Source organism: Pediculus humanus, genomic scaffold (genome assembly GCF_000006295.1).
Source record: "Pediculus humanus corporis 1103172107574 genomic scaffold, whole genome shotgun sequence".
Taxonomy (NCBI): Eukaryota; Metazoa; Arthropoda; class Insecta; order Psocodea; family Pediculidae; genus Pediculus; species Pediculus humanus.
Window position 1 is genome coordinate 891,338 of NW_002987189.1, and position 72,089 is coordinate 963,426.

The 72,089-nt window shown below is 31.8% G+C and overlaps 2 protein-coding genes across 2 annotated transcripts; both read left to right on the plus strand.

Annotated features, from left to right (window-relative positions):
• Window positions 1-17,554: 17,554 nt before the first annotated feature.
• On the plus strand, window positions 17,555-28,610 carry Phum_PHUM222010 (T-cell specific transcription factor, tcf, putative; the record flags this gene model as incomplete). Its single annotated transcript, XM_002425790.1, has 7 exons — window positions 17,555-17,625; window positions 17,662-17,787; window positions 24,153-24,159; window positions 24,198-24,362; window positions 26,901-27,054; window positions 28,388-28,435; window positions 28,537-28,610. The coding sequence occupies 7 exons, from the start codon at window positions 17,555-17,557 to the stop codon at window positions 28,608-28,610; spliced, it is 645 nt and encodes a 214-aa protein (XP_002425835.1).
• Window positions 28,611-51,122: 22,512 nt separating this feature from the next.
• Phum_PHUM222020 (forkhead protein/ forkhead protein domain, putative) lies at window positions 51,123-52,630 on the plus strand (the record flags this gene model as incomplete). Its single annotated transcript, XM_002425791.1, has 3 exons — window positions 51,123-51,258; window positions 52,156-52,406; window positions 52,625-52,630. The coding sequence occupies 3 exons, from the start codon at window positions 51,123-51,125 to the stop codon at window positions 52,628-52,630; spliced, it is 393 nt and encodes a 130-aa protein (XP_002425836.1).
• Between the last annotated feature and the right edge of the window lie 19,459 nt (window positions 52,631-72,089).

Sequence of the window (72,089 nt, forward strand, 5' to 3'; positions counted from 1 at the left end):
TCCACTTTTCTTTTTTTTTTTTGTTATTAAATTTAAAAATAAAGAAAATAAGAAGTGAAAGAAAGAAGGAAATGATGATGATGATGATGATGATGGCGGCGGCGGTGGCGGTGGGGGCGATGGCGACGACGAAGAGAAAAAAAAAGTGAGAAAAGACAACGCGATAAACGCGTGAACTTGGAAAATGGAAGGAAAATTGGGCTGGGAAAAGGAGGGAAAATAAAAAGTATAGAAAAAGGAAAAAGAAAAAAAAGTCAAAGGAAAATTTGATTAACGATTTTCTCTTCGTCTTCGTCTTCATCATTTTTTCTTTTCTTTTTTTTTTTTTCTCATGGAAAAAGTTTTTCTTTTTTCTCTCTCTCCCTCTCTTTCTCTTTCCTTTTCTTTTTTCTTTTACCCCACAGATAATTAAACGGGGGGGGGGGGAAGAGAAAGAAAAGAAAAAATAAAATTTAAAATAAAAAAAAAAAAAAAAAGGAAAAATGGAAAAATGAAAAAAAAGATTTAATATAATTTTTTCGTGGCATTAGATTAGATTAGATTAGATTATAAGGGAAATTTTTTTTTTTATAAAAAAAAAAAAAAAAATCAGCCGCCAAAAAAAGTTTTCGCCATTTATTTTTCGTTTGATGGTAATAATAATAATAATAATGATGATAATAATAATAATAATTTTGTAAGATGACGCGAAAAGCGTGGAAGGATTTTTTTTTCTCTCTTTCTAATTCCACGTCTGATTTATTTTACTTAAAGAAAGAAAAAAATAATGAAATCGTTTTTTTTTTTAAATTTATCATTATTATTGTTATTATTATTATTATTATTATTATTATTATTATTATTATTATTATTATTATTATTATTATTATTAAATTTAAGAATGTTTTAATTAATTATTTAATTATCATTATTATTATCATCAAAATATTTCGTCTGCTTTTTTTTGTTTTCTACAAATTTTAATTATTATTGTTATTATTAAACAGATTTTCCGGTTTTTTTTTTTGTTAGTAATAAAAAGTTTCGATCGTGTCTTTAGACAAAATAGTAGTAGTAGTAGTATCATTCCGGGTTTTTCCTAATAATAATAATAATAATAATAATAATAATTGATAGATGGTAATGACGTATGCTCGAATTTCTTTTTTTTTAGTAATTTTCTGGAAAAAGAGAGAGAGAGAGAGAGAAACGTTGTGTTTTCTATTCCGATTGAACTTATTTTGTCGTGATAAAAAAAAAAAAAAAAAAAAATACGCGGATGGGTTTTCCAGGCTCGGCCCCTGGACCCGGTTGCCTGGAAACGAAAGATGCAAACACGCGCGACAAACGATTCACCCTTTGTCGATTTCAACCGTTCGGGTATAACATTTACGAAGGCCAGTCTTTTAACGTTGAAAATTTTCTTTTTATTTTCCTTTTTTTTCGGTAAAAAGGAAAAAAAAAAAAAAAAAAGGAAAAAAAGGAGGAATCGGGAATTTTTTTTTTTTTTGGAATTTCGATTCGTTTTTTTTTTTTTTTTAGGTTGTATCCGCTGGAAAATAGTTTTTTAGTTTGTTTGTTTGTTTGTTTGTTTGTTTGTTTGTTTATCCAGAATTTTCTTGTTTTGTTGTTACTGTTATCATCATCATCATTATTATCTTTTTGTTGAATGAAGTATTAATAATCAGAGGAAAATTGTAACGTGGAATTTTTGTTGTAAATACGCGGAGCGGGAGGGAAGGAGGCAGGGAGGTAGGGAGGGACAGAGGGAGAATAAGAAAAAGATTTAAGAAATTTATTTCGGTTTTATTTTTATTTAAAGTGGCAGCAGATTAATTTTTTTTTGCGGCGGCGACGACGGCGGTTGTGACCGTGGCGGTGGTGGTGAGAGAAACTCATACTCGAAATGGTTTTTTTCTTGGGGAGGGGAGGGGAGGGGAGGAGCGACGTGTAAGGAAAGGAAAAACATTATTATTATTATTATCATTTATTTTTTTATCATTTTCGTTTTCGTTTGCCCTTCTTCGAACAATGGGGGGAGGGGAGTTGAAAACAGGGAAGCTTTCAGACGTAAGAGTTCCAGAAATATTTCACATATCCCGGAAGAACAAAGAAAAGTTCCCATCTCTCTCTCTTTGTCTCTGTCTCTTTCTCTCTCCGGGTGTCCAAAATTGAGTTTTTTCATCCTTTTTTCTTTTCCCCCCCCATCCTCTCTCCTCTCCTTTCCCCGATTAGTTTAGTTTATTTTTTGGTGTTTTTTCATAAAGGCGAGAGAAAGAGAGAGAGAAAGAAAAGCGGAAGTAGATGAAGAAGAAGAAAGTTATGATTCAAAGGATTGATGATGGATTGGAAGTTTACATGTATATACGATTTGCGAGTATAAGGAAAATGAAAAAAGACGGAGATATATATATATATATATATATATATATATATATATATATATATATATATATATATATGTAATAAGATGGAAAACATTCGGGGAGACAAAAAGTTATTTGGGGTTGGTTGAAAGTTTTCTGGGATTCTGTTGTTGTCATGACGACAATGAAGCAGGCGCCCTTTTAGTCCTCCCGTTTTTCCGAAACTTCAGGAGATGTTCAGGAAAAAAAAAAAAAGGAAAGAATTTGAATATTTTGTTTTAATTATATTTCCAGTCATCCGTTTCATTTTAGAATGGGAGAACAAAAAAAAAAAAAAGGGAGAAAAGGGAGAGAGAAAAAAAAATTGGAAATTATGGAGAAAACGGGAGAAGAAGGAGGAGGAAGAGGAAAGGGAGTGAAAAAATAAAATTTCACATCCATGGATCATTTTTGGATTTTACAAAAAAAAAAAAAAAAAAAAAAAGGATGGAAAAAAAGAAGGAAGGCGTGCGTTACGAGGATAGAAAGAGAGAGAGAGAGAAAGGAAAATTAAAATTTTTTTACTTCTCCCCCTCCTCAATATTTCCTTTTCCTTCCCCCGCCATCATCCTCGTATTTTTTTTTATATATATCCAATTTTCTCTCTCTTTCTCTCTCTGGCATTTTCCGTTTTTTTTTTCCCATTTCCTTTTCTTCGAAGTCTTCCCTTTTAAACCCTTCTCCTTTTTTCCTCCTACTCCTCCTCCTCTCGTTTACACAACGTTGTAAGTCTTGGAAAGAGTTTTTCTCCTACTCCTTCTCCTACCACTCCTACCACTACTACTAAACTTTATGGAAAAAGGGAAACAGCTATTAAATTACGAAAGCGCTATTTCTTTTTGATGTTTGTAATTGGATGCCGACATTTTTTTTTCCCGTTTTTTTTTTTTTTTTTTATTGCGAACGGTTCACAGTATGCTCGAGTTTCGAGAATTTGCGTAGTTATGTTTGTGTAATCATCATCATCATCATCATCATCATCATCATCATCATCATCATCATCAACATCATCATCGTTCCCGTTCGAATATTATTTTTCTTTTTTGTTTTCCTATGTAAAAATTTTCGTACCGGAAAAATCCCCGTAACGGTTATAATAATCAATCAATCAATAGTTTAAAGATTTAACGGTCAAATTTTTTTTTTTTTTGGAAAATTGTAATTTTAGAAAAATATTGTTGCATATGTTTAACTTATAAGTAAATGAATCCAATTCGTTTTTAATAATTTATATATATTTTCACGGGTATCTATGTGTGGATATCGTCGAACGTATATTATGCATATTCGATATGAAGTAAATTTTTTTTTATTATAAGTTGAACTGTTTCGCCCATTGTAAATGATTCGATATAATGGTAAATTTTAATTTTTTTAAATTTCCGAATTCGAGCGAAATGAAAAATGACGGACGATGACGATATATCACTTTATCACCGGCGTGATTTTCTTCCAATGTTTTTTTTTTTTCTTCAAAATTAATGACTTTCATTATAAAAAAATGATTTTTTGCATAGTTCATTTCGTAAGTCAAAAGTCTTTCTTACGATAAAAAAAAATTTTCTTTTTATGATTTACGATTATAAATAAAGCGACCGTGGCGGTGGTGATGATGATAATGATGATGATATTAATGCGGACGTGGATTTTTTTTTCCAGTTCGTTCCAGAATAATGTCGTCGGGGGGGGGGGCGGGGGCGGGAAACTATATAAATAATTAATGATGAATTTCACATTCGAGAGAATCGTTTCGATGTTTTTTTTTTTTTTTTTTTTTTTCGATTCCGTTCGATTTACAACAACAACAACAAAAAATCCAATATGGCGTCGGACGTTTATATTTTTATACGAGTTTTTTTTTTTTTTTTTATTATTTTTATTTTAAAAAATTGATTTTTATAAAACAAATGAAAAAGAAAATTTATGATGTCGTCGAATTACTGGGAAAACTTCGACGCCATTTTTTTTTTATTTATTTTGGGGGGGACCTGTAAGAATAAATAAAAGAAAAACTTTTCGGTTTTTTTTTGGAGTTGTAACGTTTCGTTTCAAAGCTCAGGTTGAAAATGATTTTATTATTTTCTGTTATGTTGGCAGAACGCGTAAGACTTGGCGCACATTTTCCAATCTAACGTTTTTTTTTTTTTTTTTTTTTTTTTACCCTCCCAGCCAAGCCCATTCGGGGTCCCCACCACTTTTTTTTTTATTTTACCCTTTTTTTCACTCCTCCCCCCAATTCCCCCCGACCCCCGGATCCCTCTCTTTCTCTTCCTCTCGGCTCAATTCTCGCGTTCGTTCTTTCTCCCCGCTGCCGTCGCCACCGCGACCTCTTCCGTATTTTCCTTTCTACCCTCACTCCTCCGCGCCCCTCCCCCTCTATTTTCCACGTTTTCCCCTCAAACTAATCGATCCGTCAGTCGGGAAAGCGGTTTAAAAGGGTTTAAAGTCATAAAAACGTCTACAACTACTACCACTGCGTAACCTTTTGAGGTACGAATTTTTTTTTTTTCTATTTCCGTTTCCGGCCATTCGATATCCTCCATTTCCTCTTACTACTACTACATCTAGTTTTCCTTATTAGTTTATCGTTCGATGCCTTCCCCCCCACTTCTTACCTATTTCTATTTTGCTAAATAGTAAGAAATTTGCTGTTTGTTTGATTGTTTATTTTTCTTTCCTCCTCCTCCTTCCCCTCCCCCGTTGTTGTTGTTGTTGTTATTATTATTATTATTTCGTTTACAATTATTAAGATTTTTTTTTTTTTGACACGATCGTTTCTTAAGAATCGAATTCTCAGGTTTCATCGTTCCTGTTTGATTGTCTGCTGTTTGTTGTTTGTCTCGACAAATTTTTGTGTCTTTTTGTTCTTTGTCGTCATGTGCCTTGTTTTCGAGTCGTGGCAAAAATAAAAAAATTTTTTTTTTTGCCGATTTCGGTTGTTGTTTGTTTGTTTGTCTGTCGAAATTTGGGGGCTTCCGTTGGTTGATTAGTTGACGTTTTCGTTGGATCGACTCTTTTTGTTTGTCGCTTATACGAACCGACGCCATTTTTTGTAAATCAAAACGCGCGCGTGAAAATAATAATAATAATTTTAGCAACGGTCGTCACGATGATGATGATGATGATGATAACGAATCTGACAGATTTTTTTTTTCTCTCTTTCTCCGTCGGATTCGAGCAATTTCCTTTTTTTTCACGGTTTTATAAACTTCAGCGTGTCATTTCATCTGTATCAAATTATTTTTCTGTCGTGGCCTTAGTCCAAAAATAAGTTGAAAACAAAATAAAAAATAAAAATAAATAAATAAATAAAATAAATAAATAAATAAACGTAAAGGAAAGAGAGAGAGAGAAAAAAAAGAAAAAAATTAAAAACGGGAATGTTTTTTTTTTTTTCTGGCGCCGTTTCTTATTATTATTATCATTATTATCATTATTTCTCTTCTTCTTCTTACCTCCTCTTTTTTTTGCTGTCGTCTTCGTCGTCATTTTCTGATTATTCTCTCATAATAAGGAGATATCTCATTTTGTTTCAAAGGGAAGGAAGGGTTTTTTATTTTTTTCAAAGAGAATTTCGACATAAAATAAAGATGAAAGAAAATATATTTATATATATTATATATATATATACCGGAGCGGAAAGCTCAAAAAAGAGAGGAAAATCAAAGAAGGAAAAAGAAAAGAGAAGAAAAAGAAAAAGAAGAAAGAGAACACATTTTGTATGGCACAAAGCTAACTACGTTTATCTCTTTTTCTCTTTGAAGTCTCTTTCTGTCCCTTTGACGTACCGCCAACCAGAGATAGAAGAGAGCGGCAATGTCGGCAAGGCTTTGATGATATCCGGGACCAGGGCTTTGAATTAGTTGTTACTCGGATTTGTTCAGGGCAACACACACACACGTACACACGCACGCATACACGCGCGTACAAACGCAAAAACAAACACACGCGGGGGGAGGAATTGATATACAAACGCAAAGGGACGCGCGCGCGCGCGCCCGCCCGCCCGCGTTTTACGTGTTTTACGCACGTAAGAGTGAGAAAAAGAAAAAAAAATGTAAACGTTTTTGTTGTTGTTGTTGTTGTGGTTGTTGTTTGTTTACAAGATCAAAAGTGAAGTGCAGAGAGTGAATGAAAAAAAAAAAAAAAAAAAAAAAAAAAAGAAAAACAGAAACATCGCAACCGATATCATCATCAGAGGTTTATTTATTTAAAGAGTTAAATGTTATAAATTACTTGATAAAGGTGACGACGAGTGATTGATTGATTGATTGATTGATTGATTGATCGATCGATAGATAGATTGATAACAGATATCACGATAATGAAGGGTGAGGGGAGGAGAGAATGAGAGAGTAAAAAGGTTTATGTGTGTGTTTGTGTTTGTGTGTAATTTTTTTTTCTTCTTTTTTTCCTTCACTATCTCTCTCTTTCTCTTTCTCTTTCTTTCTCTCTCTGTTTTTCCCGTGCACGAGCGCGTGCGTCTGCGTACGCGTATTTTTCCTCTCGTGCATGCGTATTGTTACCGTTGAAAGCCAATAACGATAACGCGTGCGTTTTTTTTTTTAAAAAAAAAACGAAAGCCTAGAGAGGAAAAGGAAAGCAAGAAGGAAAACGGGGAGGAGATGATGACGTGCGCACGCGTCGAGTAAAAATTGATTTTTTAAAATAAATAATAATAATAATAATAATAATAATAATAATAATTTGACGAACGTTGTGATTGTGACGTAATGGGGGAGGGGGAGAGCAACTTAAGTTTTTCCGCGTGAAAAAATTTCCTTTGATGTTTTTCTGTTGCCGACGACGACGCCGCCGCCGCCACGAAACGCGGATATTAAAATGTGTTGTTGTTGTTGTTGTTGTTTGTACGATTGATTTTCTTTTTTCCTTTTTTTCCTTTTTTTTTTTTCCTTTTAATCGATAATTCTTTTCGAATGAAACCGTTTTTTTTTTTTTTTTTAAATTTTAAATTTAATGTAGCAGAAGAAATGATGATGATGATGATGATGATAATAATTATCCTATTTATCCTCCGGTTAAATATTATTTAAATAAGTAAAATGTCCGACGGTCGGTCGTTTGGTCCGTCGGATTTTTTTCTCTCTCTCTCTCCTCTCACTCTCTCTCTCTTAATTAATCAATGATAATTAATAATAATTGATAGGGGTAAAAGGATTTAATAAAAGGTTATAATTATATATATATATATATATTTTAAAAATAATTATTTATTTATTTATTTTGTTTGAAATTAATGGTGGACGCGTACGTCACAAACATGAATTTTTTTTGGTCTTGGTTAAATGAAACGAAACGGTTGTTAAGTTTTACTTCCGGTTAGGAAAAAAAAAAAAAAGGTTGTTTTTGTTTTATTAAATATCCCTATTTATCCCTTCCCCTCTACCTCTTCCTCTCTCGCTCCCCCTTCTCCGAGTGGGTTGGTAATTGCACGTTTGATGATGAAAACATTTTTTAAAAAAAAAGTAAAACGTGTCGTTTATTACAATTTATGACGTGGAATTAAATTTTTTTGGGGGTAGGAGGAGAGAGAGGGGAGAGGAAATTACGTGGCAATCGTAAACGACTGGAATGAATTTTTTTTTTTGGAAATTTGTTTGTTTGTCGTCGGTTGAATTCAATTTTTTTTACCTACCTACCTACCTTGTTATGCTTAATAAAAAATTAAATTTTCTCTCTCTCTCTCTCGTTTTTTTTTTTTTTTTGGGGGGGGGGGTTTGTTTTAGTTAAAAGTATGCGGAAAATGAGCGTTTTGTTTTGTTTTTTTTGTAGAAAAGCTAAAGTTATGAGGGGAAGAAAAAAGAATAAGAAAAATCTGACGAAACGTCATTTCGCGGTTGAAATGAATTCGAAAGGCGGATCCGACGGCGGAACCGCCGTCGGAACTCCCGATGGTTCGAAAATGGAAAACGGCGAAACCGGGAAAAATTTCGGAGAGGTTGATGTCGAAAGAGTTTTGTTTAGGTGGTACGAAAAATATCGGGATCGTAATAAAAAGGATTCGACGACGGCGGAGTTAAATCTGACAGCGTATGAACTCGTTAAAAAGGGTAAAAATTTCGTTAGGATTTTGGGGGGCACGAAAACTTTGCTCGATAGCATAACGAAAGAGTGGATATACCGATGGCAAAAAAGGTACGGAGTGTATAAATTGAATTCGAATGTCGAATCGAAGGAAAAGGATGATGACGACGATAGTCGATCGTCGATATTATCGGCGACGACGGTGACGTCATCAAATTCAAATGATGATAAAAAAAAACTCGAAGAAATTTTGACGATCGATACGGGAGAGGAAGAATCGAAAAGAAATGGAAACGAGGACAAAGTAGTAGAACATTATAAATGTCATTATTATCATCATCATCATCATCATCATCCGTCATCGAATTGTTTGAACGAATACGAAAACGATCAAATATATTTTGCGTTTGTTTTCGAATTGAATTGGACGTCGTTGCCGGGAAAGGGAAGGAATTACGAAAATCACGAGGATCCGGTTTGGTTGCTCATGGCGGCAAACAGATCGGGAAGACACAGGACGAGAATACTCGTGACGGGAAAACAATGGAGACCGGAATGTTTGAAATACGTCAACATGGTGTCCCAGCCCGTCGTGTACGCGGGAGGTGGAAATGGAGAATTCACTCCGGATTTGTTCAGGTGGTGGTTTCAAAGGGAATTTCTACCCGCAGCCGAATCCTTTAACGTGTCCTCCGTCGTTTTGACGGTCGATGAAAAATGGTTGAGTCCGAAACTTTACGATTATGCGAACGGCGGCGGATGTTATAATAAAAACGTTTGTTTCGCGACAATGTCGAGTTCTGATATCGCTGATTGGGATTTAATTTACGCTGAATTCAAAACCCGGTACGTGACTCTACTCGTGAAAAATCTAACGAACACGTTCGAAACGATTTCCCCACCGGAAATAACGGATTATTTTGAAAATGAATACACTTTGAAGGATGCATTTCCATTGTTTCACAAAGCTTGGCTCAGCATTCGCTCGGGTAGCTTTCAAAGAATTTCAACGAAATCATCAGAGTCGTACGCGAACGGTGAGTGCTACGAGGAAAGAATGATGTCGATGGGAAACGGAAAAGAAAACGGTTCTATTAATTTGACGTTGAAACCATCGACGAAAAACGAATCCGAGACGATGAATAATAATAATGATGATGATAAGAAATGGAGCGGTCGATTGATTGAAGAAGAAAAAAAAAAAGATGGCGGTGGTGTTGGTGTTGGTGGCAAATTGTTGTTGACGAGTAAAGGACCGAGTTCGTTCGGTCACGAACAAGAGGATAAAATATTGCTGTTGGAACTTTTGTGGTTGATACACGACTTGGGTTTGGAAGTCACGGATGACGACGTGTCGTCTTGGGCGTTGAGAGTTAATCCCTCGCAAAAAGATGGGATCAAAGTGGAAGGAGGAAAAGGAGGAGGAGGAGGAGGGAAGGTTTCGGAAAGGAACGATACCGTTCCCACGGCTTCCGAAACGGTCGAATTCTTAAAAAAATCCCTACTCTGGATGGAAACGCAACCCATCGATTCGAATTTATTAATTATCGTGAGAGATGTCATAGATATAGCGAAACAGGCAGGTTTACCAACAACACAACACAAAAAAAAAAATTTTTTTTTTCTTTACCCTACCTCGTTGTCAAATGTCTCGTACCAACTGTTTTTTATTTTTTATTTTCGTTTATTTTCAGGCTAGTAAAATGGGTCTCGCGCCTCCACATCCCGGAGCGACGTTGCCGTTTTTCTGCCACAACGGGGATCACCTGACGCAGCCTCCTCCGGCGCACATGGGAATTCCTCCGTATCAGTTAGACGCAAAAGGGGCAGGTGCGATGGGTGAGTACTGGAGGGGACTAGGTCTGGGGGGATTAAGCATTAGACCCTCCGCCTCCGGACCCCCCGGGAGCCCGGTGCCGCCCCACCCCGCCATATCTCCACAAGACTGGAAACGTCTAGGACCTCTTTTGGCCGCATCAGGTTAGACAAAAATAAGACGGGGTGGCTCGAAATAAGGGAAAATGGGAAATTCTGGGGAAAACAAGTCTCTCTATCTCTATCTCTCTCGAACACGCACACGCACTATAATTAATAAATTTTCTTTTTTCTCTATCACTCACTCGCTCGTTCGCTCGTTCGCTCGTTCTCTTTTTTCATGCTCTCGAATAATAATAATAACAATAATAATAATAATAATAAAAAGGAAAAAGATTTTTTTTTTGGGGGAATGACTTAAAAACAGCAGGAGAAAAAATAATAAAGAAAAAACAAAAATTCCTGATGGTCGCTTTCCTTGATGAAAAATAAAATAAAACGCGTGCATGATTTTTCGATTGTTGTTTGTCGTTTGTTTAAAAAAAAAAAAAAAAAAAAAAACAAACAATGACATGAAGGAAAGCAACCATATAAAAATTGTGGCGGTGAATGCGGTGATGGGCTCATTTCGATAATTGAATTTTTTTTTTTTTTAGTTTGTTGTTTGTTGTTTGTTGTTGTAGTTTGTAGGCTGTAGTTGTAGTAGTAGTAGTAGTAATGTTAAAATTATTTAATTTTTAGCAGAACTAATTAATTATTTATCCGTTGTTGTTATTATTATTAATTTGTGAATGTTCCCCCCACCTTTTCCCTCCCGACGGCGACGACGATGCAATTTTCAAAGTGTTGCCAACCTGAAGAAGATTACGTAGAAATTCCGACGACGATGATGATGATGATGATAATGATGATTTCTTCCCGTCGTAATTTGTCCGACGAATCAAACAATTTAATTTTTTTCTCACACGCATGCCGTTCGTCGTGGTTGTACGTTCGTCGTCGTCGTCGTTGTCGTCGTTGACCGGAGACATGCTATCCATCATACATTTAAAAAAATTAATAGAGAAGTCATAAATCAGCGTTAAAAATTTTAAAAGAAGGAAGAAGAAGAAGAGTAGGAGGAGGAAGAGGTGATGATAGTGGTGGTGGTGGTCGTCGTCGTCGTCGTCGAGGAAAAGGAATTCTCGAAGAGAGAGAGAGAGAGAAAAAAAACGAAAACTTGATTGATGTGTCACTCCTCCCTTTCTCTCTCTCTCTCTCTTTTAGATTTTTATAATTTTCCCGGAGGTATATTTTTCTCTGTACTATATGGTTAAACTCATTCGGGAATGGGGGGGGGGTCGGAGTATGCATTTGTCAACTTTTATTTACCCATATAGTGGAAGAACAAAACAAAAAAAAAATAAATAAATAAAAATTAAAAAGGGTGTGAGAGAGAAAGAGAGAAAGAGAGAGAGGGAGAGAATACAATGATGTGGAATGATTACTCTCCGATGCGCATTTCATTTTCAAGTTTGTTTCTGCATCCTTTCCCTCCCTCCCTCCCCCTCCTTTTTTTCCTTTTTTGTATTCCTCATCGTTCGATTCACTGATCCAAAATATTTAATAACAACGATTATGATGATGATGATGATGATGATGATGATTATATGAGATCCGAATCGTCTTGAGAAAAAAGAAAAAAATTTATCAATCAATCAATCAATCAATCAATCATAGAGAGAGAGAGAGAGAGAGATCATGAAGAGAAAAAAGGAAGACCGAGAAAAAAAAGTTACGAATACGCGTCGATACAAACGAGTTAATAGCTCCCGACCGCCCCCCCCTTGTGTGGTGGTGGTGGTAGGGGTGACGACGACGATGATAATTGATAAAAACCCGGCTGTCAATTTTTTGTCAACCCGATACCGTCGATGACGTAATCGAAAAACTCTGAGGAAAATATTTTAAAAAACTTTGAGTGATTGAAAATTGAAAAGCGAACAAGAACAAAAGAAGACGAGGAGGAGGAGGAGGAGGAGGAGGAGAACCGGCATTAACTCATTATTAAATAGAATCAACAGGAGGAGGAGAAGGAGCAGCAAAAAAGGAGCAGCGGGAACAGCAAGCAAGCACACAACAGCAGTTCCAATTAAAATCCAAAATGGCTTTTAATTATCGAAACCATTCACTATCGGAAATAAAATTGTCCATGCGTGAAATAGATCTTTTTTCAACCCCAAATGTCCCCATTTTAACCCTCGAAGAGGACTTAAATAAGGAAGAAGAAGAAGAAGAAGAACAAAGAGAGAAGGAAAAAAAGGAAAAGAAGAAGAAGAAAAATGGTGAAATGCTGCGGGGAACCGCCGGAACGACGACAAAAAAAAAAAGAGAGCAATCATCCTCACTCATCTTTAGGGGTAGTGGATGGACGCCATTTTTTTTTTTTTTTGTAACGAAATTATTATTGATGATATGTTTGGGCGTGTACGACAAAAATTATTAATCGTTTATTATCATTATTATTATTATTATTATTATTATTATTAATTTCCTCGTTTGCATTTGATTCGAATGATATGAAATTTAAAATTTTTTTCACGTTTTTTTTCTTGCGTCTTCCGTCGTGATAACCATCTTGATTCATGTGTGTCCTTGGGTGAATGGCGCGTGGTGATGGGGTCGTCTATTCTCGATGGTTTAACCCGATGACTGCTGCCACTACCACTACTACCACCGAAGATGTCGAGAACTTTGGCGAATCGAAAAGTTGCGTGTTGGATCGATCGGCGATCATTAATAATAATAATAATTCGTAATTAAGCGGACGACGGTTCGAATGGTGACTCCCCTCCTCCCCCCCTCTCTCTCTCTCTCTGAATAATAGCAAGCAAAAAAAAAGAAAAGTGTGGCAGAGAGTTAAGGTTAGATCGTTGAAAAACGTTTAGTTGTTGATGAACGTGTGTTGCCACGTGTCTGCCTACTCCCCACCACCATCATCATCATCATCATCGACCCTTTTCCCCGAGTCGTCGACCAATTTTTTTAATTAGAGGAAATAAAAATTGTCCCGCTTTGGGATACGGTTATTATTATTATTATTATTATTATTATTATTATTATTATTTTTGTTCCCAAGTGGGCATATAATGATTTATTCATATTTATGTGATTTTTTAGGTGGTCGGTTAGTAAAGAATGGAAGAAGAAGAGGAAAAATGTTCGCGAGAAATCGTAAATTTATTTATAATAGCAGAAGACACACACACGTATTGAAACATGTAGGGGGGGCAGGAAGGAAGAAAGGGAGGGAAGGGAAACAAACAGTGACAAATATCGTTTTCACGTTTTTTTTTTTGCGTCACAATTTATAAGGAGGAGGTCACGACAGTCATAGATTTTTCATAGTTTCACATGGTGCGTCCGTCGTACAGGTTTCATAATGGCCGCACCTAAAAAAAGGATGGTGTCCGCGCGCGGTACGCAGTACGCACACGCACGCACGCACGCACGCACATGAGGATGATAAAAATATCATATCCCACACAGTTACATGTCATTGAGAGACGGACAGGCTTTTTTGCCCACTTGACACATTAACCCGCCGCAATATTTTTCCTTCCCCTTCCCCCTACCTTGGGGCATATATGAGTCGATATGATTGTGAGGTGGTGGAAAAAGTAAACAGTAAATTGATTACGATGATGATTCTTTCCCTCCCCCATCATTTGAGAAAATGATGATGATGATGATGATGATGAAAGAGTGCGTGTCGTGTTCTCGTCGTTTCTCGTGAAGGGGTTGATGATGCATGCACGGGTACAACGGGGGTTAATAAGATATTCTAATTTAAAAATATAGTCCCGTTAAAAATGGTGCGCGTACATGGTGGTGGTGGTGGTGCATGCTGCGTTCAGACTGTACGTACGTAAGGTTCTAAGGGGGGACGGGGGTAGGAAGGAAGGAAGGAAGGACGTAAGGTTATGTAAAAATCCATAATACATGATGAGGGTTACAACCCTCTCATATTTGTTCACGGTTTAATTGCACCAATCTGTGTATTGGCCAAGGGTGGAACTAATGTTCGTCATAATCGCTCTTTTATATGTGTCCATCGTATTGAAATTTACTTTAGGGGTTAAATGAGAAGCAAAAAAAAAAAAAAAAACAACAACAACAAAACGGAAACGGAAACGGATACGGGAAAGAAAATATTATAAAATCCTCGCCGTCGGTTTCTTTATTTCGCGGATTTTTTTTCTAAATTTTGAGGAAAATTTTTTTTGGGTTTTTTTGACTTTGAACGCACACTCGCACGTGCACACACACGCACGCACAAAATGGAGGGATGAAGGGATGAGGGAGGAAGGAAGGAAGGAAGACATTTCGAAAATTTTTTTTGACGTGTAAATAATCAATTTTAAAATGTAAAGTTTAGGTAGGAAAAAGAAAGGAAATGGAAAGGAAAGGAATGGAAAACAATTTCTTTTTTTATTTTATGGAGAGAGAGAGAGAGAAAGTGAGTGAGTGAGTGAGTTAGAGAGAGAGAGAGAGAGAGAGAGAGAAAGAAGGAAAAAAGGGAAAAAGGAGTTTTGGAAAAAGAAATATAATGTAAATGTGAAAGTGGGCGAATACGTTCGTTCGTTCGTCCCTTAACGTCGCATAGATCGTTATCTGATCACGTGACAGGAGAAGATCAAAGGAAAACTATTCTACCCCTTTTTTCCTTTGTTTCTCGTAAAATGCTTTCCTTTTTTTTCCTTTTTATTATAATGTAAAGCCCCGACGTGTTTTCAATAATGTTTGCAGGGAAAATTTTTTTTTTTCTTTTTCTCATCATTTTGTTGCTTCTTCTTCTTCTGCTGCTGCTGCCGCCACTGCCGAAAGACGATGCGAGGCGGCGGTGGTGGGGGTGGTGACGATGATGATGATGGTGGTAATTTAGAATTATTTAAATATCGAATCGAAAATGAATTTTGTTTTGTGTTCGGCGAGTCTTTTTCTCTCTCTTTCTCCTTTCGTGGCCCTCATCTCTTCGCGGTCCATATTCTCTCTCTCTCTCTCTCTCTCATCTCGTTTTTTTTCTCACGTGAACGTTTCATCATCGTCGTCGTCGTCGTCGTCGTTGTTGTTGTTTCCGTTAATTAATTAATTAAATAAATTTTAAGTTTTCTTTTTCTTTCTTTTTTTACTCCGAATGATATGAATTCCGCGTAAGTGAGTTATTATTATTATTATTATTTTATCGTCGTTGGTTGTGTTGTTTCGTGACCGTCGCTTTGTCGCCTTTTATTTAATTCTTATCGGTGTCAGAATACAGATAAAGTAAAGAGAGAGAGAGAGAGAGAGAAAGAAATTAGGTTAAAACTCGCAATGAGTCAAAAGTTGTTTTGGTTATTTAAAACTTTTGTAAACTGAGCCTTATTATTATTATTATTATTATTATTATTATTAAATCCGAACAACGAATTGTTGCTGTCTAGGCGAACAACGAACAACAACAACGACAACAACAATAACATAAACAATAACAATAACAAAAATAAAAAAAAATTTATTATTATTATTATCAATAATAATAGTGACAAAATGGTTTGTTTATGTTCAACATGGCGTTCGTTTGTTCGTTCGTTTTTTTTCACTGGAAATTTCGATCATCTTTCCCCCTCCTCCTCCTTCCCTCCTCCTCCTCCTCCCCCTCCCGCATTCCCTTATCGTGCATGCGTTGTAATAAAAAGGAAGGAAAATTTTTCGTTTCCTTGTTTGTTTGTTTATTATTATTATTGTGGTTGCTGTGGCCGCTGTTGTTAAAATCAAAAAAATTATTAATTTATGTATTTTTTTATTTTTATTTTTTTCAGGATTGTCTAGGACGCCCATGTATCCCTTTTCGGCAGGGAGTACGTATCCGTATCCCATGCTTAGTCCAGAAATGTCTCAGGTTCCAGCTTCATGGTGAGTTACTTTGTTAGTTGCGCGAAAATTTTTTTTTTTTTTTTTTAATTCTTACGCCTTCAAAAAAATGTTTATGCAATTTCAAATTCCTTTCTTGTTTCGCGGTAATTCGTGGGTGGGGGGAGGGCGAAGGGGAAGGGAAATTGTAGGTTGGGAAAAAAAAATCCACCTCCCTCGGCCGCCCCGCGCATTCGAAAGAAAATTATTATTATCGTTATTATTATTTTTTTTTTTTTTTTTTGTACATCTTTTCCGTTATTGGATGAGAGAGAGAGAGAGAAAACAGGAGAATAAAGGAACATAAGTAATAATAATAATGATAATTCGTTGAAAAAAATCTCTGATGCATGGAAGAGGATTGGAAAACGATTACGAGTAGTAGAGAAAATCGAGTGAAAGGGGGGAGTAGGGGTGGAAGAGGAGGTGGAGGGGGTGCAAGATTTTCTTTTTTGTTCTTTTCTGGAAATTCAACTGGAAAATTTATTTATTTATTTTTATTATGAGAAAAACGAATGAACGACTGCTTGCTAAAAAGAGTAAAAATTTTCTTTTTTTTTTTTTTTTTGTTTTCTTGTTTGTCTTCTGCTTATTTTTTATCATGTAATTATTATTATTATTATTACTGTATAATCTTTGCACCTTTTTTTCCTTTCCTTTTGTTTTGTTTTGATACGGTAACACGTTGCGGTTTTTATTTTTCTACTGCCCAACTTTCTTCTTTTTACCACCCGTGTAGCACTACCAACACCACCACTACCACCGACCGACCCGTTGCTTTTTCGGTACGTTTCTAAATCCTTTTTCTCTCCCCCTCCCCTCCCCCTCTTCCTCTTTCGACCCTTTTACCTCCCCAAATCTTTTTAAAATCCGTCGCGTAATGCGACGAGAACACGGAATTAAGTCATTAGCGACTCTCGTAAAAGCCCGCAATCATTTTATTGTGGTGGTAGTGGTAGTCAGGGTGGTTGAGGTGGTGGCGAGGGGCGAAAGAAAAGAGAAAGGGAGAGAAAAGGAGAGAAAAGAAATAAGAAAAACATTACCGAAAAATATAAATGTCTTTGGTGTGTGTGTAGAGGTTCGTTCTCCCCAATTTTCTTTCTCTCTTTCCCACCCTCTCTCTTTCTCTTTCTTTCTATTACCTTTTTCACCCTCAAGTTGTAATTAATGTAATCTTGATGGTAATTGAATTTCTTTTTTTTTTCAACTTTTTTTTTCTCTCTCTCTCTCTCTCTCTCTCTTAAATTCATTTCATTTCGTTTGTTTTGCGGTTCATTTATTTATTTATTTTTATCGTTCGTTGTTCTCCTTCACGTTTGTTTGTTCGTTTGTTTTCTGATTTTGATAATTTTCTTTAAAATTTCAGGCACACTCCTGGGATGTATCCGATCTCAGCGGGTGCGGGGTTCCGAAGCCCCTATCCCACGTCATTACCCATTAGTAGTACAACGTTACCTAGCGACTTTTATAGATTTTCACCGACGAGTCTATTACCGGGTCATCCCGGTCTTAGTCCTCACGGTCATCATTCACTATCATCCCATCCGGCCATTGTCACCCCTGGACCCAAACAAGAATTAGGACATCATACTCAGTCGGATCACAACCACCGGTAAGTTTTTATTTTCATTTTTTATTAAAAAGAGATCGATCACGTGATCGTCACGTGATCGATCTATTAATTAACAATTAATCCTGGAGAAAATAAGACAGAAGAAATTAATTGAAAAGGTTTCGAACATTTGAAAAGAAAAAAAAGCGCGAAAAATGTGATTAAAGATGGAGTTACCGTCTGGAACTTGCGAAAAGGGGGAAGAAAAAAACAAAACAAAAACTGTTTTATCACGATTTTAATAAAATTCACGATAGATGGTGTTGGTTCGCTGTTTCCCTTTTTCTATTTTATTCTCTTTATCTCCCTCTCTCTTTCGAAAGTTGTCATTCGTTTCGTTCGTCGGTTCGCTTTCTTTCTTTCTTTCTTTATTTCTTTTCCCGTTTTATGTATATATTGATCCGTTTTTTCTTTTTTTGGGAACAATACACGGTTTGTGTAGAAAAACATGGAATACAACGCGTTTAAAATGAAAAGAAGTCACCGACGAAGAGGAGGGCAGGGAGGGAAAAAGAAAAATCGATCGATAATGATCGATCGCGAGAATTATAATTATTATTATTATTATTGATAAATTTTTTTAACGTTTGTCCTCCGTGCAATTCGGGAAAAAAAAAAAAAAAAAAAAAATTTCCAAATTCGCCGGCGGGTGAGTGAAAGTGAGGGAAAGGAGAGGAGTGATGAAAAGTAAGAAGAAAATTTCGCGTAAATTAAACTTATGACCGCGTCAGTTATTTAAAAAAAAAAAAAAACGCACACACACACACACAGACAAAAGGTATCCGATAGAGATTTTTCCAGTTTTACCTCTGGCCCCTCCCCTTCTCCTCGTTCCCTCCTCTCCACGTTTTCTCTTTTTCAATGTTGGTAACCCCGCTGCCGCCTGGGAAATAACAATTTTTCTTTCTCTCTCTCTCTCACACACATTCGTTACTTGACTCTTTCTCTCTCTCTTTTATCTACCTCGAAAATTTTCATCCTTTGTGATGATCACGACCGACTTTCCCGACTGTATGATTTATATTTCTTGTTGATTCCCGTATAAGTTAATCATGAGTTTTTTTCCTTTTTTTTCCTTTTTCCTTTTATTCCATTTTCCGATTTTCCCTTTCCTCCTCCTTCTCCTCCTCCCCGTTTCTCCTCTATCTACTCTTTTCCTCCTTCCATTTTCTTTTCTTTCTTTTCAAAAGGTTTTCCCAAAAAAAAAAATTTTCATTATTATATATTTTTTCTTTCATACCTACCTCTTTTCCCCGAACGTGAGCCTTCACCCCCGTTCGACCCGTTCGCCCCGTTCGTTTTTCAAAAACGTCCTTGAAAAAAGAAAAAAGAAAAATTGCATGAATACGTTCTCTTTTCATTTGGATTCGTAAAAAAAGAGAAAAAAATAAATAAATATAAGGGATTGTTGTTGCGAAGGAGGAAGGGAGAGAGGCGAGTGGTCGGGAAAACGGGAGCGGAGAGAGAGAGAGAGAGAGAACGTGTTCGATGGGAAAAAGTTCTCGAAAGGAAAAGCAGTGGCAAAAGGAGGAAAGAAGCAGGAGCGAAAAGCAGAAACAGAAAAACCGGCGCGCGGCGGAAGCGTTCCGCGGGAGTCACGAGCGGTTTAAAAAAGAAAAAAAGGAAAACTAGGAAAGCGGCGGGAAGGGAAGGGGAAACGCGAGGGAAGCGGGGGAAGGGTAAATTTTTGAAAGGGATGAATAGGGATGAGGGAAAAGGGGGAAGTCGGGGGAGGAATAGAGAGAAAGAGGGAAGAAAAGTGTCGCGCGCGCGAGGAAGCGCGAGGGGTAGGAAGTGGGGGGTAGAGAGAGAGTAGGCGAAGGGTAGGGAAGGCGAGGGAAAAAGGGGGAAAAAGGGAAAAACGCGGTGGTGAAATAAAGAGGAAAAAAAAAAAAAAAAGGGCAAAAAGAAAATGTATGAGAATGATGACTCATTTCTTTGTTAGTTCAGACGTTTCATATTTTTTATTTTATTTTTTATTTTTTTTTCTCTTCATATCCGTTTGTTATCCGTGTTTGTGTTTGTGTTTGTTTGTTACAAATATATAAATTCGCGTACGTTCGTTTTTTGCACGGGAATAAATTTTAAAATGGCGGTCGGTTTTTTTTTTTTTTTAATTCGTAAAAAATAATAATGATGATAAAAAAAAAAATGGAGTGTTTCGTTCGTTTGTCCATCCGTTCGTCCGTTCGTCCGTTTGTTTGTTTGTTTGTTTTTTTGTGAGTGAGTGAGTAAAATACGTTGAGAAGTGAAACATACGTAATTGCAGTAGTGGTGATAGTGGTGGTTGTTGTTGTTGTTGTCGTTGTCGTTTTTGGTTTTTTTTTTTTTTTTTTTATCCTGGAAAAATGTGTGAGGCGACAAAGGAACGACGTTTGTACGGTTTAATATAATAATAATAATAATAAAAGCGTGTGTGTGCGTGTGCGTGTGCGTGTGTGATTACCCAACACGGATTTTTGATGTGGAAATTTTTTTTTCGATTCTGCCCGGGACGTTAAAACAAACAAACAAACGAGAAAACGAACGAACGGGAAAAAGATTTCGTGTAACGTGTTTGTGTGTGTTTGCGTGTGCGTGTGCGTGGGTGGATGTCGTTGATTCAATTGCGGTCCTTTTTTTTTTTTTATTTTTTCTTTTGATCTCTCGAAAGGGGGGTGGGTTAGGGAGAAAGAGAGGGAGGAAAAAGGTCTCCCCACTGTGATTTAAATTATATTTATTTGGTACTTGGACAGTACGCGCGCCCACACGCACGCACTCACGCACTTCCGCTTTTCCACCCCCGCTACTCGCTTCCGCCTCACGCGATTTCTCTGACGTGATTCCTTAATGAAAATCCGTTTTATTATTTTTTTTTTTTTCTATTGACACGACAGAAATATTTATGCGAGTGGTGTCTGCGTATATATATTTATCAGTTATACTTTAGTGGCTACCTGTGGATTTTTTTTCCCCTCCTTCCTTTTGTTTTTGTTTTTTTTTTTTTCTTCTTCTCCACCGAATATTTCTCTCTCTCTCTCTCTCTCTCTTTAACATTTTCTCGCCTTTAAAAAAAAAAGAAAATTTTTTTTCTCCATCGTTGTCTTTCGTTCTTTTATTAGTTTCCCTCTTTCGTTTCCGATTTTCCCTCTCCCTCTTCCTCTCTCTCTCTCTCTCTCTCTCTCTCTCTCTTCCCATCGCTCTATCCTTTTCTATTATTATTTTCAATTTTTTCGACCTCTGGTGCATCCTCGTATTTTCTACCGTTTTCGTCTTTATTACAACAAACAACAACAACAACCGCGCGGCGGCGGCGGTGTTTGTTTGTCTGTTGATTTTTTTTTTCAAGGTCTTTCCCATAAATAAATTTTTAAACGACGAAATGGAAAAATGAAATAAAATAATGATAATAATGATGATGATGATAAAGGAAAGAAAAAAAAGTGGAAAAAGAAAATTTTTTTTTTTTTCTTTCTTTTTCCACTTTTTTCACTTTTTCCCGTTTTTTTTTTTTTTTTTTGTTTCCTCTCTTCAGTTTGCCTGGGAGTTGATGATCAATGATGGATGAACGATCGATCAAAATAAGAATGGAATTTTATTTATTTCCTCGTTCCTTTGTTGTGCGCTGTGTCGGTTTTTCTCTTCCATTTTCCACATTTTCTGGAAAATGTAGAAAAGGAACCTGTTAGTTAGTTAGTTAGTCAGTGATTGAGTGAGTGAGTCAGTAAGTCAGTCAATCGGTTGTTTAGAATTTTATTCAAATTTTTATTTCGTCGGGATATTTTATTTTTTCCATTTTCTTTTTCCATTTTCCATTTCGAGTGCGTGCGTGCGTGCGTGCGTTGCGTTGCGTGCGTTTGTACTTTTGTGTAAAGTTTTCCCTTTTTTTTTTTTTGAGCATTCGTGTTTTACTTTTTAGGAAATGAATTATTTAACGTTTTAAAACGGCGAAGCAAAAAAAATATTATTATTATTATTAATATCGTCGTCGATTTTTAAATTTTTCGTAACGGAATTTGTGTTGATGATGATGATGATGATGGTGATGATGGTGACGATGAGGAAACGGTCGGTAGTGAAACATTAAGAAAAAAAGAAAAAAAACTATGGAACAATGGTGCCAATCTCCTTTAAATTTAGTGAAAAAATCCAAACCCGTGGCAATAGTTGCTCCTTCGTCCAAAATATCCGAAACGAAATCGGAAGATGATTCGGATGAGAAACCCGAAATAACCGGTGAGGGTGGCGAGGAGAGTAACAACAGGTCGAGCAACAGTGCCAAATATTACATAGATAGATTGCTCGAAAAGGATGACAATAATGATCGGACTTCATCTTCTTCAGAAACAACAACAGGGTGTTCAAATAATATTTACTCGATGATGATATCGGATTTGTCTTCGACGAAGCAACAAGTACTTGCTGCCACGTACATGAGAGATTTAATGATTAATTTTCAAAATTATCCATACTGGAGATTTTCCGGTTACGGAGGAGTTGGAGGAGGAGGGTATCCGTCGCAATTTTTAGGAGCTTATGAAAATTATAAAAAATTTATGATGATAGAATCGGGAGCGAGTGAAAAGGATGGTGGGAAAAACGAGGATGAGGGTCGGAAATGTTCGAAAGATGGCGGCGGCGGCGGCGGCGACGACGACGACGACGATGATGATCCTTATCCGTTTCTTAGAGAAAGATTAAACGCTCGTCCGCCCCCGTCATCGTCATCGTCGTCGTTGTATCCTACAAACAAAACGGAAGAGGAAGAAGGTGGAGGAAAGGTTACAAGTAACGATGGAAAAGATGAAAAGAATAATAATAATAACAACAACAACAACAACAGCGACGAGAATGACGATGACGATGACGACGACGATGCGGATGATGACGTCGAAGATGATGACGACGATGTCAACAACAGGAGTGATAAGAAAGATAAGACCGGAAACGAAAAGGAAAGAAATTACGAGAAATATTTGAACAGCGGTGGTGTCAAATCCGATGCGGAAGATTTCGACGAACCTTTGAACCTGAGAATGTCTTCGTACGAGGAACCTTTGGATTTTAGCAAAAAGTCATCGTCATCGAATTTCATTTTCCACACGAATCCGTCATCCTTGGCGCTGACGTTGAATTTAAAATCTCCGGAATTTGAAAGTTTGTCCAAACCTCTCGTTTTAACGATACCGAACCTTCACGAAAGGTCGTCGTCGACGACGTCGTTGTCGTCGTCTCTGTCGTCGTCCCTCTCGTCTCTGTCGTCGTCGAAACAAAAGAAAGAAAGAATGAGCAAATACATGGGAAAACGGTAAAGGAAATTTCAGCGAAAAAAAAGCATGCTTTTCATTATTATTATTATTATTTGTTCTTTTCGTTCGTATTTAATACAGTAGCCCCCCTTCCCCCTTCGGCTTTCCTTCTCTGTTGTTCGAAAATCGTTTTTCCTTTTTCGTCACGTTCATTTTCTCACCTGTTTGTCCGCCGAGGAAGGTTTCACACACGTGATCTCCTTCCGTCCACTTTGCGGTAACAGGGGTGTACCAACCCCCCACTCTCGTCACAAAAATCAAACGATGATGATAATGATGATAATTTTTTATTCTTTTTCTTTCTGTCCAGGGGGGGGAAAAAAAAAAATTTAAAATAAAATAATTTTTTTTTTTAAATTGAATTACTTTAGAATTTTAAAAATGGCGGATTTGATGATATTGTTAAAGATTTTTCTCCTGGAAAAAAATATATTTAAAAAAAAAAAAAAGAGGAAAAAAAGGAAAAAAGGAAAAAAAAAATGGGGAAAAAGAAAAAGTTTTTCTTCTTTTCTGTGTGCTTCAAGGAACAAAAGAAAATTGATTTTATGTTCCACGCTGTTCTTTCCTGTTCTGTCTGTTTCTTTTATTTCGATTCAGTTTTTCATCTCTCTTTCTCTCTCTATCTCTTTCCATCTCTTTCTTTCTTTTCTATTTTCCTTTGTCCTCTGGCTTTTGTATGTATCCTCCTCTCGCTTCTCTACTTACCTACCTACCAACCTACCTATCTATCTATTCATCGCTCCTTTTTTTCTTTTCTTTTCATTTCATTTCAATTTTTTTTTTCCTTTTTTTTTTTTTTTTTTTGTTCTTCCTCCTCTTATCCTTTCGCATGTGCATGTATGTATATATATATATAAAAATTTATTATTATTATTTTTTTTTTTTGTTTGTTTCTCTCTGTCTCTCTCTTTCTCTTTCTCTTTTTTTTTTTTGACGAATTAAAAAAAACGATCGATGAAGGCCCCTTAAAAAAAAAAAAATGTTTTCCCTCTCAGTTTACGTTTTAACGAAAGAAATTTATTTTAAAAAAAAATTTTTTTTGTGTATGTTGGCAGGTCTAGTTCGTTAGATCATAAGAATTCGAGTTCTTCTCATCATCATCACCACCACCACGGACGACAGGATTCGAAATCACAGGACGCAAGTTCGCAGAACGATAAAAAGAAACCACACATAAAGAAACCATTGAACGCTTTCATGCTTTACATGAAGGAAATGAGAGCGAAAGTGGTAGCAGAATGTACCCTTAAAGAAAGTGCTGCCATCAATCAAATATTAGGTAGAAGAGTAAGTGTTTCCCTTTTTTTCTCATCTTTGATTGATTTTCTAAAAAAAAAAAAAAAAAAAAAAATGTCGTAATGATAATAATATATGTAAAAAATAATAATAATTAAAAAAAGAAGGAAAACATTCACTCGCGCTCGCACTCTCGGTAGGGGTACGGGGGAGGGAGGAAATAAGGGTAGGAAGCAGAGAGGAAATAGATAAAAAGTTGGGGAAAGATTCGAAAATCATTATCATCATTCCTTCCTTCCTTCCTTCCGTCAGAGGGAAGGGGGTAATCGTAGGTAGCGGATGGGTAAAGGCAGGGGATGGGGAAATAAATGAGGAAGGGGGAGGGAGTGAAGGAGGGAAGGAATTCAGGCACGAAGGAACGTTTAAATTTTTTTTTTTATAAATAAAAAGGTCACGAAAGGTTAATAAAAGTTTTTATATGTGTGTGTGCACACGTATTGTTATATATTATATAGTGGCATAGTCTGACGCGAGATGAACAAGCCAAATATTATGAAAAAGCGAGGCACGAGCGACAGCTTCACATGCAGCTTTATCCAGGTTGGAGCGCTAGGGATAATTACGGATATGGAACGAAGAAAAAGAAGAGAAAAAAAGAAAGAACGCCTGAAATAACTTCTATAGGAGGTAGAGACACCCCAGAAGCCCCCCCAAAAAAAAAAATAACACGATGATGACGTTTATCAGGAACGAGTCCTTTATTTCCCCTCATCCGGGAAGGAACGTCGCGAGTGCGTGAGTGCTTGCGTGCGCGGCTACGCATACGACGCACTGATCGCACTCACACACGCACGCACGCACGACGTTCCCCGAAGAGGAGAGGGAAAAAGGGACTTTTTCTTTTCTTTTCTTTTTTTTTTCTTTTTTATTATTTTTTTAAGTTTTCCTTTTCTCTCTTTCTCTCTCTCTCTCTATCGTCCCGTTATAGTTATTTTCCTTCCTTTATTTGATTATCTCATTCTTTATTATTATTATTATTATTTATTTTATATTTGTTTACCTTTACTACCCGTAGTAGTGCTAGCGTAATACGGCGGCGGAGTCAAAAAAAAAATGGCGCGAAATTTAAAAAAAAAATAACTTTAACCCGCCACCGCCGACACAAACAACAACAAACGTGGGACGTTCATTTATTTATTTATACATAACATTTTATTTATTTATTTTTTTGGTTAACGATTCGGTAAATGAGAGCGTGGATACGGCACTGATTATTTTATTACTAATTATTTATTTATCATTATTATTATTATTATTATTATTATTATTGAAATTGCAAGTACTCGAAATCGATGAGAATTAAAATAGCAGAATGGGTTATTTATTTATTTATTTATTTATTATTTCGATTATTTAATTAATTAATAATGATGATGATGATGATGATGATGATGATGTCGTTGACGTCGTTGTTGATGATGTTGATGATGATGATAATAATAATATAAAATTATTCCGGCGGTTCCGGCGGCTCGGGCATGTATTATTTTGATTTTTTATTTATTTATTTATTTATGTTTATGTTTATTAATTGATTAATTAATTAATTAATTAATTTTTTTTTTTTTTGTTACTAACTCAAATCCCGATCGTATACTATCTTTTCTTATTTCGTACCTGATTTTTTGTTTGGTTTTTTTTTTTTTTTTTTGCTTCCGATAATAATAATAATTTTGTTTTATTTATTTATTTATTTATTTGTTTGTATTTTTTTATTTTCTTTCTCTCTCTCTCTTTTTTTTTTTTTTTTGTTTGTGACGTTATCATGTACTTCCGGTTTTTTTTTTATTGCTAAAATTGGTAATAATAACAAGCATGATGATGATGATTATTATTATTATAATTATTATTATGATGATTTTGTTGATGTATTTATTAATTAATAATTATCATTATTATTATTATTATTATTATTATTATTATTATTATTATTATTATTACTTTGGGGAGTAGTAAATTAGTCGTGGGTTATTTTTTTTCGCTTCCTGTTTTTTTCTTCGCGGGGGAATGCTGTCGGTGTGTGTGTGTGCGTGTGTGTGACGTATCTGCTGCTGTATTCCTAGCACATGGTCATGATGACGATGATGATAATAATAATAAGTACGTGTAACCGGGTACTTGCGTGTCCGGATATGAACGGTCATGCGTTCGGTTGGTACCTCTTTTTTTTTTTCATCCTCTCTCTTTTTCTTTTTTTTGTTTCTTTTGTTTTCTTTTGTTTTTCTTTCTTTATTTTTGTTTACTTTCGATTCGTCCGTCGTGTGTGTCTCTCTCTCTCTCTCTCTCATTTTGGGCTCTACCTACCTTCGACGATTCAATAAGTCAAAGTTGTTCAGACAGGAGAAAAAAAAAAAAAAACGTTCTTTTTTTTTTTTCTTTTTTTTTGTTGATGTTGTTTTAATTATAATTATAATTATTATTATTTTTATTATTATTATTATTATTATTATTATTTTGTTTATTTATATATTTTTTTTAAGCAATTTTTTTTTTTTTTTTTTTTTTTTTTTTGTTTGTTTGTTGGGTTAGTGGCATGCCCTTGGTCGCGAGGAACAGGCGAAATATTACGAGCTCGCACGTAGGGAACGACAGCTGCACATGCAGCTCTATCCTGATTGGTCGTCTAGGGCCAATTCCTCCCGCGGAAAGAAGAGGAAGCGGAAACAGGAGGCTAACGATGGAGGTAATTTCGACCTCCTTATATATTATACGTACTTAATAATACATACGTACATACACAAAATGCAAATGAATATTTTTTTTTCAATATTTTTTTTTAATTTTTTCTATTTTTCGTCTGCTATCTATCTATCTATCTATCTATCTGTCTATCTTTTTATTTATTTATTTATTTTGGTTTATGTATCTATTTATTTACAGACTGTATAAATAAATAAATAAATAAATCTACACGAGAGATTTTTATTTATTTATTTTTAGATCGGTTGTGATTTTCTTTTTTTTTTTTTTTTTTTTTTTTTTACCTTTCGGTGATGACGTTGCTTTATTATTATTATTATTATTATTTTTAAATTATTTATTTATATGGGATTTGGTGCATGCGGTTACACATTATTATTATTATTATTATCGTTGTTATTGTTGTTGTCGATGTTGTTGTTGTTGTTGTTTTACTGTCTGTCGTTCTGTCGTTGTCGTTATTATTATTATTATTATTATAACGTTCGTTACTCTACTTTAAGATTTAAATTTATTCTCGAGTCTGATGATAATGATAATAATAATAATGATGATGATGATGACGATGGTGAACATGGGTATATTTTCGTTTAATTGTTAATGCTCATTAACTAACCCGATTAACTAACCCGTTCTGGTAACACGAGTAAATTATTATAATAATTATTATTATTATTATTATTATTATTATTATGAAAATTTAAAAAAATAGAATGATAATGATGATAATCATGATGATGATGATCAGTGCCCGGGAAAATTATTTTATTACTTACTTTGGTTGAAATCAATCGTTGGAGGAAATATGAATACTTTTTTACCTCTCTCTCTCTCTCTCTCTCTTTCTCTCTCATATTTCTTATAGTAGTGATCGGAAAACGCGTTCGTATTACGCTAGCGCCATTTTTTTTTTTTTTTAGAGTATTTTTGTTGTTGTTATTATTATTATTATGATTACCACACACCACTCACACGTTTTTTGCATGCCTTCACTTTTTCTTTTCTTTTTTTTAAATATTCGCCCGCCATTTTTTTTTAAACAGCAACTAGCAACGGCCAAATGATTTTCTTTTGGAATTAATTAATTCGTTAGGGATCTCTCTCTCTCTCTCTCTCTCTCTCCGTCTCTCTCTCTCTCTCTCTCCTTCTTTCTCTCTTTCTCGGCCGTTCGTTGCTGTTTTCATTTATTTATTTTTATTTTTTGATAATGGCGTCGTTTTATCATTTCAGGTCGATGTAATAAATAATAAACAAACGTGGCATTAGTTCGTTATCGAAATAAACGTGGCATTAATTTGATTTAAGTAATACAAAAGTATTACTCCCCACCCCTCCAGGGCGGGGGCGGGGCCCGAGCTATGATCGTTATTTATTTATTTATTGAAACGAACCTGAAATGATAAAATCGTCGTTAGGTTTTGTTGTGTGACGTAACCAAAAAAAAAAAATTGTTTAAAAATTTCAGGTAACAATATGAAAAAGTGCCGAGCTCGATACGGTCTCGATCAGCAAAGTCAGTGGTGCAAACCTTGCAGGTGAGAAATTAATTACCCATTCATTCATTCATTTAATTTTAAAATTATTAATAATTATTTATTTATTTGTTTATAAATAAGAAAAGGAAAAAAGAGGAAAAAAAAAATCAACGTGATTGATTGATTGATTTATTTTTATTTATTTATTCGAAAAAATTATTATTATTATTATTATTATTATTATTATTACGTTTTTTTCTTCTTTTTTTCTTTCGTTTGATGAACCGTTAGAAAATGTGTCGAAATCGGTCATGTGAATTTTAACAATCGTATCAAAATAAGTATTATTATTTATTTATTTATTTATTATCATCATCATCATCGTGCCATCTCTCATTTCGGTGACGATGGTAATGATGATGATGATTATGTGACGGTTTCGATGATGGTAATGATGATGATGATGATTATGATTATGATTATGATACTAATAAATATTTAATAATGATAATGATTTTATTATTATTATTATTAATCAATTTTTTTTTCTTTCATTAACTTGTATATGGGTTAACCATGGCTTTCACTTCTATTATTATTATTATTATTATTTATTATTTATTATTTATTTGTTATTATTATTATTATTTTCGGGCTCTCAAATCACAACAGTCAATTTTATTTTTTTTTTTTTTATTTTTATGATTTATTTATTTATTTATTTATTTAATTTTCGCTTTGATCGATTTTTTTTTTAATTGTATTTTTTAACTTAATTATTATTATTATTATTATTATTATTATTATCATTTTGTCTTTTTTCATTAAGAAAAGTTGTTACGTTGTAAATATTTTTCGTTTTTTGGACAGACGACACATTTTCTAATGTTTCACTTATGGAAGGTTTTTTTATATTTATATATATTTAAAATGATGAAAACCTGGTGATGGAGACTTTATTATTATTATTATTATTATTATTATTATTATTATTATTATTATTGTTATTGTTAATCATTTCCGGAAAGGAGAAAATCGAGATATTGTTGACGACGTTTCCGTCCTGATGTGAACCTCTTGTCCTTCATCTTCTCTTCTTTCTCCTCCTTCTTTTCCTTCTCCTCCTTTTCCTCCTTCTCTTTCTTCTCCACCTTCTTCCTCACGCGTTTGTTATCACGTATCCATTGTTTGTTTGTTTGTTTATAAATTTCTCAAAGTTCTCCTGATCCAGGTTTCGAAAAAAAGTGGAAAAATTTTTAATCGATTTCGATGACACGAGTTTGAGTCGTTCGTGTCGTGGCACAAGAATTAAAAATTTTTCCTCTTTATAAATTTTGTTTATTATTATAATTATTATTATTATTAATATTAAGAAAGGAAAAAAAAAAAAAAATTTGTTGACTGTTGTATTATTGGGCAGCCCGGACACTGTGAGTGGTGGGTCAGCGGGTTTAACTTCCGGTGGGGCTTTGCACGGCACCGTTCTTCACGGTGGTGCCGGAAACTCCGGAGCACTCGGAGTCGCATCCCCTCAAGAGCCGACATACGTTAACCTCTAGTCGACGTTCCCCCGTTATCTTTTTGACCACCAGCCGTCTCTGTGGTTGTACAAACCAAAAAGTTTGTTTCTACCTACAGGTTGATTCATTCATTCACGAATTTTTTTTTTTGTGAGTTTTCTATTTCTCTGTACATCTCTATCTCTCTCTCTCTCTCTTTTTTTTCTATATTTTTTTTTTATTTTTTTATTTTAACCGTTTTTTTTTATGCGTAGTTCCCCTGCTTGCTTGCCCCTTACCACCCCCACCCCTTTAGCCCGCTCGCATCTTTTGTTATTCATATTCAAAACCTGCTCGTCGCCCTTTTTTTCTCTCAATCGATGGTTAATTAGAGACGAATCATTTCAATTAATTTTATTTTTATTATTACTACTACTATCATTATTATTATTATTATTTATTTATTTATTATTTTCGTTTTGTTTGTTTGTTTGTTTGTTGTGGTTGTTGTTGTTGCTGTTTTTTTTTTATTAAATTTTTATTAATTTTTATTAATAAAAAAAAACTCATTTTTATTTGCTCGTTTTATTTTAAAGCTTGTTTGTTTGTTTTTGTTGTTTGTGCTGTTTGTTTTGTTCATGTTTTTATTATTATTATTATTATTTTCATTTCGAGAATGAAATTTATATTTAAAAAAAAAAAAAGAAAAGGTTTAATTGATTGCGTTTTTTTTTTTTTTTTTTTAGCTTTCGTAACAGTAAACGAAATTTTTTTTTACTCTCGTTTGTTACTCTCGTTTGTTTGTCGTTTGTATAAAACAGTAAATAAAACAACGACAAGCAAGCAAAGATATTAAAACAAACGACGAACGAGCTTTAAAAAAAAAAAAAAAATTAAAATATTAATTATATATATTTTTAATGGCTGGCACGTTTATTATCATTATTATTATTTTTAAATTGTGTTGAGCAAAGGAAGATGCTGCTGATGATGCTGTTGATGCTGCTGTTGCTCTTCATTTTCTTCCCCCTCCTCTTCCTCCTCGTCCTCTCTTTGAATGATTTTTATTATACGATTTGCTATATATTAATTTTTTTTTTTTTTTTTTTAAGGAAAATGCACGTTTTATTATTATTATTATTATTATTATTATTATTATTAAATTTTTCCTTTTCTTTTTTTTTTTTTCTTCCAAACGGGAGAATCGATGCCATCGATTCGTGTTTGTCGATTCTTCTGGAATGAAAAGAAAAAAAAAAAAGAAAAAGGAAAAGTTAAAATGAAATATGTATGAATTCTGTCGGAAAAAAAGAGATCGTATCTAATGACACGTTCGTATATATTTTCAGGCGTAAAAAAAAATGTATTAGGTATTTGGAAAGCGGAGAGGAAAGAGATGGCAATCAGTCAGAGGATAACTTAGGAAGTTGCGGTAGCGTCGGAGAAGCGAGAACCCCGCCGGACGACGACGACGGAGCAGAAAGTCTTCCTCATTCACTTTCTTCCCCCGGGGGTTTAAGCGGTCTTTCCTCGCTCACATCTCCGAGCATGATCTTGCCCTCGCCTTCGACGTCACTTGCCTCGCCGTCCGTGAGCCTGGCATCCCCTTGCATGTCATTGCAATCCCCGCTCACGCCGCCGACGTTCGACATGAAACCCATAATGCCGATCGCGTTGCCTCCCCTCAACAGGAATCCGGTCGGAACGAATCCCCACGACGTTAACAATCCTCTGAGCGTTAATCAGCTCACGGGAAAGTGCATTAAAACCGAGCCCAAGGAACAATCAAGGCCCATAAGCGTGACGTAACGTCGTCGTCATCGTCGTCGTCGTCGACGTCGCGTCACCGTCATTCGACATTCGGAACAACGATGCGAATCGAGGCAACACAAAACACATACACAGACAGGCAGACACACTCTCTTTCTCTCTCTCTCTCTCTCTCTCTCTCTCTCTCTCTCTCTCTCTCTTCTTGTCTCTCTCATTAATGTACATCTTACGACGACGAGTGATAGATATATACATTGTGTTTAATTATATAAAGAAAAAAAAATACTACTTGTTATGTATATGTGTATATATTATTATTATTATCATCATCATCATCATCATCATCATCATCATCATAATCATCTTTCAACTATTATTATTATTATGAATAATATTCAATTTTGAAAATTACGTAATGGAACCCTTCCCTCCCATTTCTCTCCTCCCTTCCTTCCTTCTTTCTCCTCTCCCCTCTTCGCTCCTCCCTTCCTCCTCCTTCTTCCCTCCCCTTCCATCTCCATTTCCTCCCACCTTCTCCCTCCGCCCCACGTAATTTAAAAAAAAAGGATTAGAATTAGTTTAAAAACAATACTGCCAACAAGTAAAGAGTTTATTAATATTATTATTATTATTATTATTATTTATTAATTATTTACTTACTGTTATTATTATTATTATGATTTTTTTTAATAATTTCATTCATTGATGATCATGATGATGATGATAATCATGATAGTGATGATGATGACGATGGTAAATTTGAAATCTTTGTAATGTTATATTGCATACACACACACACACACATATACGTAATTATTGTAATCAATACAATGAAGGCTACGTCATAACAACAGCGTCATCGACAGCGACTAAAAGAACAACGGCAATAATAATAATAATAATTTATCACGTCGCAGTCGGTGCGTGTATTTTTAACACGTGTGTGTGCGTGTGTGTATATATATATATATGTACGTATTGATTAATATGTAGTCATCATTTATTTACTTATTATTATTATTATTATTTAAAAAACCGAAAAAGAGTGGAGAGAAAAAAAGAAAGAAAACTTTTAAGTTGGTAACCGTGTATTTTGATGTGAGAGTAAAAAAAATTTAAGAAAATCGGTCCCTCCCCTTCTCTCCCCCCACAATTTTTTTTTTCAAGTGAATTTGAATTTTTTTTTTCCCCCTTTTTTTTTATTTATTTATTTATTATCATTATTATCATTGCTACTACTATTATTATTATTATTAATATTATTAATAGTCAGTCATTCATTCATTCATTCATTCATTCACTTGAAATATGATGATCTCGTTAAGTGGTCGAAAATCGAATAGTATCGAAGTTTTTTTTTTTTTTTTCTCATCATCTCCGACGGACGAATATGCGAATTCGTTGTTCGATATATCGATCGATGGATCGATATATCGATTGATCGATCGATTCGATTCTGAACTGACTTATTATTTTAATTAACTGACGGTCGGAGTAGTTTTGTACTTAATTTTTAAATTTTTTTGTAGCTTCAAAAGCTAATTTTCTCTCTCACTCTCACTCCCTCCCTCCCTCTCTTTCTCTCTCTCTCTCTCTCTCTCTCTCTCTCTCTCTTTCATACGAAACTGATTCGATGATTAGAAGAGAGAGAGAGAGAGAGAGAGAGAGAGAGAGGAAGTAAATTTTTTTTCTTTTTTTTGAATTTAAATGCTTTAGAAGGCAAAAGTTTAAGTCGCCATCAAGAGAAATACTTATAATAATAATAATAATAATAATAATAATAATAATAATAATAAGTACGTGGGAAAAAAAAACTGTCGTTCTCTCTCTCTCTCTCTCTCTTTCGCCATTCCCCCCACTCTCTCTATCTCTCTCTCGACGCTTTTCTTAACCATGACGAAGCTTTAAATGCGTTTTTGACTTCCGTCGGCTCTCTAATTTTTTACATCTTTTCAATGATGAATCAATCGAATTTTTTTTTTTTTGGAAAATAAAAAGAGAGAGAGAGAGAGAGATATACAAGAGGTTATGGAGAAAGAGAGAGAGAGAGACAGACAGACAGACAGAAAAGTGCTCAATAATTGAGGATGTTGTGTTGGAAAAATGTATAAAATCCTCATTCCGTTTTTTTTTTTTCTTTTTGTGTTCATTTGTTTTTTTTTTATATTGTTTTCATTATTATTATTATTACTATTATTATTATTATCATTAACTTATACATAGATGTATATATATATATATATATATATGCATATACATACAAGATATTCCCGTATGATGTAAATTTTATTTTAATAAAAATAAAATAAAAAATTGAGGGAAAACGAATCGCAAAATAATTTTTAATTTTTGTAAAGTTGTCGACGTGGATGTTGAAAAAATGTTTTCTCGTTTGTTTTTCAAATTTTGATTTTGACGTGGACTTCTTTTTGCCGCCTCTTTGCCGTTTGAATGAGGAGGGAGGAGGGGGGAATAAAAAAAAAAAAAAAATGAAAAACGCCGGAAAACGTTTTGATTTTTCTTTTCTTTTTCTTCTCTCTCGTTTTCTACGGCAAATATATATGTAAATATGTTCACAAATGAGGCCATGAGAAGTGGTAGAAAGGTGGAGAGGTTTGAAAAACAAGGGAAAACGTTCGGAAAATGATGACGTCACCGTAACACGTCGTCATTCAAAAAAAAATTATTCTGCGATTCGTTTATTAATTAAAATGAAAAAAAAAAAAAAAAAAATTGTGCAATTTTACGTTTGTTTGTTCGTTTGTTTGTTTGTTTATTTATTTGTTTGTTTTTCCAAAAGAGGAAAGCAAAAAGAAAAAGAATTTATTATGACGATGATGATGATGATGATGATGATGATAATAACGAAGCAGACGTTTTTTTGTATATTAATAATGATGATGTTGGTGGTAGTGTTGGCAATAATCATCATCGTCGTCGTCGTCATCATCATCATCATGTAAATGCATGATGTACATTTTTATTAAATATTGTGAGAGGGGAGGGGGAGACGGGAGAAGGGAAAAGGGGAGAAAGAAAATTCGCAACCTAAGAGGAGAGAGAGAGAGAGAGAGAGAGAGGGAGAGAAGGACACCAAAACACACACAAACACGCATTTCGAAGAGAGACAAACAATTAAACGTCGTGTGCGGGGGTGGGAGTGAGAAACGGGAAGGGGGAAAAAAAATTTATTATTAATAATAATAATAATGTTGATAAATGATAATGGTATGTCGGGGCGGGGGCGCCATTTTGACAACAATATAATTGGTCTAAAATATTGTAAATTAGGGTAGTAGATAAAAATGATGAATATATATATTATATATATTATATATTATTATTGAAAATAAAAATGAATAATAATAATAATAATAATGATTATTATAATGATAATGATAATAATGATAATGATAAATAAATAAATAAATAAATAAAAAATAAAATAAATAAAAAAAAAAAAAATTTAATAATTTTAAATAAAAATAGTAATAATAATAATAATAATTTAAACGAGTTTGTTTTGTTTTTCCCAAACGTCATGATCATCATTATCATCATCATGAGTGATGATTTGATGGATTTATATGTTTAGCATATGGAAAAATTAAAAAAAGGGAATTTTTTGTCCAGGTTTCTGGAATTACATAATGGCGGACATTATTATCTGGTCTGATGGAATAATTTTTTTAAATTTTTTGTGGTGGTGAGGTAGGTAAGTATCGTTAAAACTTACCCTTCCCCCCTCCCCTTCTTTCCCTCCTCTCCATTCCCTCCTTCCTTCCTTTATCCTCTTCCCGGAATTCACTTTTCCCGGAGGAGAGCTGGACACACGTGGATATTTATCATCTAACGTAAAAATTTATCCAGACGGATGTGATTTCAATGATGATTAAAAATAAAAAGAAAACGGAAACGACTTGGAAAAAAGAAAACCGGAAATGTGTTGTTTAATCATTTTCTTAGAATGAAGAAGAAGAAGGAGGAAATAAAATTAAAAAAAAGATGGCGGAAAACGGACAATTAATTAGAAACCGAATGTTTGCAATCCCACAATGAATTTTTCTAAGGTTTCAAATTAAATAATTTACTATCTTTCTCCCTCCTCTTCCACTCTCTCCTTTTTCTCTCTACCTTTCTCTCTCTCTCTTTCACACACCATTCGTTCGTTCCTTTCCGGAATTTATCATCATCATTAACATTATACATTTGCACACGAGCGCACTCACGCGGAAATTTTAAAAAGTTTCCAGTTAGAAAAATTACTTGCGCGTTTTATCAAGTACTTTCTTTCGGTTTTTTCGGTTTTTTTTTTTTTTTAAATATTTAAAAGTTTGTAATTTATCGTGGTAGTAAATAAGTGATTAATAATAATAATAATAACTTCTGCCACGTCGAGCGACATTTTTAAACGGTAAATAATTAAAAATTATTATAATAGTTTAATATTGTCACGGTTGAGTGTGTATAAATTGAGAAGACAGTCAAAATTTAATTGTTGCGTATGAAATAAGTGTTCAAGGTCACCGGGCAAAAGGTAACGGAGTAAATGCGAGAGTGTGTGTGAGAGAGAGAGAGAGAGAGGTTTGAAATTATTTAGAAAGTAGAAAATTAATAATTATAATGTCGTTAAATTTTTTTTTCTTTTTTTTTTTTATTCGTGAGTTTTTCGATGATAATAATAATAAAGTTTTATATTAAATACTTACGAATTTAATAATAATAATAATAATAATTAAAAATTTGACCGACGCTATTAAAAAAAACTCCGAAAAAAAAAAAAAATCAAAATGGCGGATGTTAACATGACAAAAATAGTATAACGAGTTTTTTTTTTTTTAACTGCGTTACAAAATTTATGTATATGTATATATATTTGAAAAAAAAAATGGTTAATGACACGTATTAACACCTCATTTGTCTACTTCCACTTTTTTTAAAAAAAATATTTGAAAAGTTTTTACTGTTTTTACCATTCGTTTCGTTTCTTATCATTTATGCAAATCATTTTTCGCGAACGACCGTTAAATTATAAAGTTTAAAAAAAAAAACCGTTAAAATCGCGATGTAATAATAATGTATGTAAACCTTATGTACATCGATCATTTATTATTATTATTATTACTTCTTTTTCTTCTGCTTTTTTTATTTATTTAGTTGATGATAATGACCCGAAAGATCATAATTCTCCGTTTTTAACATTTCAATATGGCGTACTATACGCTCATCATTATACGGAAAATAAGTTACTAGAGAGAGAGAGAGAGAGAGAGAGAGAGAGAGAGTGAAAATAAACTCTCGTGTAAAAACTCAGCCGACAGCATTTGACCTTGCGCACGAAACTCATATTATTTGTACGGGAGAGGGGAAAGCGGGGGAGAAGAGAGGGGGAGGGAAAGAAAAGAGAAAAAAGTTTCAAAAAATATAAAATGGCGTGTTCTCGTATGTAAAAAACAACGTGAAAAACATTCTTTTTAAATTTTTTTTTTTTTTTTTTTTTTTTTTTTTTGAAAACTCGTTTCGAAATTTAAGAAGATTACTCGACGTGATAATTTTTTCGATCAAAGTCCGGTCTAGTTTCGATGATATCATTTAAAATGATTGACGTCATATATATCGCATACGGGTAAAACATCACATGTACAAATCCTCGCATTTCTTTTTTTTTTTTCAAATTTTAACGGCAAAAAAAAAAAACTTTCGATTATTATTATTATTATTATTATTATTATTATTATTATTATTATATCGATTTATTTAAAATAAAAACTATTAATAATTAAATTTTTAACATAATTAATATGGCGAACGTTATTAACATAATAATCACCGTAAAAATTTGTTTTAAGAACGTCAAAACAATCCGGCCGACATTTTGTTTATATTCGTACAAACGTAACCGTAACACTTTACCATGACTTTTCTTTTTCTTTTTTTTTTTTTTTGCAACAAAATAATTTTATTACGATGCTATTACATACTTATTTATAACAATTATTATTATTATTATTATCAAGTACGAACGACATTAATTATTGTTTTTTAAAAAATACATAAAAGAAAAATTTTTTTTAAAAAATGAAACCTAACCTAACCTGGTTTCATTATATAATTTCTTTTTTCAATAACGGAAATATCAAAAAAAAAAAAAAACTCGTTTGATTTAATTAATAAATCGATATCTGTGTATATATATATATATCGATCGATCGATAAATCGATAAATCGATAAAGTTCATCCATCGTGACCCCCCCCCCCAAAAAAAAATAAAAAGTAAAAAATGAAATTATTATTATTATAAAATATTGACATTTTGTGAGTTTTATTTTATTATTATTATTATTATTATTATTACTATTATTATTATTATTAATTAAAAAATTAACTAATAATTTAACCCTTACGATTGACCTTTTCATTATTTAATCAAATCAGGTCGTAACTGATAATAATATTATCATCAATAATTATATCAAATCGTTTTCATTTTTTTTTTTATACGGAAAAGAAAAATAAAAATAAAAACAAGATGGCGGCGTCGTCGTCGTGCGACGTTCTCCTTCTTACAAATGACTATGGTAATAAACTTCATTTGTTTATTTACTCTATGAATTTATTCTATCGGTGATTATAACACATTAACTTTAATTTTTTTTGATTAATATTAATAATAATAATAATAATAATAATCGAAAGGTTTGAAAAAATTATTTTAAAAAAATTAATTTTTACAAAAAAAAAAAAAAAAAAAAAGCAGAAGACAAAACATTATTAAAAAAATAAAACGAAAATAAATATATATATATATAAATCGCGAGCGTCGTAAGTGTACTTGTTACGTTTTAGAATTAAAACGAATGAAAAACGGTTTTAAAACCTCGTGACGAGATTTTAACGAAACTACGTAGATAAATTTTTCATTCTTCGAGTTAGTACGAACGTGGTTTTCGTTAGATGCACACGGACTCATGGCTTGAAATTATTATTATTATTATTATTTTTTCTCTTTCATTTCTCTCTCTTCTTCTTAAACATTATTCATATTAATATTATTATTATTATTATTATTATCGTCGTCGTCGTCGGACGTTAAAATTTAAATTTAACCGTTAATTATTATTATTATTATTCGAACGCGCGCGAGAGAGAGAAAAAAATTTTTTTTGTGGTAAATTAAACTAAAATTTTTATTATAAAAGTGATTTTTTTTTTTTTTTTTTTTTAAATATTAAATAAATAAATAATAATAATAATTGTGCGTGTGTTTGTAAAAGTGCGTAAAAGTGCGTTAACGCACTTAAATTTTTTTTTTATCATCATATTGGATTTACATCCTTTCGCGTGTGTGCGTGTCAAAGTGCTTACTTTTTACCTATTATTATTATTATTATCATTACGAATTTTTTAACGGATTTTCCGGTCGAGGTATTTGAACTTATATTATTATTATTATTATTATTACGTCGCGTATAAATTATCAAATAAGAAATAGAGAAGAAAAAAACGGTTATTTTGTTATATTATAATAATAATAATAATAATAATAATAATAATAATAATAATAATAATAATAATAATAATCCGGTGAAGTTTATTTATTAATTAATTAATTAATTTATTTATTATTAATAACGACGAGTTAATAATTAATAAATACGGATACATAAGTTGAATTAAATTTTTGGTTGTAAAATTGGTGTTGCTTGTGCGATTCGGTCGTAACTCGTCGAAAAGTGAGATTTTTTTTTTTTTTTTTTTTTTTTTTTTTTTTTCGTTACCGGGAATAAAAATAATAATAATGATGATGATGATGATAACGTAAAGGGAAACATTCGTATCAATATTATTATTATTTAAAATTTTTTTTTTTTTTTCGTATGTGGAAAAGTGAAAAATTCATAATACCCGTCGTCATTCAATGTTTACGAATAATCAAAGAGGAAAATCAGGTAGAAAAGATCAGTAATAATAATAATAATAGTAATTGATCATTTATCGATTGATTTTTTTTTTTTTTTTTAGTAATTTATTAGTTATTATTGATTATGACGAACAAAAAAAAAAGTTATTAAAATTATTATTATCATATCATCATTAACAGCGGCAAATTTTATTTTTATTTATTATTTTAGGAATTAATTTTTAAATTGTTATTTACCGGGCCCCCCCCTTCGGTCCCCCCGTATTTGAAAAAAAAATTAAAAAATTTTTTTTCGCGCCAATTTTTTTCGTGCTTTTTATTTAACCCCCTACTCTTTCTTCGCTTTACTCGCTCGCTCGCTCGCTACTTGTTCGTCGTTCGAATTCGCGTTCCACGTTCGAGAACGAAGTGATGACCGTTAAATTTGAATTTTCGTTCGTTCATGCCGGGATTTTCCTTCTTCTTCTTTTTTCAATTTGAATTCTTACGAGTTTTTTCATGATTTTTACTTGCTTTTAAATTGTGAAAAATATTATCCCGAACACTCTTATTAATAATAATAATAGTATTGACGCAACAACGACAACGACAACAACAGAGAGACAACAACCGTTACGATAATAATAATAATAATAATAAACATTTAGGAGACAGATAGTAAGCAAATGACAATAACTAAACTATTAATAAACAAACGTAATCGGCAACGGAATTCAGCAACGATTCGATTCGTAATAATAATAATAATATATATAACATAATAATAATAATGATGATGATGATGATGATAAAATAAATAATAATAAATTTACCAACCGAATCGTTATTACGTAATAATAACAATAATAATAATAATAATAATTAATAAAAATTTATTTATTTATTTATTTATTATTTTAATTACTTATTAATTATAATTTTTATTTATTATTATAATAATAATAAATCAATAAATTATAATTTTTACGAGTGCGATGATGATAATGATGATGATGATGATGATAATGATGTTGATAAATTTATTTTTATGCATTATTTAATTACATTATAAAAATGATAATGATAATGATGATAACCATTTTAAATCTATTGTAAAAAAAAGAGAGAGAGAGAGAGAGAGAGAGAAAAAGGCATCGACAAAAGGTTTTTTTTTTTTTTCATATTTTTTTTCTTTCTTTTTTTTTGTTCATTTAAATTATTCGTGGCAGTAGAAAGAAATGAGAAAAAGGGAGGCGGAAGAGAGAGAGAGAGGTGGAAGGGAAGGGACGGGAGGTGTGTGGGGGGAAGAGGGGGAGGGAATGGAAGGGAAGGGGGGGGGAAAAAAGATTTTTTTTCTTTTTCTTTATGATTTTTTTTTTTTTTTTTCGGGGGGGAAAAAGGTTTGAAATTTCTAAGAAGGGAAACAATTAACCTGTCATTGGATCCTTTTCTCGTTATTATTATTATTATTATTATTATTATTATTATTATTATTATTATTATTATTATTATTATTATTATTATTGCTATTAATATTGTTATTATTATTATTATTATTTTCCATTTAAAATTATACGAGTTTGAAATATTTATTGACTTTGTGACGATGCAACAGGTTTGTTTTGTAATGTATAGTAGATGGAACTTTATAGAAAAATTCTATAAAAAAAAAAAAAAAAAAAAAAAAGACGACGATGATAATGATAATGATGATGATGTTGCTGATGATGATGATGATGATTGTTAAAATAAATATATATACGTAAAAGAATTTTTTTTTAATTTCGTAGAATGAATTTTAATAAGTTGATATAAGAATTTCCACATTTCTATAATAATAAATTATGTTAATTAAAATTTCGCAATTTTTTTTTTTTTTTTTGCAAAAAAAAAATAATGATAATGATGATGATAATGATGATGATGATGATGATGATGATGATGATGGCGGCACCGAGGGAATTCGTTTTTTTTTTTCTCTCTCTCTCTCTCTTTTCAACCGGTTCTTGTAACTTATTTCTATTGAAAACTATAATAAATCATTCAAGGTTTTCTTTTTAAATGGTTTTTTTTTTTTTTTTTTTTTTTTTTAAAAGTCTTCTTTAACTGACCCTCCGGGGTTAATAAAAGTGTCGAATATGAAAGAAAGGTTTTAAGGTACGAAAATGGAGAACAACAACTCGTAGCAAAAAAAAAAAAAAAAATAAAACGATTTGCTACGATTCGTGACCCCTTAAAAGACAAAGGGTGGGTGGGTGGTGGGTGATGAGTGATGGTGGTGGAAAGGCATAAAAAAAATTTAAATTTAAATTTGAAAAGAAAAAGAAGAAAAATCAGGACCGTATTCCGGATGTGTGATTTAAAAAAAAAAAATTTTTTAAATTAAGACATTTAGGCTTAACCTCGAGGCTGAGGGCATCATTTGCAGGTCGTTGGTCTCGGATTAAAAAAAAAAAAAAAAAAAAAAAATTAAAAATTCGATTCGCTTCTGGCGGTTTCAATTGAGTTCAGTCAGAATCAAAGAAAAAAAAAAAAAAAAAAAAAATCAAATTGCGACGACGAGACGATTTCAGGTGCGAAACAAACTTGAATGAAAAAAAAAAAAAAAGGTACGCGCGAATCGGATTCGAGAGGCGTCTGCTAGGTATGAAAAAAAAAAAAAAAACCTGATTTGACTTGAAATATTTTTTTTTTTTTTTTAAATATTTTTTGCCATTTTTGCCGGTTTCTCTCTTTCTCTCTCTCTCTCTCTCTTTCTCTCTCTCTCTCTCTCTCTCTCTCTCTCTCTCTCTCTTTCTCTCTCTCTCTCTCTCTCTTCACCAAGTAAAAATAATAATAATAATAACACGCGTGCTCGTTATGGATTATTTCGGTTCGCGGACTTGGACGTTAACCTTTTCGATTTTACCTTCGGGCATACTTTTTTTTTTTTTTTATATACGACCTAATCGAGACCTTCTGAGCCTGAAAAGAAAGAAATTTTTTTTTTTTTTTTTTTTCTCCACTTTGTAAACTAGATTTAATAACCACCGTTTTAGGTATTATACGCATCAGAGAATTAGTGTCACGTGTAAAAGTAAAAACGGTTCGGTGCCAATATCGTCAAAAACTCATCATCATATACACGACGTGAATAAATAAGGAAAACTTCCCCCCCCTTTCCTCCCCCGCCGCGAACGAAAGCGAACGGGAAAACGAACGCCTCGGGTATTAAAAATTAAAAAAAAAAAAAAAATTAATTAATCGACCATGACGACAAACGGAAATTCTTTTTTTTTTTTTTCCCTTATGAATTTTTCGCGGAAAATATGCATTTCCGGTTTTAGTTTTCGCTCGCGTGTCTGTGTGTGTGTGTGTAACGCCACTTTAACTTTTCGTTTATTTATTATCATTATTATTATTATTATTATTTTCTTTAAATTTGCTGAAAGCGATTTTTCATTTCGTTGAATTACTATTATTATTATTATTATTATTAGTGATCGAACGATGATGATTAATTGTTTGTTAAAAATTTAATTTTTACTTTTTTACCTAAAACTGTAAAAAAAAAAAAAAATTTTCCCACAACAGAGCAGAAGAATATTATTATTATTTTTTATTTAGGTGTATTTTTAAATAAGGTTAATGACCTTTCACGTATGAAAACATACACAAAAAAATCAAAAAAAAAAAAAGAAAAAAATTTTTTTATTCATAATGAGAAAATTTTTTTTACATACGCGGTTAACGAATGTGGTACAGCGTAAAAAAAAAGCCGTAAGATGAATTTATCCTTAAAATTTATTAACAATAATAATAATAATAATAATAATAATAATAATAATAATAATAATAATAATAATGTGAAGGTTTTTTTTTCTCTCTTATTCATTCCAGGTTTAATTGTTTTATTACGTTTAAAAAAGTTTTAATTTATAAAATATTTCAAAAATAACGATTTCGATCTAAACAATCGATCGATAATAATAATAATAATAATAATAATAATAATATCGATACGAACATCAATAATAATAATAATAATAATAATAATTTAAATGCAATTGACCTCGTTTTTGGTTTTTTTTTTTTTTTTTTTTTTTTTTTTTTGGTTTTGACGTTCGATTCTTAATATTTTTTTTTTTTTTGTATAATTATATATATATAATATAAATTTTTTTTGTTTTCTAATGGTTCGTTTAATTAAGAATGAGGGGCGTTTAAACAAAAAAACAAAAAAAAAACCATTAAAAATTAGCGCCAGATCGTATGAATGTAAATTACAATAAACGGGTTTTTTTAAATTTTATTATTATCATCATCATCATTATTATTATTATTAATAATACCGTTCGTAAGAACAATGATGTTTTTTTTTTTTTGCGATGCGATGCGATGCGAATTTTCCGATTTTTATGTGTTCCGGGATTTGTAGTTTTTTTTTTTTATAAGTTTTCTTACTTGATTAGGTTGTTGTGACGTCACGAATGGATAGAGTTCCCTTAAAAAATTGAAAAGTCTTAGGTTTGCACCTCTGAGTACGGCGGTAACACTGATAACTCGATGAAAATGTTAGGGTGAAATGTTGAAGGTCGGTTGATAGGTACACGACAAGTCGATCGAGGGGGGAAGGGGGGAAATGGGGAGGGAAAAGTTGAGGGAAACGTGGTACGAGATTGACATCAATTCGGTATTGTTTTCGATTAGAAACGGACGTAGTATAAGTTAAACATAATTTCTGTTTTAACGGAAAAACACTTTGGAGAACAACTCGAGCACAGAAAAACAGAAAATACGTTAGAGGTAATCCGGGGGTGGGGGGTGGGGGGCATTTTAATCAATCAAATAAAAAAAAACCTGGAATAATAAATTATGGAATGAAATTACGGAATAACGAACTCTCTCTCTCTCTCTCTCAAAAAGATAGAACCGAACGTATTTTTGTATTTTACGGTTGACGAACAAACACGCTCGCGGGGGGAGGGAGGAAGGGGAAACGGGGAAGCGTGGGGGGGGGAAGTTGAAAAAAAGAAGAGAATCCGTCGGTAAAAATGGAAAAGTTTTTTCACCGGTTAAAATGAGAGAAAAAAATTTTCCTATCCACCGGTGTCTCTCATTTTGGGGATATTAAAATTAGGGGTTAATGACCTTAACGTTTTTGGTCCATAAAGGAAAAGGTTTTTTTTTTTTTTTTTTTTTTTTTTTTGGTAAACAAAGATTCAAACAAAATATAACATTGGAAACCCGCAGGGTTCGTGAGTCTGAGTCGAAATATAGATGGGAGGAGGATGAGGGGTTGGGAGGGGAGGGGAAAGGAGAGAAGAAAGAAATTTGTGGTTAAATAAAAAAAAAAAAAAAAAATTGCAACGTCTAGTGATGATAATAATAATGATGATGATGATTTCGACTTGCATCATCATCATTATAATCATTGTGAAATGAGATGAGAGCACATGCGGGTAACCTTACGCGGTTTTCTCTCTCTCTCTCTCTCTTTCCAGGTATTTTTATTTTTTTTTTTTAACGCCCTGGAAATAATTCTGACGATTTGATTTTTAAATTTTTTTTTTGTGTTTTTTTGTCAGTCTATTGCCACGTTAAATGATGATGATGATGATGATGATAGAAGATGAAAAAAATTTGAGTAAGGGTGTAAATGTTTGAAATAAAGACGAGATTTTAGTTTTTTATAATTGTTGCCATTTTACAAAAAAGAAAAAAAAAATGTTGCAGTTCAGGTTTTCTCTCTCTCTCTCTCTCTCTCTTTTTCCCGACCGTAGATGAAACACGTACTTTTAGAAAATTTCTCTTGCAATTTTTTTTTTTTTTTTTTTTTTTCGCGAGAGAAATTCCAAAAGTAAAAAACTATAAACAAAAACCACAAACCGCTTATTTATTTATTTATTTATTTACATTTTGGTGAAATTTTTACCGAAAAATCTGGTTTTTGCTTTAAATGGAAAATAAAAATAAAAATAAAAAAAGTATCATTATTATTATTATCATTATCATCATCTCTCTCTAAGCTAAAAATTTATAATGACGACAATAATAATAATAATAATAATAATAATAATAATAATGTCACCGTCAATAATTACGATACCAGGGGTGCCAATCAAACAAGAAAAAAAAAAATGAGGCGTTCGTGACGAATTATTCGTATATGGGCAAACTGTTTTAAAAGTTACAAAATGATTTTTTTTTTCTCTCTCTCTCTCTCTCTCTCTCTTTAAGTCAATCAATTAAATCATTCACTGATTGATTGATTGATTGATTGATCGATTGGAAGGTCAAAAAATTTTATTAGATTGCATTCTTTTTTTTTTTTTTTTTTTAAATATAAATTTTACAAGCTTTGAAATGGCTAATCAAGTTGTCAAGTCGCAGTAATGTGTCACCGTTAGTTATACTACGACGTGCGTGAGTGCGTGCGCGACTTGAATCAATCGTGTATTTAGAATGAGAGTGAGAGAGATAGAGATAGATAGAGAAGAAAAACATAAAAAATGTTTACGTGACACTAGCATCCACTTTATTATTATTATTATTATTATTATTATTATTATTATTACCTTTCTTTCGTACACTTACGAACGTCAGAGTTGTTGGTGTTCTAATATAATTAGAACACCTGGTCTTATATACAGTTACAAGTATTAAAAAAAAAAAAGAGTTAATTAGTTTCGTCTGCTGTTACAAGTAGTATATACTACTTAAGTCCGCATAATCCGTTTTAGTTTTGTCCGTTCAAAGTCCACTGAAAAAAAAAAAAAAAAAAAAAAAAGAATCGAATGAATTTTGCACTCGTATGTCGTTCGTTAATATTTCTAACACTGCTACCACTACCCACTACTACTACTACCACTACAACTACTACTGCTACTGCTACTACTACTACTGCTACTACTAATGCTCTACCACTTTAAACGACTGACATTTTTTTTTTTTTTAATTCTGTGATAAAGAAATTACAAAATGTTTTGGGAAATTTTTCGACCTGACTCCTATAATTTAGGCTTTCAAAAAAAAAAAAAAAATTGATAACAAATTGTGAAAGACGGTAAAAAAAAATCTTTATAGGAAAACCTTTTGATAACAGATAATGCCTTTATCATTTTTTTTTATTCTATTAGAAACTAATAATAATAATAATAATAATTCGAAGATTATTTATTAACGTTCGAAATATATATGTATGTATTTAATTTTCGGTTACGTTCACGCATTAACGTCCCATACATTTTAAATACGTTAATATTATTATTATTATTATTATTATCATTAATTCAAAAAAAAATTTAGTGTCGTGTAAATAGACGACAGATAACACTTGTTGAAAAAAAAAAAAAAAAAATTTTTTTACGAGTGGTTTTTAACGTTTTTTTTTTTTTTTCGAAATTGTATTCATCGTCATAGTTTAGGGTCTTTCCCGACACGTTAAATAAAAAATATTATTATTATTATTATTATTATTATTTTGAATTTATCGTTACGTCAAATGACAACAAGTCGAAAACAAAAAAAATTATTATTATTATTATTATTATTATTGTTTTTTTTTTTCGAGTGGTCCGACGTGTAAGTTTTTTACGTGTAAATATTTCGGGGTAAAGCGCGTTCAGAAATCTCTTTTTTTTTCTTCTTTTTATTCGTTTTTTTCGGACCACACGAAATTCAAATTTAGCAACAAAACGAAAGAGAAACTTGTTTTTATTTTTTTAATTGTGGATCTTTGACGGTTGACTTTCTAAGTTTTAATATTATTATTATTATTATTATTATTATTATTATTATTATTATTATTATTATTATTATTATTATTAATTTTTTTTTTAACTGGAAGGTTTTATTTTCCCTTTTTAAAAATAATTTTTTATTAATAATTAAAATTGGTGATTTTTTTTTTTTTTTATTGCATTCAATCATCACGAGTCTTCCATGTTGTTTTCTTTTCTCTCTCTCTCTCTCTCTCTCTCTCTCTCTATCTCTTTCTCTCACTCTATCTATCTGTATCTGTTTTTCTCTCTCTCTCTCTCGGTAGAGAAAGTCAGTTAGCGTTAGTCAGTCAGTCAGTCAGTCAGTCAGTCGTCTTTGTCGTTTTTCGGTTTTCCGAATGCGTGCACGAGAAAAAGGGTAGGCTAATAATAATAATAATAATAATAATATTAATTTAAAGGTCATCAGCTTGTAGTGAAGCAGTGTGTAGGCCTCATATAAAAATTATGGCGAATGACCTTGAGCATTCAAAGTCCCTGGTCACGTGGTCTTACATAATTATCATTATCAGAACGGCGTCATACCGAGTTGTGTCGAAACGCGAGACGTATGTTTAATATGGGCGCAACACGAGTCGGAATATTTTCGGTTCACGTTATCAGTCTTAATTATTTATCGCCACGAATTTACATGTTTTACGTCTTCTCAATGATTCTCGTTTCTTATTATTATTATCATCATCATCATCATCATCATTATTATTATTATTATTGGTATTTTTTCGTAAATTTTCTTTCGATTTTCTTTTCGTCCGCGTTTTTTTTTTTTTTTTGTTATGTTTTCATTTTACGCTTTAATTTATTATTATTATTATTATTATGTGATGATAATCAAAAAAAAAAAATTCCATGGCGATAAATGAACGAAAGACGAAAAAAAAAGAAAAAACTCGTTAAAAACGACTACCATACTCGATAATAAACGATAATAATGATTATATTTAAATTTAAAAATTTTTCCCGCCTTTTTTTTTGTTTTTAAATTTAAATTGAAATTTTAAGGGGAAAAATCACATGGTCGAATTTCAATCTGAGTTTTCGTCACAGTTATTTTTTTTTTAAATTTTATTTTATTTTCTTCTCTCTCTTTCTCTATCTCTCTCTCTGGGGGTCCTTTTCTCTGCTTCCCTCCCCTCCCCCCCTCGTAATAGAAGAATCGAAAAAAAGGAAGAAAAGAAAATCGCAAATACGTTCGCGTGCGCGCGCATGTGTGTTTGTGTATCCCGTTATAACGTCTCCAGCATCCCGATCGTTCGAGGTCAAAGTTTGCTTACGAAACATTTTTTTCGCTTGTGAAAAACAAAATGGCTGCATGTTAAATTAATAAAAATAAAAATAATAATAATAATAATGTCTTTGCAATAACACTCTTTAAAATAATTTTTTTGGAATGGAAAGAGCATGTTTTCTGTCATTACTATTATTATTATTATTATTTTTATTATTATTATTATTATTATTATTATTATTATTATTATTATCATTTTTAAATTCTACGCAAATGTAAATGAGTAAAAAAAAAAAAAAAAAGAAAAAACACGCGTGAGCACATACGCATTTCCACGTCAAAACGCATGTAAATAAAACAAAAAAGGAGGGAAATGGAGGGAAATTTAAATGAATTTAAAAAAAATTAATAATAATAATAATTTATTCATATCGATGATGATGATGATGATGATGATTGTAATAAATAAATAAAAATAACTATTTACACGCGTTCCAGAATGAAAAAAAAAAAAAGGAAAAAGGAAAACTCATTCGGTCAATTATAAATAATAATAATAATAATAATAATGATAATGATAATAATGATAACGTAACGGCGTTATATTTATACGTGGAAAAGTGTGAAAATTATTTTGGCGTCGTTTCGAATTAAATAAAAAGGAAAATTATTTATTTATTTATTTATTAAGATGCCAAGAATTTTTTTTTTTTTTTTACGTTTGGACATGTCTTCGACGTCCGAGCCAAAAAAAAAAAAAATTAATAATAATAATGATGATGATGATGATGATAATAAATGTAACAATTTAATACTTGGAAAAAAAAAAAATTTCGCGATCATTCGTTCGTTTATAATCGTCGTTTACGACGTTTTCATTTATTTAACGTCTTATTAATATCATCATTGTCATTATCATTATTATTATTATTATTATTATTATTATTATTATTATTATTATTATTATTTTTATTTTTATTAATTATTATTACTATCAAAAACATAATTGCAAAATTTTATAAAATTTAAATGGGTAATTAAATAATTAGGTATATTAAAAGTCCATTTCGTCGTTCGTATATTTATTATTTATTACCTTTTTTTTTTTTTTTTTTACTGATAATTGTTTTCATCATCATCATCATTATCATTATTTAATTGTTATCACTTATCACGGACGTTACATTTAAAAAAAAAACAAAAAAAAACAAAAAAAAAAAAAACAAAAACAAAACAAAAACAATCACGAAGTGATTGAAACGAAAACGCTATAAATAATTTTTTTAAATTTCGCGCGAAAAATTCAATTCCGGTTTATTGTTATTTATTTACTCTATGAATTTTCTTTTACGTAAACAAAACAAAACAAAAGGTAAACAAAAGAAAAAATTTGCCGCTGATTTGATGAATTTAATCAATTTATTATTTTATTTATTTAGAATGAATGATTGATAGGATAGGGTAGTAGCAAGTAGTGAGTAGTGGTTTTATTTACACGTAGATTATTATCATTATTATCATTATTATCATTATCATTATTATTACTATTTTTTTTTCTCTCTATTTAGTTTTTATTATTATTATTATTATTATTATTTTCATTTTTTTTATTTTTTTTATTTTTTTTTCTGTCGGATTGATTTTCTTCTTTTCTCTTTTCAGACTGTTGTTGTTGTATGAATAATTATTTACTTCCGGAACATGATGAAATTTTAAATTTAAATTTAAAAAAAAAATTCTCAGTAATTATACATGAGTAGTAGTAATAATAATAATAATAATACTACTACTACTACTCCTACCGAGCATTATTATTATTATTATTATTTTTTTTTTTTTAATCACTTATCACAATAAAATCGATGAATGATTTATTTTAAAACGAATAATAGTAAATAATAATAATAATAATAATACGTAATTAGTTTTTAAAAAAAAAAAAAAAAAAAAAATGGTCGTGTAAATAGATGATTAATAACTAAATAGTAGTGCGAACAACCTGATAATAATAATATTATTATTATTATTATTGAAAAAAAAAAAAAAAAATGTATTTAAAAATTGAAAAAAAGTTTTATTTTGTGTTGAAAAAAACTTGAGTGTTGATGAAAAAAACTGTTTTTTTGTTTTTCGTCATCGTTAAAAATTAATAAATAAAAAGGAAAATAAAAGGAAAAAAAGAAAAGAAAAATTAAAATGGCAGCGCTTCCGCGTAGTTAGTTAGTTTGTTTTTTTTTTTTTTAGCTAATTTAGCTCTTTTTTAGTTTTTTTTTTTTTTTTTTATTAATAGTTAAATCAAATTAATTGATTTTAGTTTATTATTATTATTATTTTTCTCTTGTTATTTCTGTTATTGTTTGTTATACATATATATATATAAGTAATTATTATTAGTTTATAATAAATATGGAACCACAAATGAGTGAATTAGAAGGTTTCGAACCGCAAACAAGAGCCAGATCGAATACCTGGCCGCTACCTAGACCTGAAAATTATGCTGATATCGATATTAAGGAGGAGGAAAATGGAAAATGTCCTCCTCACATCGATTCCGGTAGGTATAAAAAAAAAAAAAAAAAAAATTTACAATTTAAAAAAAATGTGAATGAGTGCGTCAAAACCTTTGAAATTGTTTAGGCTACGTACACGTCGAGGTGGCGGTGAGGGTGACGGTGGTGGTGGTAGTGGGGGGAGTGGTGAAGGTGATGGTACGAATCCTTATTAGGTATGAGTCGAATGTCAGCGAAAAAAATTTTTTTTTTTTTTTGCCATTTTGTCGCGAAGACGTTCGGTTGTGAGTCATTGGGAATTCAGTTTCTGAACGATCAGTGGCGTAAACCCACAACGTTTAGGTTAGTCGACGAAATTTAATTCCCCCGTTTATAAAAGTTTATTACCCCGTCGGTATATTCGAGTGCATACTACAACGTACCTGCCAGGTTCAAATTTGTCCGTTTCGTAATTTTTTTTTTTTTTTTTGTACACTCGAAAGGGTTCGCGCGGTAGGTTCGAAGTAAAAGGAATTTTTTTAAAAATAATTTCAGGCGTACTTTAAACAACTAAACGCGGAAAATTACACCGGAAACGCTACCAGTTATTATTATTATTATTATTATTATTAAAATTTACCTGCCGCGTGTGCCTGAAAGCGTTTTTTTTTACTCAACAACACCTTCCTTCGTTCGTTCTTGCTACGTAAGCATACACGCGCCGATTCTTGTTTTTAGGTATTCGCTGGAAGGTGTATCACAAAACGAAGGTTAACAAAGGTTTTGACCGAATTCCATTGAAAAATTTCGTTTTTTTTTTTTTTTTTTTTTTTTAATATTATTATCATTATCATTAATTTTTTTTTTTTTTCTCCACTTTATTAATTTTTATATAAGAGTTTGAATAATAATAATAATAATTTGTCGCCCAATAATAATAATTTTTTTTTGTTGTTGTTCAGGTTGCGTCGGTGTAATTGGACCTCAGTTGGACGGGTCATTGCTTGGCGTTCAGCTTCCAGCTCCGGGAGCGAAAAAAAATTCTTCCAGAAGAAACGCCTGGGGTAATTTGTCGTATGCCGATCTCATCACGCAAGCGATTGCTAGTGTACCTGAAAAGAGATTAACTCTATCTCAGATATACGAGTGGATGGTACAAAATGTTCCATATTTCAAAGATAAAGGAGATTCCAATAGTTCGGCCGGATGGAAGGTAAATACATTATCATTATTATTATTATTTTCTTTTTTGTTCTTTGGTTGTTGGTTTTGCTGCTGTTCCTGTTCCTGCTCTTGCTGTTGTTGTTCCTGCGGGACGCGTACCTCGAATGAAACCCTCGAGGTTAAAGAATGTCGATCTGCTACCTTAAAAACTCTTTCTTACCTCGTTCCGATTATTATTATTATTATTATTATTATCTTTATAACCAGTTGTAAATCTCTCGAACAATATGAAAGTCAATTTTTAAAAATGATGTCCGTTTCATTATTATTATTATTATTATTATTATTATTACCATCATCGATAACGAGTAATGGGAAAAATATCATACTCGTGAGGGCAGGTCACGAACGATTTATATTTACATTAAATTGACAAATTTTGAAAAAAAAATTTTTCCCGCGCTTTTTTTTTGCCGCGCATTTTTTTTTTTTTTTGTCTTTCCGGCAAATAAAAAAAAAAATTTTTTTTATTCGAAAATAATTAATTACGATTATTATTATTATTATTATTATTATTATTATTATTATTATTATTATGGGACTGACATCATTCGTACGCGTAACTCGTTAAATTTTATTTCTTATTAATTAGTCGACAATAATAATAATAATAATAGCGATAATGATAATGATGATTAGTATTAATATTTGTGCGTCGTCGTCGTTCTTTGATTACGTGACACTTAAGCGCCTCATTGGAACCATTACGAATGATAATGCGATCGGGTGGGGGGGTACGGGTGGGACGGAGAGAGGACAGGGGGGTGTTTGCCGCTACGTTTGCCGTTGCGGCAAACGGTTTTTTTCGAAATCCTTGCGAAACAAATTTATTTATATAAAAAATAAATTCTTTTTTGTGAATATTCTGTCTCGTGACAGAGCTTTAAGGCGTATGAATATTTCGAAATTGAGCCGTCGCTCGTCGTGACCGCAACTCGGGCTTAGGTCAGGACGTAGTCTCTCTCTCTCTCTCTCTCCCTCTTTCTTTACGTACCAGGTCCAGTCCGTAGCTTTGGAATTTCTCTTATCATTATTATTATTATTATTATTTCTTTCTTTCTCTTCTTTAAAGCCGTGAAATAACGGACCCGTTAAGAAGAAGATGAAGAAAAAGCCGAATCCGGTTGTCCGAACTAGTTTTTTTTTTTTTTTTTATGCGTACAAGGAAGTTTTAGTTGGTTGATTTGTCGGTTGTTATCTTATCACACTCCCTCGAATTAATAATATTGCTCGAAGCCATCATCATCATCATCATCATTATCATTATCATTTAAATCGGAAAGCTTTCTTCGGGTTGAAGGTTAACCTTTGGCGCCTTCCGCTATTTCCAATATTTTTTTTGTAGCGAAAATGAAATTTTCTCGATGGCATTTTGTTTTTCCTTCACGACGCACGTATTAAACACGTATTTATTATTATTATTATTTTAACTCTTTCTTAAAGACCCCCCATCCCACCCCACCCCCCGAAAAATTTTTTTTTTAAATTTTAATTTTAACTGACGGCCATTTTTTTTTCTTTTCTTTTTTTTTTTTTTTTCTCTCTCTCGAAAATGTTAATTCAAGTTTTTAACAGAAATTTTTAATTAATTTCTGCTATTAATTATTATTTTAAAAAGTCTTACGGGTACGGATACCTGTTTTTCTCTCTCTCTCTCTCTCTCTTTTCTCAGGATTTTAAATACGTACTCGATCGATGTACCTGAAAATTTTTATACGCGTTTTGAGTTTTGTGTGTGTGTGAGTGTGTATAGTTTGGGAGTACGCGGCGTAAAAAAATCGTCTCGCAAGGGAGGGTGGGGGAAAAGGAAGGGAGGGGAAAGGGGTGGAAGGGGGGAAAAACGCAAAAGGCGCATGCGTTAACGCGACCGATAATAATTATAATAATAATAATAGTTTTTATTATTTTCCCGTGGAAAAATTTCAAACCGTGAATTATGAAATAGATTTTTTTTTTTTTTTTTTTTTTAAGGTCGTAATTTTTAAAATTCAAGGTAAATAATAATGATAATAATGTTATTAATTATTATTATTATTATTAATAATATTATTATTATTAATATTATTATTAACATTATTTTGTAATAATGATAATAATAATAATAATCGATCGGTCGGTCGGTCGGTCTATTTCTGTCGGGTATAAGAAAAATTAATTGAAATTTTTTTTTTTTTTTTTTTCGGTTGTTTTTGGGAAAACAAATTCATTGACCACCACCACCACTCACTCCTACCTTGTAACCATTTTTTAAAAAATTTTATTACTCTTTAAGATAAAAATTTATTATTAAAAGAGTAATTAATTACCCTTTTCTTTCTTTACAAAAAAAATTTATTGTTATTACTAGTGAAAACGTTTGGAAAAAAATTAACGTTCGATTGTTTCTCTCTCTCTCTCTCTTTCTCACCTCTCGAAGAAAATTTTTCTTTTTTTTTTTTCTTTTTTCCCCCTCATTTTGCGGAGGTGGTAGTCGAGACTTGATTTGATTTATTGACTCACGTCGTTCTATATGGGATTGTATCACTAAAAAAAAAAAAAAAAAGCCTTGAAAAGCTCCTTCTAGAAAAAAAAAGAAAAAAAAAAATTTTTTTTTTTTCCTACTACGATATTATATACCGAAAAGAAAAACCTCGAAATGATTCGTTTTCTTACTAGTTCGCCTCCTTTTTTTTTTTTTTTTTTTTTTTTTTCTTCTGCTTCACGTTTTTTCCCAATCGTATTTTTTTTTTTTTTTTTTTTTCAATGTTACTAATTTTTTTTCCTTTGATTTAAACCGCTTTTTTTTTTTTTTTTATACTCATTATTAAATAGTTGACGGGTATTTTTGCGAGTTTGAGTAGGTACTATCGTTTTCATTCCTTTAATGTTTTTATTTAAAATGGCAATCAAATGGGAAAGAAAAATTTGACGATTTGATTTGTAATGTGACGAAACATTTAATTAGAGAGAAAGAGAGAGAGAGAGAGAGAGAGAGAAAGAAAGAGAAAGACACGGAGACAGAGAGAGAGAGAGAGAGACGTACGGAAACAGCGAGAGAGAGTCACACACAGGAAGACAAAGATAGAGACACACACTCAGAGACAGAGACAAAGAGACACACACACACACAGAAATAGAAAGGGAAAGAGACACACAGAGATAGAAAGAGAGCGACACACACACAGAAATAGAAAGAGAGAGAGAGAGAGAGACACACACACAGACAGAGAAAGAGAGAGAGAAAATTAGTTCTTTAACTTATATTTGTATTCGTTTTATTATGACTACAAACAATTTATTTTTTTAATTTTTTTTTTTTTCGGTTCGGACATTTTAATTGAAATAATAATAATAATGATAATAGTAATAATGATAATAATAATAATAATAATGATAATGATAATTTTCACGCGAAAAAACTCGGTTAAATTGTTCAAAAAGGTATTCGGAAAAACATTTTTACATCAAAATGCGCGTGTAACGAGTATTTGTAATTATCGGTCACGAACAGTGGTGCCAACCTGAATCGTTCGATACGTTGCACATTGAAATTTTATCTGTTGCAATTATACTTGTTTTTGTCTTCTGCTGTTTTTTTTGTATTCTGCTGTTTTTTTTTTTGTCTTCTGCTGTTTTTTTGTCTTCTGCTGTTTTTTTTTTTTGTTTTGTTTTTCGGTTAGTTTTTGAAATTGAAAAAATCACTCTGTCGTGTCGTTGTTGTTGTTGTCGTTGTTGCTGTTGCTGTTGCGGCTGCTGTTGTTTTTCTCTTTTGTAACGAGTTTTTATTATAAAAACAAATTTTTTTTTTTTTTTTAAAAAAAAAAAAAACTTTCGTCTTTCGAATTGAGAGTTTGTACTGATATGTACGTATGTGAAAAAATATTTTAAATTTGTTCCATTTATTATTATTATTATTATTTCTCTCTCTCTCTTTCTCTTTCTCTTTCTTTTAGCCAAATAAAAAACAATAACAAAAAAAAAAAAAAAAAAGAATCCGTCATGTTGCCTTTTTCTTTTTTTTTTTTTCGAGAAAAATTTCTTTAATAAAGATTTTGAATTTGCATAAAAACAAATAAGTTTTATATGGAATTTTTTTGTTTGTTTGGGGGGAGAGGGAGGGGGGGAAAAAAAATTCTAAAAAAAAAAAAAATATATCGCGTGTGTGAGGGTAAAGGAGGGTAGGATTGAGTAGGGAGAGAATGAAATTTCGATAGTTTTCGTTTCCACAAATTTTTTTTTTTTTTTTTTTTTTGTTTTCCAGTTTTTTTCCTGAAATGTAAAAAATTTGAAATCAAACACGGCGTTGGGGGGGGGTTGGGGGGGGAGAAATTTCAAAGTGAAAAACAGAATCATCCCCGAATCTGAAAAATTAATTCCATCTGCGGTTTTCAATCATCTTCTCCTTCTTCTTCTTTCATTTTAATAAAAATTTTCCTTTTTTTTTTTTTTTGTCTTCTGCTGTTTTCTTTTTCCTCTCGTTTTCGTTTTCCCATATGGAAAAAAATTCAAATAAGTAATATTTTTACGTTTTTTTTTTTTTTTTATTCTGTTTATATTCGAAACTTTCTTCTGCTTTCATTTCATTAATCAAACGCATTATTATTATTATTATTATTATTGTGGATTTTATGCGTGCGGTCATTTTCTCTCTCTCTCTCTCTCTCTTTCTGGAACTTTTTTGTTAAAATTAAATTACGCATTAAAATACGAGCCGATAAGAAAAAAAAAAAAAAACGCTTAGCGAGCGCATCATAATGTTAAGACCTTGATTACGTAAGAATAAAACATCCGATCGGGAACTCGTTTCTCTCTCTCTCTCTCTCTCTCTCTCTCTCACATTTTCATCTTGTCCAGAATGGGTTTTTCCTTTTTCCTCTGTATCTTGTGGACCGACATACGCGGCGGTAAGGTTTCATTTAAAAAAAAAAAAAAAAGAACAGGTACGATGATAAAGGTGAGAAACAAATGAAAAAGACACTCGCAACAAGTCGTTTGTGTTAAAAAACCTGATTATTTGCATTTTTTTTTTTTTTTTGTCTTCGATTTGCGAGAATGGGATAGGAAAAAAAGAGGAAACAAACGCGCGGAATGTTTGTACGAACGAACAAACGAACAAACAAAATACGTACGAATGGAAAATGAAAATGGTTTGTTGGTTGTTACGCGACCTTAAATTTTCAAAAATAAAATACCTTAATAATTTATTCAAGACTATCCGGTGGGTTAAAATAAAGTCGGCCTCAATTTCTCTCTCTCTCTCTCTCTCTCTCTCTCTCTCTCTCTCTCTCTCTTTTCCCTTCTCTCTCTATCCCCCCCCCTCTCTCTCTCTCTCTCTCTCTCGGTTTGTCTTTGAGAAATAAAATCGAAACAGATTCACGTGTTAACACCTCTGTGATTATCCGCGTCCTCGCCATTAACCTTGACACAAAAGATAGTTGTAGTTGATAATACGACGAAAACGCATGTAAAAAAAATTTCCCCTCCCCCATTCCCTCCCCTCTCCTACCACCCCGTGATACGAATGTTCCTTATCATTTTTACCTGTGTGTGGGGGGTGGGGGGGGGTAAGGTGAAGGACGTCTAGGAAAATTTTTTACACACGCAAAATACACGCACGCACACTAAACATTATCATCATCGAAGGTTGTTTTTCTGGTTTTTTTTTCGTTTCAATGTAGTATCGAGTGAGTATTCGAATTATTCATTTTTTTAAATCGTTGGTTGGTATCACTGCCACCACCACCACCACTACCACTACCGCCATTACTCGGGCACGACTGGAGAAGGTCTCTCTCTCTCTCTCTCTCGTAAAAATTTTTTTGAATATTTTAACGGGTAAATCGATGTCGCGTCCTAGTTTTTATCATCATCATTATTATCACTATTATTATTATTATCACTATTATTATTATTATTATTATTATCGCTACTATCACCGACTGGAGTTTGCATCGAACGTGTTTGATGATTTAAAAAAAAAGGGGCGTTAATAAATTCGATTATATTCATTCTGGATAAAAAAAAAAAAAAAAATCTCGTTCTCCTCTAACAACTTTTCTCTCTCTCTCTCTCTCTCTCTCTCACGAAGAGGTTGTATTCATCTTCTCTCATGTCACATGTAATTAGGCTAATGATGATGATGATGATGATAATGATGATAGTTTGTTCGCCAACGCGCCGCGTAAATTTTACAAAAAATTTCAGATGAAAAAAAAAAAAAAAATTTTTTTTTTTTTGCCAAATTTTTTTTTTAAAAAATCCGTTTCGCAATCGGTTAATTTTAAATTTAACAGAAAATGGCGGATTTTATGCCGTGTTGATGAGGGAGGGAGGGGGAGGGGTGGAAAGTGGGAGGGATGACAAAATGGCGTTCGTAAAAATAACGAATTGTTAGTTTAGCTTGCTAAGGAAATTTTTCCTTTTGTTGTCTCGTGTCTATTGACACGACGTTCGAAACCGCGTCGTGGCAAGCAGGAAAAAAAAAAAATTTTGTTTTTTTTTTAATTCCTAATTAAAAAATTTAATGATAATAATAATAATAATAATAATAATAATAATAATAATAATAATAATAATAATAATAATAATAATAATAATAATAAAATTAAAAATTAAATTTCCTTCGGCATCGTTTTTTTTTTTTTAAAAAAAAAAAAAAATCGAGCATAAGACCAGGAGCCCCGCCGCCATATTTCATTTAGCCTTTTTTTTTTTTTTTTTTTTTTTTTTTTTTTTTTCGTAAGAAAATTTCGCAATTTACGTTCTTGAATTAACAACGTTTTTTTTTATAATTGCTTAATTCAATTTAAAATATTTATTCATAAATGTAAACTCGTTGAAAGTTGTCCGGTTTTGTAATTGATTTTTTCAAACCAGTCAAAGTCATTTTAAAATAAACAATAATTTAAAATCGGAAACGTAAAAAGAATGAGGCTCGATTGGTCGTTTCAAATTAAACTCGGGATCAATTTAAAAAAATTTCAAAAATTTACATGCGACTTTTTAAATGTTTGACGTTAGCCTAAAAAAAAAAATTTTATTATCATCATTATTATTATTATTATTATTATTATTATTTTTTTTTTTTTTTCGGGGCTCGAAAATATTTTAAATCTTTAAGAGAAAAAAAAAAAATAAAAAACATAAATTTAATTTTTAATTTGCATCATTTTAACAAAAAAAAAAAAAAAAAAAACCATTTCAATAAATAAATCTCTGTTGAAATTTTGCACATTTTCTTCATCTTTTTTTTTTGTCCAATTAAAAAATGAAGACGTTGAAAAAATTTTCGAATGTAAACTCAAACGACGAATAAATTCGGGGGGAAAAAAAAAAAAATTCTGGTAAATATTAATGATGATAATCCATATAATAATCAAATTAATACGATGCGTATATAATATGGATCGAGTTAAACGGTCACGTGATGTTTATTTATTTTCCGTACGGGGTAACAAGTATTGCCAACTTAAAAATCAACCCTTTGTTTATTTTCTTTTTAAAGAAAAATGTTTATTACTCTATGACGATTTTCTTAATTCGGTTATTTGTCGTCGTTGGCGCGCGCGCGCGCGCGTTTTTTTTTTTTTTTTTTTTTTTTTTTTTACTTGCGGTTGTTGTTGTTGTTGTTGTTGTCGGTGTCGGTGTCGGTTGTTGCTTTCTTGCTATTCGTCTGTTTGTCTGTCTAGATTTTATCGATGATGATGATGATGATGATTTTTTTTTCCCTCATTTCCCCTCGAACGAGCGAGCTAACGTAAAATTTCGATGTAATAGATATAAGCGTTAATTAAAATGCTAATTAATGTAAGAAGTTTTTCGAGAGAGAGAAAAAAATTTTTCGGCCATTGCTTTGTTGTTTGTCGTTTGTCGTCTGCCGTAAAATTCTTATAGTAAAATCGATGATGTGATATTTAATATTATTATTATTATTATTATTACGTTCCGAACAAAAAAAAAAAATTAATCACGGCGCGAGATTTTGTTTACAAACGTGGCATTAGAAATAAGATACATTTTATTATTATTATTATTATTATTATTTTTATTCATTTTATATCTATACGTATTGGCTTTGATGTTTTCTTTTTCCTTTTCCTTCTTTTATTTTTTTTGAAGAATGAAATAAAAAAAAAAAGAAGAAGAAGAAGAAGAAGGAGGAAAAAAAACAATAAAAAAATAAATGGTGTTTGTGTTTGTTTGTGTTTGTGTGCGTGTACGTGCGCGATCGTGGGAGGAGATTTTCTAGTGTATAAAATCCAATTTTGTTTGTTTGTTTTTGTCTCTGATTGTTGTAATTCACAACCGCATCATGTTGGCTGAGCTTTTAGCTAACATCGGGACACGTAACAAAAACAAAAACAACAGCAGACACCTGTTGAACGTTCTTAAAGTTTTTTTTTTTTTTATTTTATTTTCCCTCTTTCTCTCTCTCTCTCTCTCTCACACACGCTTTATTTGTTTTCTCTCTCGCTTTTTTTTTTTTTTTTTTGAGATTTGTCACTTTCTAAAAAAAAAAAAAAAAGGGGAAAAACGTCTTAATAATAATAATAAAATTAATCGTTTAACGACGCCATTTTTAAATTTTTCGCGAAATTTTTTTTTATTTACATTAAAGCGAATGAATAAGAAAAAAAGTTTAGCAAATGGCATTCGCGTTGCTATTATTATTATTATTATTATTAATAATAATAATGTAAAATAATAAATAGTCAAAGTCGTAACATAAAACTATGAAATTCTTTTGAGTGCCGTGTAATTAAATTCCCACGTCATGTAGTAGAAAAAAAACTTCGCCTACTGCCTCCACGATTCATTTCCGCTTAATAAAGGTATCAACTAAGAAGAAAAATTATTATTATTATTATTATTATTATTATTATTATTATTATTATTATTATTATTATTATTATTATTATTATTATTTTTATAATATCACGTTTTCACACCTCAGCTAACAGTGAGAAAAACACACATCATCTGATTCGTGTGTGTGCGTGTGCGTGTATATGCGTATACAACTCATACATAAAAGCTTCTCTCTCTCTCTCTCTCTCTCTCTCTCTTTTCATCTTGAACACACACACACGCACACGCACGCACAATTAACATTTAAAAAAATGTACGCAAAACCTTGGCCTAATGGTGGTGGTGGGATACGTTTTATGTCTCAAACGTTAATTAAATTCATAAAATAATAATAATAATAATAATAATAATAATAATAATAATAATAACTTCCACCTTTTTTTTTTTTTTTAAATTACAAAAAATTCTAGAAAAGTCGATTTAAAAAAAAAAAAAAAATTGTTTTATCATCGGCCTTGATATCGGTGACAAGTTGAAGTTTTTCCCTCTCTCTCTCTCTCTCTCTCTCTACCTCCCTCTCTCTCTCTCACTCTACCTCCCTGTAACGAAGTTGAAAAAAGTATTTTATTGCAACAAAAAAAAAAAAAAAAAAAAACCGCGCCTATGTATATATATATATATATCCCGCGAAGAATGTGCAAATTAGAAAGAGAAAGAAAGAAAAACCCGAGGCGCCATCATGTATATGTTCGACCTTCTAAACGATAGTTAAGAGAGAGAGAGATAGAAAATCGAACGCGTATTTCCCGATAGTTCGTCGATCGATATGTCAAATTATTATTATTATTATTATTTTAACGAACGTTCGCGTTCGAACGCGTTTATTATACGTCATAATTAACGGTTGAATACGATTGCGTGGTGGTGGTGGGATTGATTGATTATGTTGTGAAATTGATTGTGAATGAGAATGAATGAATGAGTATGATCGATTGATCGATCGATCGATCGATAAAGTTAAACGTTCGTATCCTACAAATCGAATGATGATGATGATGATGATGATGATGATGATGATGAACTCGACGAAAAACGTTTTTGTCATCGAATTCGAACGTATTCTTTTTATTATTATTATTATTATTATTATTTTCTTAGCGAGTGGTTTTCATAATAATATTATATTGGGTCATTTTTATTTGATAACCTCTTAATAATAATAATAATAATAATAATAATAATAATAATAATAATAATAATAATAATAATATATCGAAAAGTTTTAAGAAAAAATTAGTTTCCTTGTTGATTGGATTAACGCCAGATTAGAGACGTAACCGTGTCAGACACGTCGCAAATCTTCGGGGCCGTTCGAGGTTTTGAACTTTATCATCATTATCATTATTATTATTATTTCCCTCTCTCTCTCTCTCCTCTCTCTTTCTCTCTCTCTCTTTATTATTTTTCAAATTCATTTCGTTTTTTTTTTTTTTTTCATCCACCCACTTAATACTCACGCATGCACGTTCGCACGCACTCACGTTCGTTCGTTCGTTTAAATTAATTTCTATTAAAACGAGGAAGAAATCGTATGATGATGATAATAATAATAATAATGATAATAATTTTTTCGAACGGTTTTTTTTTTTTTTAATAGTGTGAAGCAATATCACGCTGGAATCATTCCAAAACTCATTTGTCTTTCGCAATTGATTTGCTTATATATATTTAATCTCTCTCTCTCTCTCTCACCGGGTGCGTGTGCGTGTGCGTGTGTGTGTGTGTGTCTCTTTCTCTCTCTCTTTCGTACTTATTGAAATCGAATGATTACGTCGTCGTCTTTTTTTTAATTTTTCTTTATTTTACAAATTTAATTTAAAAATTATCCCCGCCCCCGCGAAACCCGCGAATTCCGCGAAATATTCTGCGTACACGTTCGTCCGTTTGTACGACGGATGCTTTGGTATTCATTCACGTCTTTTTTTTTTTTTTTTATTGACACGATATGAATGAACAAATGATGAAATTTGATTTTTTTTTTTTTGAAAGTTTTGGCGCTTAAAAATCGTATTAATCTAATTTCACGATTATTTTCTCTCTCTCCCTCTCTCTCTCTCTCTCTCATCCTTAATTAATAAATTTTTTCTATTTACACGAAAAGTAGTTGAAAAGTAAAGGAAAGGAAGGAGGGGTGAAAAACTTTTGAAAATTTTCTTTTAAAATTACAAGTAGAAAAACATCATCATAATTATTATTATTATTTTGAGTTTAAAACGTGGCAGAAGTAAAATTGCATGTTTACATTTTTTTTTTTTTTTTTTATTTGTAACGGTTTTTTTGTGTGCGTGTGTGAATGTGGGGGGGGGGAAGGCGGGGGAGGGAAAGAGGTGCGAGGGTGTGTAAAAACCAAACAACAAAACACTTTGAAACTTATTAATAATAATAATAATAATTGATCCGAGTTTTCCTCATTAAAACTTTTCTTTTTTCTGTCTCTCTCTCTCTTACTTTCTCACTCTCTGTCTTTCTCTCTCTTTCCTTCTGAAGAGAAAAAAAAAAAAAACAAACTCATTCAGTTCGTTTTCCAATGACGACAACAACAACAACAACAACAACATGGAATTTTCTTTATTTTTTATTTTGTTTACTTTCTCGTAATTTTTTTCTCTCCCCGCGCCATTTTTACTTTTTCATTCTTTACCTTTTCTTTCATCTCCTTCCACGTGTTCATTATTTTTGATTTTTATTTATTTATTTTCTTTTACGACCCTCTCTCGTTCCTTCCCCGTAAATAAAATTGTATACGTATTAATAATATAAAAACTTTTACTTTTTTTCTCTTTCTCTCTCTCTCTGTGTCGCAAATGAAAAAAAAAAAAAAAAAGGAAATGATGATGATGATGATGATGATGATGATGATGATGATTCGTCTTGTTGCCTAAATAAATTAAAAATATTTTTTTTTTGCAACAAACATTCGAAGTCATTAAAAATAATTTGAAACTAATTTACAAAAGGATGGGGGAAAAAAAAAAAAAGGTTTTTGAGGTTTTGGTTGTTTGTTTGCGGGTCGAAAGGGAGTGAGAGAGGGAGAGGAGGGGGAAAAAGGAAGCTTATTGACACGTTTTTTTTTTTTTCCATTTCTTTTCATCGTGTCTTTAAATTCTCTGTCGTTAACGACGTTAGAATTACGATAAATATTTTTATGAAAAAAAAAAATTTTTCATTGAAAACTTTGTTCAATGATTGGTTTTTCTTTTTTTTTTTTTTTAATCGAAATGAAGACGCCAATTTTTATTACCTCTTGCCAGCCCCCCGCCCCCTCTTCTCTTCTCTTCTCCTTCTTTGCCACCACCTCGACCACTACCACCACCACCACTACCACGCCCGCACACCGCCACCACACTGGACGTAATCCAAGTCTAGGAATGACGCCACGGACGCCACGGACGTTATTTCACTATTGCCCATTTACCAGAAATAGATACCGGAATGTCTTTTTGCCAAGTTTTTTTTTTTTTTTTTTTTTTTTTCATTCCTTCTTTCTCTCTCTCTCTCTCTCTCTCTCTTTCTCTCTCTCTCTCTCTCTCTCTCTCTTTTAGCTTTTATTCTTTTTTTTTTTCTCAACGACCTTTCATCTTCTCCTCGTCCACCTTCACCTTTTTTTTTTTTTCTTATTTCTAAATTTTTTTTTTTTTCTATTCGTCGATTATTATTATTATTATTATTATTATTATTATTATTATTATTATTATTATTATCATCAACTCGGCGATTTCTTCGGCTTTTTTCCGCGGTCGCCATTTTTTTTTTTTTTACATTTAAAATCATTCGGGTTCAGGAAAGACGTTTTCGATAAATTCAATCCAGTCAGCGTTTTATTTCGTGACGTATTCGGGTTGATCGAAACAGTGTTACCAACTTTTCTCTGACGCGCGCGTAATCATTTAAATTAAAAGTCAGCGAGACGGTCGTCGTCGTCGTCGTCGGTTGCGTGATAATGATGATGATCAGTGGCGTGACTAAGAAGTGCGTTAATAAAAAAACGCACGAGGGAAAAAATATTTTTGTTTGCGTTGTCGCGTCCGCCTTTTTTGAGTTTTACAAACAAACATTACGAGAATACGAGACGGAGAATACGAGTGAGAGAGAGAGAGAGGGGGGGGAGGGGAGGAAAAGATTTCGGGTCGGAAAATTTTTTTTATTTTTATTTTTGTATTATGTATATTTCGAATATCAGACGAAAAAAAAAAAAAAAACAAAAACCAACAACCAGAGCAACAGGTTGGTTAAATTGACTTTGACATTTTTTTTTTTTTTTTTTTTTTTGTTATTTATTTTATTTTATTTTCCCGTCGTCGTCGTCGTCGTCGTCGTCTGCTTTTCATTTTTTTTTTTTTTTTTTATGTTTTTAAAACGACTATATATATACTTATAAATAAATAATAATAATAATAATAATAAAACCCCGACCATAATTTTTTTAATATTAATAATAAAAATAATAATAATAATAATTAAATAATTAAATAAGTCATTATAATAATAATAATAATAATAATAATAAAACTTGATAGGAAAGTTGAAAAAGAAAAAAAAAAAAAAAATCTCGCTTGGTGGTCGAGTTATCGAAATCGATGTCGAATTTTGAACTTTTCGTAAAGGGGAAAAACCAAAAAAAAAAAAAAAAAAAAAAATTTTCATTGTTTTTTTTTTTTTTATATTTTTTATTTTATTTTTAATTAAATAATTAATAACGCGATTAATAATAATGATAATAATAATAATAATAATAAAAAGAAGGAGGGGGCCTAAATTGTTGCGTCGGTTTTGTTTAAAACTTTTTTTTAATCTGTGAGTTTGTTTGTTTTTTTTTTTTTTTTTTTTTTTGTCATCATTATCATTATCATTTTAAAAAATAATTTAATCGTTTTTATCGACTATCGTAGAATAACGAGTTCGATATATCGTTTTACAAATTCGTCCCATTATTATTAATAATAATAATAATAATAATTTTTTGGGGGTTCGGAGCTTGGAAAAAACTCTTTCGCGCGCGTATACATAAAAAAAAAAAAAAGAAAATTTAAAAAGTATCATTATTATTATCGTGACAAACCGTTTCCGACTGTGATTGTTTGTTTGTCTCGTTCCGACCGTCCGACCGTTTGTTTGTTTGTTTGTTTGTCGTATTATTATTAATATTAAACGTTTTTTTGTGTGTGTCTTTTTCCTCCGTTGCGACAAATAAATAATATTAATGATATTCCGGAGAGGTCATCACTACGTCGTATAATCATCATCATCATCATTATCATTATTATCATTATCATTATTATTATTATTATTATTCGTTTAAGATGCTGAATCTAATATGAGTCCCATAAAGGTTCATAAAAAAAAAAAAAATTATTTATTTATGTTAAAAAAAAAAAAAAAAGAAACTCTTCTTCTTCGACTTCTCCTCATTCATTTATTGATGAGACGCGGATTTAACGATGCGACTCAATAGTATCATTTTCTCATTTCGTAAGGGGAAGTGGGGGGAAAGAGGGGAAGGAAAGGGCCGACGACGGCTACGACATTTTTCCAATCTGTAAAAATGCCAACGACGAAAAGTATATTCGGTTCACGTCACGTCGTTAATTTTTGGGGAAGCCATATTTCTTTTTTTTTTTTTTTTGTTTAAATCTATTTCCACGACGGATGACTTTTCAAATTTTTTTTTTTTAAATTTCGCCGCCATATTGCGATTGCGTTTGTTTTTTGTGATGATACCCGGATACGAAAACGTTGTTTTCATTTTCTCTCACTCTTTCTCTTTCTCGTTCTCTCCATCTCTCTCTCTCTCTCTCTCTCTCTCTTTCTGACGTGTCAACAGATTGCGTTTTTTTTTTTTTTTTTTTTTTAACTATTATTCAATTTTTATCGAATATTTCATTTACGGTTGTTGTTGTTGTTGTTGTTGTTGTTGTTGTTGTTGCGTTAAGGTGTGACGTGGACATTTTTTTTTCTCCTTCTTTTTTCAATCTTTTCCGTGAAATCGTAGGAAGAAACAATTTCAAATCCGGGTTAAAAACGTCGTAGAATGATGACGATGATGATGATGATGATGATGATGAAATAAAATAGTAATGATGATAATAATAATAATAATAATAATAATACGTATCGGCTAACGGTTGATCGATTAATCGATTCGATTCGATTCGATAAAATCATAATAAATGTAAATAATAATATAGTTAGTCTTTGATTATTTCACTTGACGGAAGTTTTTTTTTTTTTTTTTCTGGGGGGACGACAGGGAGGTGGGAGAGGGGAGGAGGGAAATTGGAAAGTGCTACCAACTTAACAACAGGTTAATCCGTTTTGAATTCTAAACGAACGAGTTTTTTATTTATTAAAAAAAAAATTAATTAATTAATTAAAAAAAAAAAACATTAAATTTAGGTTAATCGATGCTAATGATAATAATGATAATGATAATGATAATGATGATGAATTTGATTAATGTGTAATGCACCTCTTTTGCATTTACACGTATTATTAATTTGCCAGCTTGCAAGTTTTTTTTTTTTTTTTTTTTTTTTTTTTTTTTTTTTTTTTAAATATTTAATCGAACCTGATTATAGGCCTAAGGTTGAATGAATTTTTTTTTTTTTTTATTATTATTATTTTCACGATTTGTTTCGGATTATTTTAAATTATCATCGGTTTAAAACCACGTTTCATTGTTATTCCGTTATTATTATTATTATTATTATTATTATTATTATTATTATTATTATTATTATTATTATTATTATTATTATTATTATTATTATTATTATTATTATTATTATTATTATCATTATTATTATTATTATTATTATTATTATTATTATTATTATTATTATTATTATTATTATTACTACGCCTATACAAACGTTTTTTAAATATTAATTTATCGGTTTTTTTTTTTTTTGTAATTTTGCACGAAAGGTTTTTTGGGGAAGAGAGAGAGAGAGAAAAAAAATGAAAAAAAGAGAAAAAGAAAGAATGAAAAAAGAGAAATAGAAAGAGAGAATAATGAAAAAAAGAATGAGGGAAAGAATGAAAAGAAGAAAAAAAGAATGAGAGAAAGAATGAAAAGAAGAAAAAAAGAATGAGAGAAAGAATGAAAAGGAGAGAAAAAATGAAAAAAAGTGAAAAGGAAACAGAGAGAGAAAGAGAGAGAATGAAACTAAGAGAAACAGAGAAAGAGAGAGAAAATGAAAATAAGAGAGAGAGAGAGAGGGAAAGAGGAAAAAATGAGAGAAAAAGAAAGAGAGACAGGGATAAAAAAAAAATTAATTTTAATACCAAAATGCAAGATACTTAATTTTACTTTACTTGCTTTTTTTTTTTTTTATTAATCATTACAATAGTGGCATTAGAATCGTTTCAAATTTTCTTCGTTTGCGAATCTTTGCGATAAACGGAAGAATAAATTTTATAGGCACGACAAAAAAAAAGTTTTCGAGCTTTCGAGCAGGTACTAAAATAAAAAATAAAAATAAAAAAATATTTAAGAGATTACATTTCAAATTTCCAGGTATTAATATTATTATTATTATTATTATCATTATTATTATCATTATTATTATTAATTTTCACGGGAACATTAAATCATTTTTCCTTATTTTTTTTTTTTTTGATATCACCGAACTTGAAACTTGAATTTTTTTTTAATTACTTAAACGTTTTGCATTTTTTTTTTCCTCTTCTTAATCTGCTGCCACGATAAAAGTAATAATAATAATAATAATAATAATTCCAGTTTTTATTGTACTATATATAAATTACACGGTTATTTTCCAATTTGCGAGCCAGGTGTCAGCAATTCAGGTAGTCACGAACTTGATGTGACGACGAACTCGATTAAAAAAAAAAAAAGGTTTAAGACCCTGAAAATAACAAATGAATTTTATTATTATTATTATTATTATTATTATTATTATTATCAATATGTCCGACGGAAGTTTTAAGTATGAAAACCTTTTTTTTGGTAAATCTTTGTCCGATGAATAACAATAGAAATGATATTAACGTTATGAAAGGTTAGATGATGCTGGATGATGAGAAAGAGAAAAAAAAAAATATGCGAAAAATGATGAATAAATGAAAAATGAAGGAAGGAAGGAAGGAAGAGGGGAAGAAGGGGGAGAAAGGTTGAGAAGAAGGGGAGGAGGGAGGGGGAGAAGTAAAAAAGGTATGAGGATATATTGATACAATAATAGAAAATTCATCCAGATGTTTTTTAAGGTTGTTCTTGAATTTTTAGTGATTGTCGTGGTGGTGGTGGTGGTGGTGGTAGCGGTGGTAGTGACCCCTTTGTCCATAATTTTTTTTTTGTACCTGATTGTGCGTGTGTGTGTGTGTGGGTCCGACGAAAAATCCGTTGAGCCATCTGTGATTTTTTTTCATTGTGTATTGTTAAACCCTTTTTGAAAAATGGTCGGGTCGAAAACATTTCTATGAAATTAGATCGATCGATTCGTATCGGTTGGATAAAGAAAGAAAAAATGCCTGAAAATACCAAAAAAAAAAAAAAAATTTAAGGTTTTTGCGAAATCCCCGCCAGGAGGCGGCGGTACCGCCACCGCCGAAAATATTTTCGATACCGGCGGCGGAAATAGTTTTCGAAAAACCGCCCGCCGGACGCACACGCGAAATTAAAGATTGCCTTCCCCTTCCCTCCTCTCCTCTCCCCTTTTACCCTAAAGCCACGACATTTTATTCGACCGTCTATCGACACGACGATTCTTCGTCAGCGGCGGTACCCGATTTTCTTCCTTCTATGCTTTTACGTGGCGGCGTGAATCGTGAATTCGTAACAATGTTATTACGTCGTTATGACGTCACGATTGACGTCATAAATAAATCTGACAAACTTTTCGCATTCGCATCTGTCCGACATTTGCCATCGCGATTTCATTTACCTAATATCGTTCTTTACACCAAATCCCTTTGTCAGAAAGAGAGAGAGAGAGAGAGAGAGAGATTGCGTGCGTGCGTGCGTGCGTGTGAGTGAATTAACAAAAACGAGACCATCAACGTCAACCACCCGAATACCGTCCGCATAAAAATACGCAATTTACGATTATGTAAAAATTTTCATGGGGTTGGTAAGTGAATGAAAGAGTGGGTGGATGAGTGGGTGGGTGGTTGGTTGATTGGGTGGCTCGCCGTACGAAATGTTGTTGGGGAGGGAGAGAGGGAAAGGAGGGAGTTCGGTTGTTTTTTCCGTTTTAGGGAAAAATGTGATGATGATGATGCGGGAGTTAGAGAGTGAATGAGAGAGAGGGGGGGAGGTATAAGTTGTTTTATTATCCGATGGAGAAAAAATAATAATAATAATGATTCAATTCAAAAAAAAAAAAAAATTTTGACATCAAAAAGCTGTCAATGAAAGACAATAATAATTTTGTTTGTCGATTCGTTTGTTTCCATGCATGTAACCGGTTGCAACTGCAATGCAACCCTTTGACACTAAGGGTTGTCGTCGTGGTTGCAGATGGTTTCCCAAAAAAAGGAAAAAAAAAAATTTTTTTTTTTAAACACGTGAAATTTTTCCTTTTTCTTTCTTCTCTCCCCGAAAAAATAATGTGAGGGTTAAGGGATGAAATAATAAATTCATTTTTCTCTTTTATTATTATTATTATTATTATTATTATTGTTATTGTTAATTTCGTTATGACTCGTCAGAAAATTTTTGTTAACCGATTGTGTAACTTTTTGCAAAAAAAAAAAAAAAACATGGACAGGGCCGTAATAAGAAAAATTTATTTTACGTTCGTAATTTTATAACAAACTGGAAAAAAGAGAGAGAAAGGGTGAGGTTGAGGGGGAGAGGTTGAGGAGAGGTTTTTGACCTTTTTCCCCAGTCGAAACCGATAAAATATCCTTTGTCGCGAACGATTAATATAATTCCAGGTCGATCACATGAATAATATGAGGAGGTGGGGGGAGGGGGAAAGGGAAAGAAAAGAAAAGAGAAAAAGAAAAAAAATATCATTCGAATAAATGAGATTTTGGAAAAGAACGAATCATCAGATAATCAGACAAATTGGCAAAAGAAAAAAAAAAAAAATGAGAATAAGAAGAAGAAAGTGGAGGGGGGGTTGGAAAAAAAGGTCTGGAAAAGAGGGGTGGGGTCGGGAGGGAGGGAGGGAAAAAAATAAGAATAAGTCTGGAATGAAAATTAGGGCTTGAAAAGTCCAAAGAAGACAAAAGATAACAACGATGGAAAGGAACGATTACGTTGGAGCCTTTTTTTTTTTTTTTTTATATGTGCGTGCGTGTGCGTGAGGGTGCGTGCGGGTGCGTGCGTATCGAAAACTTACGGGCGACATTTCGACAAAGAAAAAAAAATCCAAATTTTCTTTTTTTTTTTTATTATATTTTAGGTTTTGTCGTGGCGCCGAAAACTAATACCGTTTATGCCCTTTCCCATCGATCGGGACGTCTTTTGCAATTAACAAAACTTTTTTTTTTCTTTTCTTTTCTTTTCGCGTATTTACTGCCGTCTCCTCCTCTTCTCCCCGATTTTCCTTTTTTTTTCTCTCTCTTCCTACTTATATACTTTGAGAAAAAGGAAGAAGAAGAAGAGGAAAAAAAAACTTTTTCATATCAATATATAAGGTCGCCAGTCTTCTACCACGATTAAAAAAAAAAAAAAAAAAAAAAAAAAAAAAAAAAGTTTTTTTTTTCTTTTTCTTTTTTTTTCTTTTCGAACAATTTAAAATGTTCTTCTTTTCCCCCCTTCTTCCTCCCCTCCCCTCCATCTCCTCTCGTTTTTTTTAACGTGTCATCAGATAATACTTTAAATATATATATATATATATATATAAATTTTTTTTTT